At 46.7% G+C, this 72089-nt stretch overlaps 1 protein-coding gene across 1 annotated transcript; it reads right to left on the reverse strand.

Annotated features, from left to right (window-relative positions):
• Nucleotides 1-3839: 3839 nt before the first annotated feature.
• LOC149360680 (cytochrome P450 3A6-like) lies at nt 3840-40958 on the reverse strand. The gene is made up of 15 exons (XM_089567891.1): nt 40655-40958; nt 38713-38923; nt 31744-31840; nt 27023-27075; nt 26258-26354; nt 25336-25461; nt 18269-18503; nt 14530-14669; nt 12714-12846; nt 11764-11854; nt 6662-6770; nt 6007-6095; nt 5321-5461; nt 4071-4236; nt 3840-3944 (listed from the first exon to the last, which is right to left on the reverse strand). Exons 1-15 carry the CDS (start codon nt 40956-40958, stop codon nt 3840-3842), a joined length of 2097 nt encoding a protein of 698 aa, XP_089424017.1.
• Nucleotides 40959-72089: the final 31131 nt, after the last annotated feature.

Genomic DNA, 72089 nt, shown 5'->3' on the forward strand with positions numbered 1-72089 from the left:
CAATTCGTATGAAGTCATAAGAAAATAGTTGGCCCATCCTCCACAAAGGTGAGTGATGTTTGATTGTTCACCAAGGCCTTTTACCATCGTTCCGATCCTTACCACGGTTCTTCACCACCCTTCCGATCCTGTACCAAAGTCCTTCAAAATCCTTCCGATCCTTCATCAAAGTCCTACAGCACCAAGGTGAAGGAGGACCTGGGAGGCAAATGACTCACAATCGATGGCTCTGAGCCATAGCGGGAGCTGCGATGGTCACCTAGCAATGCGGCTGCGTCCATTTGTTCTTGTGAGCGTGCGAACGACATCGTAGTTCTATGTATAAGTCTTTAATCCTGACACCTCAAAGCGGCCGTCATCATTGCCTCGACATACGACACTGCAATCATTTAGGCCGCAGCTGGGGTGACCAGTGAACTTTAGACACCAGTGGCAGTGTGCGCAGCCCAGCTCGTCATCTCATTTTTTCCGTGACCTGGCCAGCGAAGTTGACCAGTGCGGTAGGAGCCAGCTTTGACAAGAACGGCTAGGAGGCTGTGCTTAGCTGAGGCTGTGCTTAGGAGGCTGTGCTTAGCTGCCAAAGGCTCATTCTATGAATTGTTATTGCAGGCCAGAATTCTACCTTATGTCGGGGATGCACCGACTGCCAGGTTCTCCTGATAAACCCCACGCGCAGGACTGTTCTACAGTATCGTACGTCTTCCGGCAGTCCTTAGATGGGAGAGCGAGAGCTCCTTTCACAATCGAGGGGCTTTGAATTCTGCTGGCTGCAGATATTAAGGCGTATATAACCACAACCCTTTTGCTAGTACCGTGGCTGAAATAGGTTTGACATGCCGCGCTTACATACGCTTGTGCCATCATGGCTATACATGTCACGCTCGTTAGCCAACATTTGTGCTAGCAGAATGCTTTAGGCTAACATTCCGAAGCGGTGATTACCGCTTGCACGCAGCCACCTTATTCTCCTGTTCTTTCAAGAGCAAGCAGATGTGCATGTGAAACATGGTTCACATGGTAACTTCACACTCTTGGTATTTGGGGAACGTCCATCTTCGCGCAGAAAGTTGCAACTCTATTGGCAGTTTGACTTCTTGTTTTTAGATGGGGCTAGAAAGGCTGCCTCTTTTGAGTTCTCTCGCAAGAAAGTACTTCGCCAATTGAGCGAGTAGTCGCAGTATAACCTGGCGTGTTATGCCCGCTGCACAGCGGTGAAGCGATAAACATTTCCCAGCCGTTCATCAGCGCATGCGTTGCCGCCATTATGCACAACGCTGAAGGTGCCACGCCACCAGACCGCTGTAAGTGGCTGAAAATCTCGCCGTGATGATAATTTCTAAATAAGAGGGGCGTACCTGTTCATAACCATAATAGATATTAGTTGACTGGAAATCAAATAGCTCACAGTCGGTTTCATGTAGTGTCGGTCTATGCGGGGGCATTTGACTGGTCCCTTGAAGTACTTTAGAGTACATGCAATGTTTAATTGCGCACGCTCTGAAGAGGTGCGTTTCAGCTAATCATTCAGCTTCCGCTTCAACTTACCGCGCAATGTATCACCAACTTTATAATCGAAATCTCGTTTCCTGTACGCTGCACAAAAGACCCTGTGCAGTCGTTTTTGTGCTCATTCTTAGCTTAACCAGCCATGCTCCTCGCAGCTTCCCGCCTTTCGATGGAGGCGGAACGCAGAAAGGCGGGCGTGTGCTGTGCAATGAGGGTGCACGTTAAAGATCCCCAGATCATCGAAATTATTGCCAAGCGCTCCACTACAGCCCCTCCACCGAGACAGAAGACAGTTACTACGCCATTTCTTTAATCAAAAACCAATTTTCAAATTCAAAAGGAGACTGGGGCGGAATTTGCTGCACGGCGTCGAAAGAGAGCGAAGTCTCTGTTGGTTCCTGGGGTGTGCTATGCTGTGTAGGCGGCTGCAGCTGCGATACGCGCTATTCTCTTCCGCTCGCGTGTCAGCGCTTTTCCTGGCAGATGTGTGTCCCACGTGACGCCCGAGAGCCGCTCAGTGCGCCCAACGGCCTTAAGCCACCACATTGCCAGTTGGCGCCATATGGCGAAGCGCCCTTCGCTACAATGCGTTACATACTGTACGCAACTAGCCTGCCCAGCAGTACGCCTGTGAAACGAACAAGTGCTATTAAATGCACAGAAATTGTGCATACTCGAAAAACAACAATACTCACATCGTTTGCATTTCTGTTCACACTGGCAGTGAAAGTAGCCATAACAACGTGTACGGCTGCTTCACAGCGCCGCCGGCAATTCCCAGCATGTTCGCACATGCCATAAAATCGTCTGCAGACGCGGGAAAGGGGGATAACTGGCCAATATTATGGCATCATTCAGGAGTAGCCTTTGCTCTAAAAAGTGCACTACTGTGGCTTACCCTGTGGTTTACCTCAATCGTGGATTATCTCAAAGCACTCAAGGAGCTTTATCGATTCGAGGAAGCAGCGCCGAACCTCGCCAGCGAGATAGAAAATCTGTTCCAGACTCTGCGCGTAGGTTTAAGCGCACTGCGAGTGCTCCAAGTGCGTTCGCAGTAACGCAGGTATTTAGGCCACGTGGCTCTCTTGCTGGACCCGTTTTTATGACGGGCCATCAGGTGCAGGTGAATTAGAGCCTTTCTCTGTATTGTTTGTTCGCGGAGTATTGACTGATTGCTGAGCATCTCCTGGGCACTGCCAACCGAGTCAAAGGAGTCGATAACGGGGCGAATTCCATTCCTTCGCGTTTTCTGAACGTAAAATGATGAACGCTAAGAAAGCAGGTGCAACATAGGTGTTGTTTTCACCAGAAGGCGTGCTAAAAATGCAGGACGAGTTTTTCGCAGACAAATGTGAACCAAAGCAAGCAAACAAACGCAGAAGGAAGCAGTTCTTCCTGCGACCCAAGGTAGATGTAATTTCAGTCTCATAGGCGCTATCTTTTCCAGAATCTTACTGGCACAACTAACCATCGCATTTGCGGTTAGGCTTGAGGGCAGGAAAAATAGCTGCGGTTCAACTCGGCTAAGCCAGGCTATACGGAGCGAAAGGCAACCGAACCAGTGGCCGATGTGGACGCGGAGGTGTTGGCAGCATCCGCTGCCGTTTTCCGCTTGAGATACTCTTGTTGCATGTGCCGCTGCGTCTCCAGACGTACCTACCGTTCTTCGTCGGTTTCATCAACTCGACGAGGCCGCTTTCGCGACTCAGCTCTAGCCAACACGGTTTCGTGACACTCTGTGTCATAGGGATCGCTATAGAAGCAGCCCGGAGCCTCCCTTGCTCAGTCGAAGAATTCGTTTCGTTAACCGGTTCTGGCTTCATGTCTCTGCGGAGCCTATGTGGCGATCTCTGGCCTTTACTAAGCAATAGCGAATCAAGTGGCTATTCACGTGACACAACTGGCGAGAGCGTGCGGTCGGAGCGGCGGGCGGGGGTGGGGAGACAGAGATGTAGGCTGCGCGCTGCTCTCCAGTAGTAGTAGTAGTAGTAGTAGTAGTAGTAGTAGTAGTAGTAGTAGTAGTAGTAGTAGTAGTAGTAGTAGGAGTAGGAGTAGTAGTAGCAGTAGCAGTAGTAGTAGCAGTAGCAGTAGTAGTAGTAGTAGCAGTAGTAGTAGTTTATTTTCTACCGATGTAGGAGGCCCCCTACTTTCCGCCCCTGGCACGCAGATGTGCGCCATGTGACGTCACTCGCTCCTCGCGCATGTGGAGTTGTAGTTCTCCAGGGCTCCGCGAAATCGCTCAGTCCTAATGCGCTGTTGCTTCCGCAACAAAAGCAGCACCACTTTCAACATTCGAAACTAATCACATGTGTGGAGCAACAAATTTATTACGGTCAACGAGTTTCAGAGGCAGCAGCACATCTCAGCGGCACCGCCCTCACCCTGACGCCGCCCTTAATCCTGAGCACAATTGGGTTCATGTCGATGCTCGGTGGATCCTGCAAAAGGAATAGGTGCATATCAATGAGTAAACTGTTGCGTGCCAAATCTGTCTATTAGGACTGTGGGGTAAACGGCATAATGGGAATTAACATACATCGACATAAACGGAATTCGCCGCTCACCTTCTCGCTGTTCTCGGTCTTTTCGAGCCTGTATTTCCTCAAGATGTGCGCAAACGTGTAGCGCAGCTCCATGTAGGCGAAGCGCATGCCTATGCAGTTGCGGGGCCCATTGCCGAATGCTTGCATGGCCATGGTGTTGATCCGCGACTTGTTCTCTGGGAGGAACCTAAGGAATGGAGAGGCAGTTGGTGTGCGGCTTACACATTTAAATCCAGAGAAATGCGAAAGGCACAAGAGAAAACCGCTGCGCGGGTTTATATTCAAATACTTTGAAAGGAAATGCTGGGTTTGGGCTCTGAATTTTCTGCAACCTCACGGCAATGAGAAGACACCAAGGGCTCGCTGGGGCACAGGGTACTCTAGTGTGCGGTGCCTGGTACTCTGGCATAGTCATTTTTGTCTTCAACGTACAGACCAAAAAAACGCTTTCACGTTGACCTAACGTATTTCATTGTGGCATACGCTTCCCGAGCCCGGGGCATCGTTTTAAGTCCCGGGACACGAACGAAATGAGCGGCGTATTGCAAACGGCACCTTGCTACTCAAGACACACAAGTTACCCGTGTAATCTACAGCATGAGGCAAGCAAGGTGTGCTTTAGGCATTCATATTTTTCGTGCTTATTTTTTAAAATATTTTGAGCTAATGTATTAAAAGCAGACATACAGAACGTGTTGCGGAAATGCTGTGAAGCTTCAGTTGAAGCGTGGAGGTGTATTTTACCTTTGTGCATCTAACCAAGACGAAATTAATACAGGGACTTTTCATTGCCAGTGATGCGCGGGTATGGATAATTAAAAACTGAACTCTAAACATCCCGGATATGAAAGGGCAGGTTCGCGAAGTATGATGAATCGACAGTAAATTTGCAGGACTTGCTGGTTCACCATGGTTGCAATGTAAAGAAATTTAGTGCTATAAAAGGCGAGTGCGAAATGAACATATATCCAATATCATTCCAATTATATTCTAATATTATTCTAATTATATTGCAATTCTATTCTAATTCTAGTCTGGTAGTTTGTAGTTGGTGCAGTTGTATTAGAACTGACTTTTACTGGGTGATATTTCGTATTTTCCTCGCCTTTGATGACGTCACACTGTTTCGACCAATTGCGAGCTTTGTAAAGCCGCCACTCTTTGGTCGACGCCGGGATTTCGTCGATTATTAATCTAGGTGTCCCGTTAATGACCGTGAAACCATGTTTTGACGTTATTCCGCTGTCATTCGCAAAAGCGTGAAAGGCCACCTTTCTGGCTCGAACTGGTCTGGATCGTCCCAGTGCCGGGGATCCCGGTGAATGTACTCAGCAGGCGCCATTATAGCCGTTCCAGCTGGGATGCGCATCTTGCCGTACTGCTTGTCAACCACAGCCTCGCGAGTAACAACCCTGAACAAAAGGGTGAGAGAGAGAGAAAGACCGCAGTGCAGATTTGAACAGGACGTAGAAAGTTGACGCTGGCAAGAGTTTGTCGTGGACTACATGGTATTATGCGGTGTCCGCCTACTTCACAGCACGTTGCATAGTAGAAGAATATTTGTGATGTTTACAACCTAACAGAAGTGGTAGCCACACAGTGGCTGACAACACGCAAGCTGCTTTGTGAAAGTAAATAAATTAAACGAATTACTTAGTACGTCTAGGTTAGTTAAGTCATGGCACACTAAAGCTCTGAAGTTGGCCACACTTCCTAATTTATATTTTCATCCTAGACCGCGGGCACATAATCACTGTCTGTATTTTTCCAGCCAGCCACATCAATGGGAGATGGCATGATGCAATAAGCTTGCGAGCGGAGGACACGCGGAACGAATAGTGCTGCTGAAGCAATACATGTGACTCTATGGTTACCAATGCTTGTACTAGTAATAGAACTAATGAGTACTCTGCCGTCTGCATGTGAGAAAAAATCCAGCTCATAGATCCAAACTCACGCGAATGCCGGTGGGTAGAGCCTCATGGTCTCCTGGATGACGCTAGTCATATAGGGTAGGTTCTGAATGGTGCTGTACGTGATGGTCTCCTGGAAGGAAGTGCAGAGGGATTTCACACAGCAGTTGTTAACGCAGAAATGTGTTCCTACACAGTAATGTTCGATCAGCGCAATCAGCAGACACCGGGCGAATGAAACAACAGAATGCTGAGGGCCAGTACGCTGCGCTGGCTTGTCTCTATTGGCTCTCAGGGTTGCCTGATACCCAACAGCGCAGCTAGCTTCGAGTCACCCAAGTGACTCGACGCGCTTGTGAAGTAAGCTGGCTACCGGAAATTGCCACTTTCCACTCTTAACTGTTTTTTTTTATCCGTGCTCTGCGACACTTGCTTCTCCGAAGTGCATCAGGAACTTTATTCATTATACGGCAGCCGTTGAAACTAAGTGCATCGATCTAGAGCCTAACGATGGAGTCTGTCTAGATATCGAGTCAACATTGCTCTCTTCATTTAATGCCTATGCAGTAATTTTTTGTGTAGTACTGTTTGAGTGAAGCGGGCCTGTCGGGGCAGCCGCATGAAGATGCTGCCTGAATGGTTCGCATAACAGGCTAGCAGCAACTGGAAACCCTGCTACTAGATGCACAACTCACGCACCTCGGGTGTCAGGACGGACAGTAACTCCTCCCGCACTTTCTCCTGCACTTCTGGGTAGTGAATCAGCATGTGTGTTACCAGGGACATCGCGTTGCTAGTTGTCTCGAACCTGTTTAACCGGCGTAAAGAGGAAAAGAAAATATTAGTGACGGACAGCCATGAAATAATAGTTAGGGGCAACCATGACGACGAGCCTTTGCTCTTCTAATTTATTTGGGCTGTAGGCACGAGAGTGAAGTGTGAAACAGTAGCTTTGCAGATGAGCCCCGTGGCTGTTAAGTTCTAAAGCTACTAAAGAACTTTGGGAACACAGATTTATACCGCAAGTCATATGGCCATCGATGATTTAGCGAACCACTGCTTCGCTACTATGTAGCGCCTCCGGCCTCTGCAGAGAAGTGATCAGGTCCCCACTTTCGGCGTTTGGTTACGGCCATAACAGTTTCATCACTATAAAAGCCGTACAAATTACACAGAGGTGACGAGTGTAGTACTCTTAAGTATTCAGGCTTGAGTTCGAGCATAAGCAAAGTAAATGAGACGAATAGTGTAGATGGTGTTTTCCTTAGCCCTTTGATCCCATAACGCTGGTTGGGAGGATGTCGCAGTGCTCTCCAATAACTTGCCAAATACGCTTTGAATAATCACTTTGCTTCAAAAACAGTTTTTGTCAGTTCAGCAGAGAGCTCTTCGTGAACGAGGCTGTCAACAATTTCATTGCCCAAGAGGCCTAAAGACGAAGGTCGAGAGTTGAACGAAATTCGGTCAGTTCGGAGAAACAAGCTTGGCTCCAGGAGCCTTATCCGTTTTGTTTTCGTTTTTTATTGCGAAAGCAATACTACTCCCAAGAACGGCCTTTCGCGTAGCGGCGGGCACTTGGCACGTTTGACCTTTAGAATGACCCCTGACGTCATACCATGCCTAGTGACGTCACCGCGTGACTTCATACCAGGAGCGAGAGACGGGTTACCAACTCGGCTCGTCGGGGAACGGCGGCCGCTTGGCACGGCGCGCCGCACCGCGCTCCTCCCGCTAGAGGCGCTAGTGACGTTTTGGCATGACGTCATACCAGGAACGAGAGCCGGGCTACCAACCTGGCTCGTCGGTTAACGGCGGCCGCTTGGCACGGTGCGCCGCGCTCTTACTGCTAGAGGTGCTACGTATGCAGTATAAAACACCGGCTTTCGCAACCTACCAGGCTTAACCAAAGCTAAGCCCCCTCCAATTTTTCGACGTCCATTTGTTAAGTTTTAGGCCTAAATGATAAGGCGCCCACTAAAAACACAGAAAACTTTCTCACGTACAATTCCCATCTTTCCTGTACACTGTAGCGAGCACTTTCTAACTTAATGCTGACATCTTAAACTGGTCATTTCGACAAACTGATACAGTTCGGAGATATTCTGCACGAAAATGGTAATTGTCATAACCGAGTTTTCCTTCTTGCTGCAAACTCGAATCTATAGAATGCTTCCCTACGCGCGCACCAGCCATTAGTGACGGTCATGCACCATCAAAGAGATATACCGAATATTAATCACCGTGGTGAGGTTTGATTGTTCTGCGTAGAAGCGTTTCTCCAGATTTATTGTACTTGGTTGCTGCACGAACCGCACAGAACTAAGCCTTCACCTTCACAACGGGGAAGCCATGCACTAGAAGCTGAAGTGCAGATTTTGAGTCTGAGTGTAACAATAGGTTCTGCCTGTGGAAACCTGAGTCTTCTGAATGCTGTTTTATGTGAGGCACTCTTGGGCGTCGTGGTGGATAAAGTTCGAGCAAAGTGGCGAGATCAGGAAGCATCCAAATACGGCGTGTGATATGCTTCTGCGATAGCTCATATGAACGAAGGCGATTAGTATTATTTTTAGGTGATATCGAAATTCCCCGAATGGTAGCGCACTAACGAGAATGCTTGAGCAAAATGACTACTGCGCTTAGCGCGAGTGTAAGGAGTTTTCAACTGCATTCTAGGCTTTCAAATGAACGAGATGGGTGGTAACGCTGCCTTCGTTTCCAAAAATGCACTCAGCGAACAAAGTGTATGAAGCGCCGTGTAAGCCCTTGAGCCAGTGGTATTCTGCAGACGCCGAAGAACTCGACCGTTATCACTAGGCGCATTTGTTTTCCCAGAGCCGGACTACTTGCTGACAGGTCTCGGCTTCCACTCTGACAGGAAACCGTATCATGGTCACGTGACCGACTTGGCAGAGGCTGATTGCGGACTCGCCGCCAGTGCCGGGATGCCCCTCGGTTACCGTACCAGGACGGTTTCATCTGCTAGCAGACGACGCAAGCCATGGACATCACGACGCCGAAGCAGCGCCGTGCGCTCGTTCATGATACTGAGTCGATTTGAAGACCGTACTGTCAGCTTAACATAGGTGCATTACAGAACTCAGCTTCGGGGGTATGATCTCCGCTACTGCTCGCTGCTCGCGCAAGTTTGCACAAAGTAGCCCAACTCATTGCGGATAGGCCGAAAGGCGAAAGCCTTCGAAAAAATGCCGACAAAAAGCGCTATAGCGGCTCCAGTATACGAGTGGTTCACCTGCGATGCTTTCAGGTAAACGCACAGACAGCATGTCGCAAAACAAGCGAACAAGAACCTCTTGACGACATGAGCAAACAGTAAACGCTCGCAGCTACGAACGCACGTCCGTGTGTGGTGGATTTCAAGAAAATAGAACGAAGATGCAAGATCAAAAAGTCTTACGATGGCTCAGAAAGCAGGTACGGACCGCATGTGAAGGTTTGACACACGATATCGTGCTCCAGGAACAAGAAAAGCACGCAAAATGCAAGCAGAGTCTAACTCAATATGGCTGGCAGCGCGGCGCGCAGCTGTCGTCTGCTGCGTTCCCGGCAGCCTCAAGTAGCCCGCGGACTGCCATAGGAGAAACGAACGCGTTGCTATGGTGATGCGCGGTGGTGGGCGGAGCTTTCGGGCTGCCCGAGAAAAACAAATGCCGGACTCGCGTCTGCCAGTAGTCCCGGACAGTCCGGGACTGAAAAGCAAAGGCGCCCACTCTTCCAGCCGTTGCCAAGCGAGAAGCCGGAGGCGGCGATAGCGACTCATGAAGAAGTTTATCGTCCACCATTGCTTGGGCTAAGGAGCACAGGACTAAGTGCTTCCGTCAGGCCTTCTTTGGTGCGAAAACTCCAGAAGATAAAAGTTCGCTCGGGAGGACGAAATAGAGGTAGTTAACACATTACACGGCCTTGCGCACTATCTCCATTGACGATGTGCGATTCTTCCATTCTTCAAATCACATTGAGGCGAAGTAGTCGTAGCGAAAAGTAAGAAAGAGGCCGCCACGAACTCAGTGCTTCGAAAGCACTACCTGGTGGAATTTCTTGATGGCCCCGGGCGACACCTATGGGACGTGCGAGCATAGGGTGACAGTTTCAACGCGTCAAACGTACCACGGATAGATTTTGGTACTCGGTCTCTCTCGGTGGTGTTGTAAAGCGACGTAATAATGATGTGTCATGGCTACTACAGGCACATAAGGCGCACTACGTGCTTTCAAACTGATTGACCGTTCTCGTGTACGTGCAAACATGCTTACATCATAATATTCTTTCTTTCCTCAACAGAAAGAGGTTAACCACAACCCGGAGCACTGCTGCAGCGTAGAGCGTGAAGACAGAGTTTTGTTACAGCAAATCGGTGGCCAGATAGTGCGATTTGGACCTACGATTTCGACAAGTAATCCTCTCTGCTAGTCCCTTTATGTAGCGACGCTTTTCGACTTAATACCAGGAATTTATGTTTATATACCTAAACACCTTTTCATTAGCAAACTAATTCACTTTCTTTTGGTTATTGCTGGAGTGAAAGTAACGCCGTAAGTAAACGAGTATTATGAAGAATAACTACATTACGATGGAGAAATAGGACACGAAATCAGCGACTCATTTTAGGGCAACCATCTAAGCTGTTCCCAACATTTTTTCGGAAAGCGTTTATTAATTTGAGGTAGGGAGCCTTAAAATTTTTAGTGAACGCACGCGTCACAGTTGATTGGGGCACCATTTTACTGTTAAAGGGATACTGAACCAAACTTTTGGAGCTGCTCTTTCACATGTAAACAAGAGCTTGACTGCTAAAACTGATAAATCCGAGAAGTAATTTAGCGAAAAAGGCGGATAACACGTTTTTGCCGCGATTTATTGCCGTATCGTTGCACCTCGCGGTCGCCTGTGGAAGCTGCGATTAGACGTCACTACACCCGCGCGCCCAGCGTTCCCGCAAAAGCACGACTGCCATCGCTAACCGCGGCTTTTCCAGTTTTTAATTTTGCGTCGGTCGCTCGTCGTCTCTCTGTCGTCTGCTCACGGCGTACACAGATAAGTCAAGAGGTAAATTGATGCTGTCTACATACCATGACCGTATGCACGCTTATGTACGCTAAATGCAGTTATTTTTTCCGTACCTTATGCCATATTTCTAACATTCTCACTTTTAAAACAGAGGCGCGGCGATGTTTAGGCTAGTGGCGCTATCTGGTGGTTAGGAGGGGAACCATTGTTGTCAACAAACGCACACCCCTCAAGCCTAAAGTGGGCAGACTCGTCACTCTAAGTAAATAATAAAAAAAATGTATTACTCGTACGTTTTCTTCTCGGCGACAGGAGACGAAGCGAAAGGCCAGTGGCCCATTCATGGCCACTGAACGCGTTGAAGAAGGCAGTTACAACGACGAATCTAGTCCGAAGCAAGGCTTCATGCATCGAAGGGCGCCGCCATATTTGTCGCCGCGGGAATGCAAGGGGGGTGCCATTACGTCACGCTCTTCGCCTCGCGCCGGCCGGGAGGGCTTCGCGCGCACTCGTGAAACATCGAAAATAAAACCATCCGATGAAAAATATGCACAGTAACGACTAGATTTCGGTGTAATCACGTTCCGAGAATCTATTTTCAGTGTTCTTGCTCAATTTTAAGATTTTGCTTCAGTATCCCTTTAAGCTCGAAGTGAGATTTTGCTTCCGTTTTCAGCTTAGAGCCCCCTTTCATAAGAAGTCAGGTTATACGCGTTTAGAGGAAAACCCGGTGTATAGACAGACAGGAGAACTAAGCCGCAAACAATATCGCTCACCCTCCAACAAGAACAACGAAAGCGTTTTGAGTGATGTCATCGTCGTCCAGGACAGCCTTCTTGAAGACGGACAACCCGTCTCTACCACCACCTGCACAAAAAAAAAAAAATTTTCCAATGATCAAAACCACGATACAGGAAAAATAGCGTTCTGTCATTATCTAAAAAAAGTGAGAACCTGTAAGAGATATTTTCATGAAACCGAACATTGCTGACCACGCAGGGCAGATCCATGACTTCAGCAAATGATTGTCTGGAACTACAGTAAGTATGTGTGAGCCACGCTCCTGCAATGGTTCGTGGGACTGCAATGGAGCTATAATAGCAGGAGTACTGATGGCTGTTTAGTGTTGGCCTCTATCAGGAGATCGCGAACACCTGTATCGCCAACTTTACCGGCCTGTACCGCATTCTTATTACGAATACACTTCGCTCATAGAGAAAAGAGAGAAAGCAGACTGTCGTGACGTCATAGTATAATTTGCGGATCCCCGAGGCTATGCCGCACCGCCATTCATCTGAGACGGTGATCACGGAGTCCCTCTGAGTACTGACGGGGAGAGTTTGAATCGAATGGGGGAGAAAATATTCCAAATTTAAATCCATTTTTCTAAGCTGCAAATGCTTCTTTCTGTGCTCAATAAACAGCCTAACACAGCCACAGTGCCGCAATGTTGTGCTCAACACAGCCACAGTGGGTCATACGGCAGATGTTTACTCAAAACAAAAATTGAAAGGAACTGCCTTCAGTGTACTAACCCTAGAAATGACAATGCGGTTGAAAACCGAGTTTGTAGTGTTTCGTTTTCTGTGCGACCATGATGGGTGATTATTGATTCTTTTCCTGATTCTCTTCTAATTCTAATCGCAAAATAAAATTCTTTGGGTTTAACTGAAGCTTTGAAACGATAACGTGCAACTACTGAACAAAAGGTGATAACACAATTTACCCCCTACGGCTCTGTTGGAGAGTTCCTGGTCGTTGTCTTCAGCAGCCGTAAGCTGGACGGATGTGACGGATCCGAGGTCAACGTGGGAATCCTTTGCGTCTATCATTAGTTGCAGCAGGTCCTTCTGCCGGAGCTGTTGAGAAAGGAGAGTACGCCAGAATACATTATGCAAGCGTCTAGGCAGAGAACTGGATGAAAGGTTGGCGTCAAGTTGGTCCATAACGTTAGTATATAACAGCGGAATGCTATTGGCTGTAGATGTTTGCGGCGTTTCTGCTTTCATGGTTATGCGGACTCTTTTACTCTTCAGTGGTCATTTGATGAGTTGAACATATGGAGAATTAATATTGAAACCAGTATGAATAACTGCATTACAAAAAATATCTCGCAAAGTACACATCAGCCCTTAGCTTGATGCCTCGTGCAGACATCAGAAAATCCTCGTGATGATGATGAGGACACGGCCTCTTCTCGTGGACTACTTAGGGAAGACGTGTGACGACTATAAGAGACGCTAGAAAAACCCGCACAAAATATACTTTGTCCTGACGAGCAAAGAAATCCGTACACAGCTTGAAAAGCAGCTCAATGCAACATTGAAATAGCCCTTATTGCTTTGCGCCTTGAACACATTCCGTGGGACTTTTAAGTTTAAGCTAATTTACCTGTTAACTGTTTTGCGTATACTGTCGCAAAATTACCGACTTGAATTCAGTGGCAGATGTGACTGGCTTACTTCGTGTGTTAGGCTGCCGAACGAACTTCTTGCGAAATTAATCCATGCATTCAAAAGCGTGGCTTTTAGGGCTTGTTTGTGCATGATCATAGCTAGAGAACATAGTGCAGAGTAGGACAGGACACAAGAAGAAATGAAGAACACGAGCGCTCGTTCGTTTCTTCTTGTGTCCTGTCCTACTCTGCGCTATATGCTCTCACTATAATCAATGAATTGTGTAATATCGCATAGTAACCGCCACTGACTATAAAAGAGAGCCAGAATGAAGAAGCCGTGGTTTTCACGTTATCTGCCTGTTACATGCTCTAGAAAAAAATTAATTTCCCCAAAGGCCACCCTTCGGAGGTATATAATCATATGTAACGCTACGGAGAAACTACTGAAAGTCTGTGCGGTGATTAAGGCGTTGCATTCCCTACAGCTCGGTAAACGTTTTCGCACCCCCCAGTTGCACTCTACCTTCTTTGGACAAGGAAGAAAAAATAGAGGAAACACTTAAGCTACATCTTAATGGCATGACGCGATAGTTTTAATGAGTCGATGCCCATATATGCAGACTTTGCCATTCACGACTTTACATTCGTAGATCACTGGGAGGCCTAAAAAGAATCTTGGTGCAGTGGTGCAGCGGTTGAGCGATGCGCCACTGCCCTGCGATGGCAGGTGCATCCACCGGTGGGGCAAGTGTGGCCCATGTTGCTCTTCCCGAGAAAACTCTCGCGACCAATCCTCAATTTACGTGCCACCTGCCACAGTGGTCAGTTTGCTCCCTATCGGGCAGGCATGTTGTGATAACGTCACAAGGTCATGTGACCTGGGTGTCCAAGGTTGCTTGTCAGGGGATTTTTCGCTCACAACGGAGATGGGAGCCTTAGCGCTGTTGGGTTGAAATATTTCAGCCCTAGATCACTTGCGCTTGTTAGAAACTGCACGCCCATATACTGTCCTTAATTCGAAACCACAGGATCGCAGTTCCCTGCATGAAACGCAAACAAATAGGCGGAAAGCAGATCAGCGTGGATGCGTCGATTCTCAGACACTTTCATTTCGTCCGCTTGCGGCATCATTCCTATTGCTTACCGAGGCGTCCTCCTGTCGCTGCATCACGATACGCTTGCACTTTTCTTGCACTTCAATGAAGGGGTGCACGCCGCCATTCTGGTAACGGAGCCAGCGAGAGTTGATGAACCTTAGCCCGGACTCCCACGCTGGGAACGCGTCTGCGAAGGAGAGATTGAGGCTGATATATGCTTCTCAGGGAAAACTGCGAAGTCACATATGCGGGCTCTGAATGTGTACAATAGTTTTGATCACGAAGAACGTTTTATTTCTTTTTTTCATGTATTTCTATTTTGCCTAGTTTCAGCCATATTCGCATGCTTTAAGGTGGCCTCCGATTTCCTAGCACTAACGTCTGCAACGATTCTTTCATACCAGGAACAAGCTCTGGCTGGAACAGTATTTCTTCCTGTACTCCACCCTTTCCATTTCGGACACAAGAGATAGGACAGATTTCTTGCACTGTCTGCTAAACTTTTATACAACAGTCTGTGCAATGCTTCCTTCTGAATTTTACCAGACATTTACCGAATACCCTCGTGCCTGGTGTTTACTCCTGGAACACATGTTAGTGAATAAGCAAATGAAGAACACATCACGCGCTAGTTAGTTTTCCATCACAACGAAAACAGCGCAATCTTCACGAAGGACGCAGAAAGGGGAGACGAGGCACAGGCGGTGAACGCAGCGCCTGTGTCTCGTCTCCCCTTTCTGCGTCCTTCGTGAAATTTGCGCTGTTTTCGTTGTGTATGAAGAAACAAATAAAAATAAACATGCGACTAACAGTCATTGTCAGAGATGTAGTACTTCCTTAGGAGGGTAGATGTGTAGGCCAGTTGGTGAGACATGAAGGAGCTAGACACCGCAGCGGACACGGGACAGAGAAACATTGTACATTGTGACTCGCATATCTTTCCTGTGCATTGTTGTCAGTTAGGTGTTGTTATCTGTTGCTTTTCATTCATCCTTTTTTACCCGATTGCAAGATCACACGTGCCTCTGTCTTTATAAAGCCATGAAGTTTCAAATAAAATTTTAGTTGCAAGTACCGCCCTGTGTCGTCTTCTTTCTCTGTCCCGTGTCCGCTACGGTGTCTAGCTCCTTCTTAGTACTTCCTTGAATTTCTGCAAGCCCAGAATAACTTGAACGAAGCCAATTCCAGGGAATATATATATTCACTGGTGTTGGCTTCTTTAAAATGATCCTGGGCTTGTACAAATTCAAGAAAATAGTCCATATCTGGCAATGACTGTTATTCCCTTCTGCAACCCTTCTGACAAAACGCATTTGTCAAATGGTTTCATTGTGGAGCGCGAACATGAGAGAGAAAAAGAGGGAGGTGAGAAAGAAGGAGGGGCTCAGTTCTCGTTCCCTTTCCACATCCGAACGGGCACAAGCCATGTCCGGCACGATGGTTAACATTGTGTTGTCCCCGCCGTTTAAAACGCATGTAGCATATCAATGAGGAAATATTCACTTAAGGTAAATTTCGCATAACATATTTTTGCTACATTGTTCACACAAGATACATCTTTCACAACCGGTGTATAGTCCGCCTCCGACATATAGAATCGTTTTGAACATTCCGTCGTATATTGCCCGATATCGGAAAAGATAATTCTTCATAGTACATACCTGCCAACATTCCTCAAATATTCCTCAAAGGATGTCTTTATACATATACGTGTTTCATTTTCAACGTAGCCAAATATAAGACGAAATGCCCAATGTGATTCTATATGCTGGGTGCGGACTATATGCAGTATATGGATTTTCTCTGTAACGAAAATTACTCTACACGAAGGCTCCCTGGACACACTTCCTTTGAAACCAGTCTAAGCGTGAGCTCCAAACCACAGCGTTTGTTTATTTCCAACTTTACTCATGGATTTCGTCAGAGCGTGTCCAAAACACATCTTATCCCTCCATAATTTTTTTTTTCGCCGTGGCGGAAGCGGAAAACAGTGAAGTTATATAGCTACATATAGTAGCTCCACTAATCAGTTATTACAGGCAAAGTTTATGGGGTACTTTTTCCGGTGTCCGCGTTGTATGTTTAGTCTTAGTGTAGTACTTCATGACTGAAAACTTCCATGTTGTCCATTAACAAAGTGGTCCCGCTCAGAATCGCTAATTTGACCCATATGTCGGGTTTTTGAGGTTCTTGAGAGATTTTCATGTGGTTAGGAACAGAATCCCGTCATCTGCCACCACATGCTTTTTGTGAAGACTCTGCACATAGATATGCATATGTAGTTCATTTGTGCCCCCATATAGGGCACTGAAAACTGAGCTTGGGTGGCATTATGATTTTTTCCTTGTTATGGAAAATATAGTTGAACCTTGTCTAGCGCGGCATCCGATTTCAGTGGTACGAAGACTTTCCCTTGATTCCTCAGTGATAACTATGTACTTTAGTCCCGGCGAAAAACTATGCATTTGTATGTTAGTGTGTGCGTGCAACCCTGAATTGTGCGTACGTATGTACCACTGCATTTCATACATATCTTCAGTATCTATTATCCATCATCTTCGGTATCCTACAAAGTACTATCGGGTACAATACCCTCCACGACGCGCCAAGAGCGATCGGACGCCCAAGTGATATAAACAATTACCGACAAATATAACAGTATTGTCGGAGACGAAAAGGGGTACAAGATGCGGCGCCATTCGAGACGCGATTTCCTCGGTCAAGGACCCTTGTACATGTGTGCGCGCGCCTGTGTGTGCGTGTGTGAGTGTGTGCGTGCGAGCCGACCAGGCGGCAGGCGCCCGAAAGGGGCTTCCTTGGCTGTTCCCCCGCGACCGTCCCTGAACCGGGCGGCAGGCTTTCCGGGAATTCTACTATCCAAGGTCGGAGAGGCGGGAGCGGCGGCAGAAGAGGGAGAAAGGAGGACTCGGCTCGGCATCGAAGGGACAGTGGTTTGTGAGACGCCAAACGGAAAGACCATGCTTCCAATCTCTCTGTGGAGTTTTCTTCTTTTACCATTCGGCCAATTAAACAAGTTGTTAATTTTTACCGGGGTTCCTTCATTGTGAACGAAACTAACGAACGCGTACGTAGAGCGAGTACCCTCTAACGTACAAAAACAAACAAGTATTATGAGCGATACGTATAAGACGTATGCCCACCAACAATGACCTCATTTCATTATCACACATATCAAAGGCTTCTGGACCGGACTTCCAGATCGATCAGCGTGGTCTCGAGTCACTGCCTAATCACGAAGCTGTCAGCATTGGTTATTGCAAGGCGTACAGGGTCCCCAACCGTTTACCAAGACAACATCTCCTGTTGCCATTCAAAAGTTCCTGCTCTTTCGTAAGAAAGGAAGGGAGGGGGGGGGGGGGGGGGGAGTAGGCATGTGTTGTGCAGTCACTGCTGTCCGTCACTGTTGAAAAAATTCAGCGTTATTTTTCTACAGAATAAAGCAGTGAGATGCAGTGCTCTTGACCACTGTCTTTCGGCTCAGATAATCCGTGTTAAGCCAAAAGGTCAAGAAGTTGGCTTTCATTCGAAGTTCGAACGAATGGCATACTGGTCAAAACAAGGTACATATAAATTTTTTGAAGAGACTGTCTGTTTCAACCAGAAACATGGCGATTCACAAAATCTATCATCTGATGTATTCAACCGTTAAATGAGGTTATAATTACAACGAACCCATCCCGAGAACGACGTTTAGCTACGAAAGGCCAGCTACCAACATCTTTTTCAAGTCCAGAAGAACAGCCTGCATAAAGATGGAGGACTTACTGAGGACGACGGCGATGAAGGAAAAAGCGCATCCGAACAGTTGCCTACAGAAGACCAGAAAGCCGTGGCTTGGATAGTCCTGCAGGTTGTAGTCGATGCCCATGGCGCTCTTGCAGATTACGTCCAGGGCTAGTGCAGCGTACATCTCACCGGCTTCGAACTCCTCGCCCGTCTGTGCCTTCCGGTCGATCTTGGAGACCAGTTTCTCCACCGCTGAGATAATTCCCGGAGACATCTGTCGGCAGGAGACGCGATAAGCGGCCTTACGAGTTAACATATTGCCAGGTTCAAGGAAGTAAATAGAAGATAATGTGAAGAATGAAAGAGAGTTTCGATAATACTGCACTTATTAATGGTATAATTAGAAGCCTGATGAGTACAAAAATGTTCGTTCGTCCGTCATAAGTATCGCCCACTGGTTGGAGGGAAACGACGCCAGCAGTGCGGACAATTTCCATTTGCTGCACAGGAGTGACTTCCGCAGACAAGAAGTGTTATAGTTCCGCTAATTGAACGAACAGTCTGCAAGGTACTATCGCATTACCAACGTATAAGGTAATTAGGTATCCTTGCCAAATTTTCGTTCAGAAAATATGCCGCGCTCTTTCGTCTTTCATTCTATGCCCGAACTGCCCATTCAGCTTGTCGAAAACGAGTTCAGTTACTCGGCTAGTCACAGTGGAGATGCAGCTGACAGCCAAGTTCGTTGCTATCCAAGTTTTAGGTTTTCAACTCATAAAATCTTGTCGATTGCTTCTTTGTATGTCCTCAGAAGTGAAATAACACCAGTTCAAAACTACTTCTCAACACAAATGTCACAGTATCCGGAGTATTCTCTCTGACTTCACTTTCAGTGTTGAGTAGTCTGAGTAAGAATATATCTCCTCGCATGAATTTTCTAACGTTGGAAATTGTCGCCTAATAGTAGGTAATTTTGAATCAAATTAAATTTTCTCAACGTCTGAAGGATGTCACAAAGGCCAAAAAGCCCACAGGAAGGCTTGAGAATGGGTTTCCTCTGGGGCACTTTAAATCCAAAGAAGCTGCAGAAACAATGTACAGTGTAAATTATGACCGGTACTGCTTTTTCAGCATACTAAATAGTAATTGATAATCTGGTATCCTTAATTGCTACGTATTTGCTTAGTGCACAAACGCGCTCACGGCGTGTGCTATTATTGTGGATGATATGTTTTAACCTGAACAGTGTTTTGAAAAAGACTTCTGGATTGGCAGCTCTTACCCTGCGTGTCGTCTTATTCACGTATATTTCTGTAGTGATTGAATTATTTTCATTCATTAGGGCTGAAATAATGTGCTTGTAGAACCGTCATGGTAAACATTGACACTTCTTCTGATCGTTCATTAAAGTTCGTGAAGTTCATAAATAATTAAGACGCAGTTGCGCCGTTTACCAAGAAGCAGTGACTATTTGCGATAAATGCACAATCAGAGAGAATTTATTTCACGCATGAAGCAGGAGAGTAGCACATTTTGAATATCATGCCTATGACCAACGATAGTTTATTCAATGTACTTTCTACATGTTTATTGCAGAAAAAGTGCTGGTCGGAACAGAAATAAAGGCTTTTGACATTAGAAAGGACTCCAATATTATTAGAGCTAATGGAAAGTAATTTAAGTGTTCTAGAAACTAAATTTGGGGCCGGGAAGCATTGGTTTTGTGTAATCTGTATGTATCACTGAATAATTTAATAGTGATGGCTCATAAAACGAGGACAAACATTGATTCTCCTGCCCAGGAAGGTGAGATATATGTTGCTTTGAAGGATATAAGGATGTCGGCATACATTATAAAGCTACAACTGGCTTTTGTGAGATTAATGTTTATGCAATTATAAACCATGAAGGGTCTGGTATGCTGCTCTGACGTGCACACACCAGAACAGATTTGCTAAATTACATATTGGATAACTTCCTATCTGCCATTAACTGGTGACAACGAGAAGCTAAGACTGAAATATCTGATCGAGAACACCTTGAAAGATCAAAGGTTTCTTGGCATTAGTTTTAGTGCCTAATCTCATAACGTTCAGGAGAACATGACTCGGGAACCACAAAAAAATGAGACCGAACAAAAAGCCGCATATGAAGCCCAACTTAGGGGAGAGTGGGGTAAAACGCAAAAGAGGGCAAAGCGCAACTATTTGCAATTTATTGGCCCTAACTTTTAAGGACCAATCACATAACTTTATATTTAAGTGGTATGACCACATAATGGACCCTACAATTGAGTTCGAGGTCAACCAGATTGGATTTTTTAAGCAGCAGAAGAAACTGAACACCAATAAATAAATAAGAACTGAACGAGAAGGCGATTGATAAGGCGAGAGATTTTGCACATCACAATATACAAAACTATGCAGCTTAATCAACCTGATATCCTCGATTAACGCAAGTGTTCAGTTGTTACAGCTCCTTACTGGTCTGATGTTATGCAAACTGTAGTCGTTTTCCCGCCTCAGGTGTTTAATAGAGATTTATTTTGTAGCGGGATACATCTGAGGCAGAACGCGTCGCGTTGATGTTGCGGAAAGAGTCAAGTAATTATATGGTTTCAATGATTGCCGTAAAGCTAAACTCGAGTTTTCCCACTCTTTAGATTGGTCGGAGCAAAGAAAAAGAAAACAGTGACTGTTGACTAGCGCGAAGAAACATGAAACAACATTTACTGTTAGGAGAGTTGGTAGGCTTCTATGTTTGCAAGACAAAGCGCAAGAATGAGCGGAACACAAGAACAAGGAAGACGACAGAACAGATTTTTTAGTTCAGCGCTCCGTCTTATCGTCCTCCTTGTTTTTGTGTTCCGTTGATTTTTGCGCTGTGCCGTGCAAGCATATAAACATGAAGAAAGCCCTGGACAGACGCAAGCATGACCACCGGTGCCATCAAGCGTTTCAGTGTTTCCAAAAGCACCCACCACAGAACGGTAATGAAAATGGAGTATCCTGAAAAGCAGGAGCAGTGAAGCCATCTCTGTTCACTCTGGTCTGCAATCACATTAAAAAATCTTGAGTTCGCATGCTACGAATAGAATCAGATCGCATGTCTATTCAATACGGCTGAGCTAAAGAGTAACTTCTGTGACAGTAAAATTGAGATGAAGGCAGGAAGTTCGAAAGCATTACGTAGCCACACTATACACGTAGAGCCAGACGACAGAACTGCTTAGAATGTGGTGGGCCATGGAACAAAGCAATGCCGTGTTCGGTCAGAGTGCAGCGTATTTCATTGGAAGAGACTCGCAAAGATTGTCAAGATGAGCATGGAGACAGCGTTTTGTGCATTTATTGCATAGATGTTTAATATGTTAGTTTAAAAGGGCGTGTCATTTTTTCCTGTGTACAGTCTCTTTTTGATCAAAGGGTGGAACAAAACAAAATGTTTTGGATGTTTAAATTTCAATAAGTTTTACTGTGGGATCCTTGAGCAGGCCTTATATTTGGTGAAAGTGATGTAAGGAATGAATGAAAGAATTCTGCAGTATTTTATTTTAACGCTGTAATATTAAGCAGCTCGTGTCGCAGGAAATCTCGTAGCGAAAAATCCACGACGAATCCTCAGAGAAGCAACCTAGGAGGCCGGTAGGCCACCTCGGCCACGTGACCATGTGACGTTATCGCAACCTGCCAATCGGACTGTGAGCGAACTGCGTACCGGGGCGGATGGCAGTAAAATTAATGACTGGTCGCAGCAGGTTGCTGCGGAAGAGCAACCGGGACCGCACAGGCCCCACCGTTGGCAGCACCTACCATCGCAGGGCAGTGATGCATCGCTTAACAGCTTCCGCACTGAACCAGAAGTGGTGTTAGAACTCCCAGGGATCTATGAATGTTAAATAGTGAGTGACCAATCGGGCATAGATGGGAATTAACCCATTACGCAATCCCATCATACCCTTAACGCGGAGCATCAGTGTCCCTTCCATTTTTTTTACGCGAGGCGTTAAGCTCGCTCAGCGGGGAACTTTTGTTCGAGTTGGCGTGTCGAGAAAATCCAGAGAGGTCCAGAGGGTCATGGAATGAAAAGTTATGGAAAGAAAACGATTAAAACTTGAGTTAAGTTGTGATTCTGAGATGTTAGCATGACTCAAATGTCAATATGACTTGTAAGAATGTAAAGGAAATTAGCTACGGTTAAAAGAAAATTGAGATAATTCGTTGGGAATCAAACCCAACCCTTGGGTTGCGAGTCAACACGCTAACCCTAGTACGTTGAGTCGCATTCGTTCTTTGGGTGTATCACATGTTCTATCATGCCTATGGATGTATGTTAATGAGTATGCGTAAATAGAATGAGGTTTTAATTAAAAAGTAACAAATAACCATTAACGCTGCCGCCTCATACCCTGAAGGCGGAGCTGAAATATTCCCGTGACACTTCTATATCTGTGAATAAACGTTAATGGCATTAATTTTCAAATGTTTGTCGCGCTTTGACATACTCTCCTCTAATTGAAAGCTTCTCGTAGCGGTAGGTAGCAAATACAATCGTACCATTTACAACCCACGTGGGATTCGAACCAGCGGTGGCGCAAACAAAGTAGGTTGGTTTTTGGCTGTCTTACAGCTCGCAGGCACCGCCGCATCCTTGGCTCTGCTTTCTCTTACTGGCAGCCCCATCCTGCCACATTTTATCACGCCGTCTTCCTTACCTGCAGTCATCCGTTCTTTCAGTGATTTCGCATACTCAGCGGCAGCAGCGCTGTTGCCGTCGCCATTCAATTACGACACTGCCGCAGATGAAGGTGAGAAAGCGACCTAGGCGGCCAAACACGTCATTTAGTCCAAAGAAGTGCGGGCGAGTGGTTAGGAGCTTCAATCAGCGTAGACATTGAGGGAAGGTGAATTCGCTGATTAGTGAGAAAGAGTCATGTGGCTGTACACGGGGCACATAAAGCGACAAAAGCGGCGAAGGAAACCGGTGTTTCAATCAAGGTAAGAAAAGGTGCTGATTCTGGAGGCTGTTAGAGCCGCGAAAGCTCCCATAGAGATCAAGCGTCGTCTCTAGCTTGAAGCACAGAAGCGGGCGAAGACAGGGAAGTTTGAGAAGTCAAATGCCCGAGCTAATACAGGTTAGAGGCACTGGATAAGTTTTCCATTGCTCCGCGCCAATGGGTTTGGAAAAAACGGCGGCTGCTGCAGCGCAATGTTGACAAAAAAAAAGTAAATACTATTATTTGAACGGACTTCCCAAACAGCAGCGGGTTTCCAACGTCTCTGGGCAATATCCTCTTCCGTCCGCGTACATGGACAACATGCTGCTGCAACGAGTTACAAAAATTAATGTTTGCCGTTTATTCTGATCATCCGTTCACGTTACTTCCGAAATTCGCTGTGCAATCTAGGCAGAAGCATAATATGTCAATTGTAATAACGATTCGTGTAGGCGACTACAAAGGAAACGACGGAAGCAATCACAGTATTTGGAACATCGGCCAGGAACAGCCAAGAAGCTTCCAAATCCGGTGGCGGGGAAAAGAGGATTGCGGCACTCTGAAAACTGATCCGATGACTGCGGCCGCCGCCATCTATAAGCTGTCCAAGATGCGGTGCACTTTACTTGCAATTCAGTTAATGTTTACAGTTACTCTCGACGATTAGATAGGCTACAAATTATTTTGAGCATCCGAACAAGAAATGAACTTGAGAAACATACAAAAGATGCATATTTTATTCGTAATGATGGCTTCAACCTAGGTTTGCAAGAAGGCAATTACACACAATCACTTAAGAGGCCCTTAAAGAGAAGTATTTCGCTTTCCTAGGAAAGCGCTCACAAGAGGGTATTTGCTCAAAGCGCGAGAGTAATGATACCCTAGCTGCCATAGTTATGTAGCGTCTATATCCTCCATATAAGGTTATGTACGATGGCACAGCTATGCCACGTGGGCGGGATAGGGCAGAAAGGCAAAACAGGCTCATTGTCGGCGCTGGCGGCTCGGTTCGTGCCAGACTCGCGATTGTATAGATGGTGCCAAAAAATGAGGCTCCGGCGGCCATTTTAAACACGGTCAACTGCTTTTCAAAAGCAGGGAAAAAAATTGAAAGGGCATTTAAGCTCCGCCTTAAGGGTATGACGCGATAGGCTTATGGTCTATATACGTGGAATTGCCCATTCTCTGCCACACATTGAATGGTCGCCAGGAGTCCTCATACCACTCCAGGCACAGAGGTGCATCAGATAAGCGGCCATCATCATAAGCTGTCATCATGAAAACATGATTTATGTACTTATGTTAACCCCACCCTTTATGTAATAGCCCCAGGAGACGGTCCTTAAGGAAATAACAATGAAATGAAAGCGATGCGCCACTGCAGTGCGATGTCAGGTGCTGCCACCGGTGAGGCTTAATTCAACCATTAATTTAACTGCCACCTGCCGTGGTAGGCGGCCTGTTCACAATGCAGTGGGCAGGTTGTGATGATGTGACAAGGTCACGTGGCCTAGGAGGTCCGCCTGCCACCCTGGTTGCTTCAACTGGGGATTTTTCGTTGATTTTTCGCTCACGGCGACCGACGACGCCGACTTTTCTGCGACGCGGGACCCTTAACGCTGTCGTGTAACTAAGCATACCTACAGTATTTGGTCAATGATGCTGCTTGCGAATAGCATATCATAATTCAATGTTGTCCTGTGATTTTATTATTTTCTACTGCATGAGTTTATGCCCACTGATTGCTTCTGTATTTTATTATTCAACTTATTCTGTCAATTTATTTTGTGCTTAGTTTACACAATTGTATAATTAGATACTTAGTGCTGGCTTCAATCCTGCTCTTTTTAATTTCTTCTGTAATCGACAGATTGCCTCTGTTCATGTGCAAGTTTGCTTTATTTGCAGTCATTCCTATGTGTGTGCTGTTTGCGCTGCAAGTTTTGTAGGGACATTGGCCCAGTCAGGCGTTCATTTCTATCGCCTTTTCCCTCTGCCCCTTGGCACTACTTCTGTACTGTCTTAAGCCCAATAAACAAAGAAACAAACCAAGCCAAGCTGTCTCCGTCTATTTGCCATTGGGTATATTTGAATCGGCAAGAGTACCCACCATCTTGAGTTTGCTGGTGGTGAATGAAGGCGTGAGAACGCTGCGCACTTCCTTCCAGCGGGTGGATGTGAGCTGTAGGAGCCCCTTGTTCTGCGGGCTCGGAGGACGCTTAGCCTGGAATAGGAGCTGCGAAGGACAGAAAATTCAACCAGGTGGTTACACAGTTAGACAAGCCTGCAGCTGTGTAGAGTGGGTAAAACAAGGAGCAAACAATTTACTTATCGGAGGTTTTAGATGAAGTCAAGAAGAACGCGCCGAGCCTGCTCGTCGGGTTAAAATTTGGTCTCCAATATCGAGTAAATAACGCGTACTGTTAAAGCGAACGGCCAGACACACGCACAGTTTTCTGCGTCTTCTCCTTCACATTAGCCGGTCCTGGTTTTGCTTGTGTGAAGGCTCATGTAAACACTACAGGGCGGGCTGAGCTAGCGTCGGGTCTAGCTGAAGAATGCCCAAAATGTTACGTTAACCAGTCAAACCCACTTGGAAGTTTGCATGCAAATACTGTCTTCGCAGGATTACGTTCTTGTGCAGGGACATTTGCCCACAATTAGGAGCAGGGATCTATAGTCAAAGCGGCTCTTGTCTTGCCTTCGTAATGGGAATCACTTTAGTCTTTGGGAGCCACAATGCGAACCACTTGGACCGCTACTTTGCTCCCGCTCACATCGGCATCATGCCAACAACCCTGCGGGCACATAACAGTTGAACCCAATTTCTTACCACCAGCTACCAAAAAAAAAACAATTCTGTGCAAACCTGTGTACGTAATCCTTTCTCACATGAAGTAGGCATTTCGCTGACTTTATGTTGAGCCCACTGCCACGTACCACTGCACTCTATAGCTTATGAATTAGTAACCTGCTGCAGATTCTGCGAAACTATTTCGAATCCGCAGTGTGTATGTGAATTGGACACTCACCGCTCGGTCCGTGAAGTCGTGGAAGTCCTTAACCTGGATCTGCCTGAGTAAGTCTAGGTCTGCCACGAGTATGACGGGCCTGTATCCGTTGAAATATCTGAAATAGCCACTCCGTATGTCAAGTACTGAGCTCGTCAAGGTAAGCCATGTTCAGTACAGACCAGCACAGTGTTTACAAACAAAGGCTGAGCTCACGGCAGGCGGACTCGACTGGGGGCGAAAAGTAGGCTTAGCGAACATAGGAATATTATGGAAGCAAAAGTTTTCGAAGCAGTTTTCTGATTTCACAACGCAGCTACGATGTCGCTCTTTCATGAAGAATAATCAGGTTCATTCTAAAACGGATTCCCGCAGTATGAAAGGTCCTTCTGAAGTCATGTACTTGTGTATGTAATCCAATTTATAAAAACACCTCCGCATGGCAGTGACTGTAAACGGGGGTGAGGAACGGGAACGCAGCCCAGAAAAACATATGTAAGCAAAACTTTAAGAAATATTTTTCTGCTTTCACAGCTTACCCATAGAGGCGGCTGTTTGTTAGCAGCTTGCGAGTGCTTTGAAGGAAGTGTGACTAAGTAGGCCACGTAATTTCGAAGCTATATTTTTAAAACACCCGATAAATGAGTGTTGTGAAGCCGCGCACATGCTTCAAAACGCGCTCTTTTAAAAGAGTGTATCCTCGAATTGCGAAGGGGATACTCATTGTAAACAAACATGGCAAACATAGGAGAAAACGAACGCACTAAACAGAAGGAAATCACATACCCGACAACGTCGCCATACTGGTTGATCCATTGACGATAAGCCTTGGTGGGAGACTATAAAACAAGGCGTAGATTTTAAAAAAAAGCTCTGAATCGGTTTATCCTTGATCAAAAATTAGGCTTATAGCAAAACTGATATCATGATTGATTAAAAAAAGCTATCAGCAGGTTTATCCTTGATGAAAAATGAGGCTTAAAGTAAAAGTGATATCACGAGGAGAAAAGTTTTCAAAGGCCTCAAAAAACATGCAACTTTATGCATCTCATTTGTGAGTTAAATTAAACAAATTTTGCTTCAAAGAATTCCATAAATGCTAATATCTTCATAACGTTTAAACAGCTTATTGCATACACATAGCAGTTATGGCGATGTCGTTCAGTTTTGAGTCCCGCTGTATGACCATATAAAAGCGATCTCCGTGTTTTCAGCGCTTCAAGAAAAAAAAATCGTTATGTAGAAATGACAGGCTACCACAGAATACAAATTAAAAGAAAAAAAAACATCAGCTTTTAACAACGGGGTCATGGTCAGCGGCGCCTTTCCGTAGACCAATGACAACAGTAAGCAAAATAAGCTTTATGATTATATCAGATAAGCTACAGGCGTGAAAATTCTTCACCTTATAGTTCCATCTTGAGGTTAGCTTCTTGTTAGGCTAACATGAAAAGCTTTAACAGGGGTCTATTTTTTGCCGTGGAGGAATCATGTAGGGCAGTCACTGCATGCAGGATTAACTTGTGCCCGACTATAGTCAGTGCAATGCGTCAGGTGGGGGGGGGGAGGGGGACGTTGGTGGTCAAATTTATAGGGGCTTCCTAGGGGGTTTGCTCGTAGGCCAGCATATTGCGCTTGTAGTGATGAGGCAGCATTGGGTTTTTTTGCTAGTGGTTCTTTCTATTTAGCCACCTCCGCTTTGTACTCTTCCTGCGCCGCATGAACCCGCACTAGTTTGTCGGCTCCGTCTCAAACAACACCAGCGCCATGACGAGCGAGCTCTTGTTGACCTACCTAAATGCCGCTTACTTACCGACCACATTGCGGAAGCACAATATCAGCTATAGAGTACACAAACGAGGCTGGCACGCGCTGACTTATGTTCCCAGTCAGCCCTTTCGACTCGCTTTGCATGCGGTAAGGCGGACGGCTCGTGCCCATCGTTGCCGGACTATGACCAGTCTGCAGCGCTTTTAAGCTGTCAGGGACATCTAGTATGACTATCTTCACGATTGTTGGAGGGCAGTACAGTCGCCTACTCTGGGTCGTGGAGCACATGGTTATAGGTTTTTTTAGAAATATAATCATTATCATCAGCCTGAATGCACCCACTGCAGAGCAAAGGCCTCTCCCATGTCTGTCTAATTAACCCTGTCCTTTGCCAGTTGCGGCCACCGTATCCCCGCAAACTTCTTGATCTCATCCGCCCACCTAACTTTCTGCCGACCCCTGCTACGATTGTCTTCCCTTGAAATCCACTCCGCTACCCTTAAGGACCAGCGGTTATCTTGCCCTCGCATTACATGCCCTGCCGAAGCCCATTTCTTCCTCTGGATTTCGACTAGAGTGTCATTAACCCGCGTTTGTTCTCTTACCCACTCTGCCAGCTTCCGATCTCTTAAAGTCACACTTATAATTTTTCTTTCCATTTCTCGCTGCGTTGTCCTTAACTTATTAGGCTGAACCCTTCTTGTTAGCCTCCACATTCCTGCTCCATAGCTGAGTACCGGTAAGATACGGCTTTTGTATAAGTTTCTCTTGATTGATACTGGTAAATTGCCACACATGATCTGAGAGAATCGGCCATATGCGATCCACCCAATTATTATTCTTCCAGTTATCTCCCTGTCATGATCTGGATCAGCCATCGCTACCTGCCTCAAGTAGACATATTCTCTTACTACCTCCAGCACCTCGGCACCAATTGCGACCTGCTGCTCCCTTGCTAGATTGTTGAACATTACTTTGGTTTTCTGCATATTAATTTTTAGTCCCATCGTTCTGCTCTGCCTGTCTAACTCATTGATCATGCTTTGCACTTCATGTCCTGAGTGACTTACCAAGGCAATGCCACCAGCAATTCGCAGATTACTTAGGTATTCTCTGTTAACTCTTACCCCCAACTGTTCCCATTTGAGGCACCGCAATACCTCCAGTATACAGGCGGTGAATAGCATTGGCGAGATCATGTCTCTCCGCCTGACACCCTTCCTTATTGTAATTATTTTGCTCACTTTATGAACGACTATGGTAGCTGTGCAATTGTTATAGATATCTTCCAATATTTTCACATAACACTCTTTTGCACGCTGATTCCGCAACGCCTACATGACAGCTGTGGTTTCCACTGAGTCAAATGCTTCTTCGTAATTAATGGAGGCTATACGTAGGGCTAGGTTATATTCTGCCCATTTCTCTATCACCTGATTGATGGCCTGAACATGGTCTATTGTCGAGCATCTTTACAAAACCCTGCCTGATCATTTGGTTGATTGATCTCTAAGGTTGTCCTGACTCTATAGCGATTACCTAAGTAAATACCTTGTAGGCAACGGACAGTAAGCTGATCGGTCTGTAATTCTTTATGCCCTTCACGGCTCCTTTCTTATGAATTAAAATAAGGTTAGGGTTTTTCCAAGCTTCTGGTACACACACAAGCTTAGGTCACAAGGACTTGCGTATACAGGGTGGCTAGTTTTTTAGCACAATCTCTCCTCCGTCCTTCAACAAATCTGCTCTTACCTGATCCTCCCCAGCTACTTTCCCTTTTGCACTGTTTCTAAGGGTTTCTTTATTTCCTCCTTCTTTACTGGCAGGACGTCCCATCGCTGTGCTCTACTGCCTCTCATTAACGTTCTGATTACATTCACTATACTGTATAGATTTGTGTAGAACTTTCGGCTAATTCAGTTATCCATATTGCTAATGGTATCACCCTCTTTGTCTCTTAGCGCATACATCTGGTTTTTACTCGTGTCTAGTTTTCTCTTCACGGCTTTTAGGCTACCTCTGTTCTTCCATGTTAAACTTCTTTACGTAGGCTACCTTACGCTTATTCAATAACTTCGATAGCTCTGCTAGTTCTATTCTGTCTTGGAGTTAGACGTCCTCATACTTTGGTGTTTCTTCATCACATCCTGAGATAGCTTGCCGGTATCGTGTCGAACCATCCTACCGCCTACTTCTACGGCGCACTCCGTAACGATAGCTCTGATATCATCGTTCATTGATGATGATGATGTCCTCAGCCTGAATGGCACATACCCACGGCGTGGGATTGGCCATTGTTTCAACATTACGGTCGTCTTCTTCAGTTAAAGCTGAAGATCTGGTTCAAAATCAAAAATGGCTCAAAATCAGTTTTTTTATTAGCACTTTGGAGTACTACGCGCTGGCAGAGGTCACTATTCGTCATTGAAGGCGCACGAATTTAGTACGAAAGTAATATTTTCACGTCGGTAAAGCTCTATATCCTGTCATTGTTTGTGGGCTGATTTTAATTAGTGGCTCAAAACGCCATTTTAGAAGCCTAATGGGGGTTTGGGTTTTAAAAATGGTCCGACGGTATTTCTGCACATTCGGGCATCTTCTCTACGACGCTTTTACATAGTGCTGCGGGGTTGCTAAAAAAATAAAAAACACTCCTAATGCAAAATTGACCACGACTAGTGACGAAAGCCTTCTAAGCCTGCGAAATAGCAGTAAGAACCTCTTCGTGACCTGCCTCGCACTTCTAACGTGCAAAGTAGCACTGATAGCTATTCAGGTGTCATTGCTGCATTAGAGAAGCTAGTGGACAATTTGGACAGAGGTGCTGAAGATACAGAGCAAAAGTTTCAATTTCTAATTCAGTTTTGGTAAAGTACAGGTCTTTCTGTGATGTGCGATGATATAGGTTTAACTGCCGTTGCTGTGTTTTGAATTTTAGACACCCTGAATAAGCCAATTGAGGACAAATCCATTTTTTCCTGAAACCTGCACGCTGACTTGAGTGAAACGATACGACTACCAAAACAGTTTGCGGAGGTAGTTGGTCACGCACGTTTTTCACGTCCTGTCATGTCTGTCTGTATGCTAATCTGAAAAAAGGAGCGCTGATTTACTTTTCTAGAAAAAATTTTACACCAAAGAGGGCATCATCCGTTGGCTCCGGACTATTTTGCAGAGAACGATGTTTCCTTATCTAATAGAGATGCCAACTGAGAAAGGAACTAAATAAGTTCGTCTAACTGATCTACGTTTGCTTGAGCATTGAATAGAAAATGCAAGTTACCGTTGTCAGCGGGTCGCCAAGACATTCTTTGCAGATATTCAAAAGGAGATTCATGGACAAGATGGTTTGGTTTGGTTTCTGGGGTTTAACGTTCCAAAGCGACAAAGGCTATGAGGGACGCCGTAGTGGAGGCTCGTTAAATTCCGACCACCTGGGGTTCTTCAACGTGCAGTGACAACGAACAGAACACGGGCCTCTAAAATATCGCACCCATCAAAATTCAACCACCGCGGCCAGGATCGAACCCGCGTCTTTCGGGTCAGCAGCCGAGCGCCATAACCACTGAGCCACCGCGCAGCTCATGAACAAGATCAAAGCACACAAAGCACACCGATATCGGCACTTTTCTTCAATTGTTCGCACGGAGGTTAACCAGCGTTAGCCTGTAGAAAGCTTGCGTTTTACGTGAACAGCGAATACCTTTAACTGTCGTGCAAACATTTACCACACTCACCTTCCTGTACATCTCCATGATATTTCCGAAAATGATGCTAGGAGGAGGCCCAGGTATGCCGCACTTCTTAAAGAAATTGAAATGCTCTTTCCTCTTTCTGTAAGTGGAATGAAATGAACCCACGCAGTAAATTTGGATTATCATTGCTATCAGTGTTGCGAGCAATACATTTATGAAGAAAGGCTGGGAATGTAACACACGCAAGGGAACACAAAAAGATTCTAAACTGTCACCGTAGCGGTGGCCTTGTAGTTTGTACATACGCCTCGCATGCGGAAGGCGCAGGGTTCGATCCCCAGTGCTACTGAGTAGCCACCGGTGACACAGTAGGTGCAAGGTTTCCCTTGGCCTAGTGCTCGGATCCCTTGGGGTGAAATGTTGGGGAGATGGTGTTTTGACACCTCGAGTAAATGAAAAAAAAAGAAACGTTGTGCCACGGTGCTCTTTGGCCACAGATGCCTTTGCGCCATAAAAAGTCATCCTCATCAAAGCATTAATAACTCACATGGGGAAGTCGTGCATCTACTTGTAGCAAGCGGTATGCAATGTCCACAAATTGGAAAACTTCATACTGAGGCTGTGGTTTTGAAGTACCTTCGATATTACCGGACGACCCACGGGCAGGAGTACCATACAAGAGAAAATGAATTTACTGGCAAATTAGCGAAAAACGACAGAAATCGGCACCAAAGAGGCGGTTCATGGGGATTTAACGTTCCAAGGTGACTCAGGTTATGAGGGACGCCGTAGCGGAGGGCATAGGTAATTTCAACCACTTGTGGTTCTTTAGCGCGCACTGTCATCGCCCAGTTTCGCCTCCATCGAAATTCGACCACTACTGCCGGGGTCGAACCCGCGTCTTTCGGGTCAGCAGCCGAACGCGATAACCGCCGAGCCACCGCGGCAGCCGGTACCAAAGACAGGTAAACACTGAGTTAAGTGAAACACAATCCGAGCATAACGCGTTCATAGTTTTCCCTATAAGCGCAACTGGTGTTTATGAACAAACCCGACTAGTGGCTGTGATGGTGGCGCTCTTATAAAATGTTGCCGATTGACGAACTTCCCGCGTATGAGACTTGCCGTAAATACTTCCGATCTCCTGAATTTTTCCGATCTCCGATCTCCGTATACTAAGCTCTCATCGACCGACCGCCACAGACGCTGAGGCCCACAGCGGGTAGACATTAAAATAACGCTAAATGAGACTATATTGAACGCAACAAGATACACAGAGTACTTATTGCCTTGAGAATGCAAGTGCCATTTTCACTTCGAGCAGCGTCAAGATAACTGAGAGGTGCGACCCGTGCGAGTGGGTGTGCCATGTGACGTAGCTGCAAATGCCTCTGAAAGGAGGTTCTCTAGGCAGTATCATCAACCGACTGCCATGATGACGTGGTTAATCTGTGCTTAATCCCCCTCTCATGTTAGCATCTGTTGGAATTAACCAACGATTAACATCGATTTTTTGAGAATCGGTGATCGCCATTGGCTGCAGGTTGTCCTTTGATGGACATCTGCTGTTGCGTTCGTGAGTTGTATCCGACTACTTTGCTTTGGCTGACGAAGGAAAAGAAGCTGTCGCTCGCCACCGTGCTGAACAGCGTGAAAGTTGGCGTCGCCGTACAGAACTCCTCGAACTTTACTATTGGTTGCGTCATTAGCTAAAGACTCCCGGCAGTCCTTGCGAAAACACGTGACTTACGGCGTAAGTTTTGTCACGCAGCTCGATTAGCGAGGGCCTCTCCTCCGCTTGCCTTCACCAAGGCGGCAACGGTACTGGAAGCGCGGCAGTTACGCCCTCCCAGCGTTTCAAAGCTCCTGAATGCAAGAAGATCTGTCATCCTGCGCCCTTCAATGCCCTTCAATGGGTAGAACTTCCAAGAATGCTATAAGAGCCCCAAATTAATTAATTAATTAGTTAATTCGTTGTTCGGGTTAAGTCGACACCTATACCTAAATCGATTCCACATGGTGTTAGCAGCATTTCATGACTGTTGTGGGGGATTGTATGCATAGCGTAGATCTGCCAGGTCTTAGATCTGTGTCTCAATTTTCCATCTTAATTAAAATCTAACTGTAAATTACAAGGCTGCTGCTACTTGTAGCTTAGAACAATCTTAAATAAATTCAATCTAGATATAAACTTTGTCACCTGTGTGGTGAATTTAGCGCCTATAGTACGAAGTCCCAAAGGCGGCGTCCAATCTCGCCGCCTGGTTGACCACGCATTTTTGATGTGCCGGACAAGAACGGATTAACAGCTCTAGATACATCTGAATGGTACGATTACTTAGACCCAGGGCAGGTTTCTTCTTTCGCAAAAGCGTCGTGTGAAAACGACCTGCATGCATGTGGATGCAAACATACAGTGCTTTATGCTGTCAGGGCTCTCAGTGATACAAGGAAGTAGTCGCAGCTTCGGCGTGTTAGATAATTAATAACAACGAAATATTGCCAGTGGGCGTTCTAGTATACAATATCCACAGTGGATATCCTTTTACAGGTCGACGGAGAGGATGTAACATCGTTCCTTTTTTCCCGTCTTAAGCGTTATTATATCCTCTCCGCCAAGATGTGCAAACAAGCCCACGTCGCCCCTCTTCTGGAATCTTTCTATCAGACGCACCCTTAGAACCAGGATGGTAGGCATATTTTTTTCTGATTTCCTGATGCTGAAGGGCTAAACCTCGCTACTTAACGCCGCAGCATTGCATCCTTCAAAATCTAGCCATAAGAGATTGTTGGTTGAGCTACTGCTTTTTAATGACTGGCGCAGAGTACTAGACATGAACTCGAAAAAGAAAACCGGATGGTGGCAGTGCTAGCAACTTTTAAATTTTTTTTTTCTAACATATGTTCTTCATTTTTTTACTGCTGTTTATCATGTCCCATTTCCTTTTCACCCTTGTGTTCCTTGTCCCATTATTCTCGCGAGAGACAATTTTATTCTAATAAGGATGTCCGGCAATAAACCCTGTTGTCAGTCAGCTCTGTGCTCTTCCGATTAGTTTTTTGTCCGTGTTTTTGTAAGCCGGTCATCAATTTAAAGAGTACAGACATCAGTTTTTTTTACTACGCGTTTCCTTGCTGGCAGGGATGCGTTAGACATTGGTTATATATACCGGTAAATAATTTACAATGTTATTTCTTTTGTCATGCTATTTTGGTTTTGGTTTCAACAGCCTAACAATGGCTGTTGCGTTGAAGTTCAGTATAGGCTACGTGAGGGATAAAAAACTACCGCATAATTGCCTCTTCGTCTTTTTAATACGCAACAATGTTTAAGCCAGCCTGTCTCAAGAGCCGCAATGATAAATAATGAAAAATGGAGATTATGCAGTTTCTTTTGTGCCTCACGTGGCTACTTTGAACTTGGCAATCATAGCCATAGTTCAGCTCTTGAAAGTCAAACCGGAAGCGGAAGGAAGAAGGACTTCGATTGGAAATTATTTATCGGTTGGAGGCGATTATTGTCGCGTTCGTTAAAAATAGACAACTTCGTTCAGCGAGTACAAACGACATCCGTTTATTTCAGGTTACATGACACGACTGCCGCCCCTAGGGGCGCTTCTTTGTTTCCCTTTCCCAGCTTGCTTGGCTTGTCTTGCCTTCCGACTTGGGACGGTCTTGTTTCGGTTTCGGTTTCGCAACACATTCCCCCCTGAAAATGACTTCAGTCATTTTTTCCTTTTACGTTAACTCAAGAGGATACAGGAGTTGGACTGGTCTCTTGAGGGTTGATCCTCCAGGTAGTCTCGGAAGGCATGATCGCACCTTCCCGTCTCTTCCAGGAAACAGCTTATCAATCCTTGCGATCTTCCACTGCTGCCGTGGTTGAAGACTGTCACGAAGAAGAATCAAGTCGCCTTCCTTGATAGCTTTTCCCTGACGTTCGTTCTGATTCTGCACATTTCGCAGATCCTCAAGGTACTCTCTGGTCCACCTACGCCAGAAAGCTTCTGTGGTCTGCTGGCATCGGGTCCACAGTCTCTGAAGGGGTATATTGACTTGGTCATCATCGTTTTTTCCCACGCTAGGCAGCGACGTGAGGCGTCTTCCTGTCAAGAAGAAGGAAGGGCAAAGATGTTCCGGTTCTTCGGGTCCGTCGTATACATGAGTTAGAGGTCTTGAGTTCAAGACAGCTTCAATTTCGGCCAAAGTCTTTGCTAGCTCTTCGAAGGACAGAAACTTGGCAGCGGTAACTTTCTTGAGCGCAAGTTTGGTTGACCCGACGAGTCGCTCGTAAAAGCCACCCCACCATGGGGCGCGCTCTACTATGAACTTCCATTCGATTCATGTCTTTGCAAAGTAGTCAAGAACCTCCGGTTTCCGGATAGAGTTCCAGAGGTATAAAAGATCTCGGTTGGCTTTCTTGAAGGAAAGCGCGTTGTCACTGTAGATGACTCTGAGTACACCTCTTCTTGAGATGAAACGTCTGAAGGTCATCAAGAACGACTCCGCTGCCATGTCCCTCGCAAGCTCTAAGTGAATTGCCCGTGTCACGGCACAGGTGAACAGCGTGATATAGGACTTGTACAGCGAGTTTTCTCCTTTTACTAGAAGTGGCCCTGCAAAGTCCACCCCTGTGACCTCAAAGGGTTGAGCCTGGGTCACTCGATCATGTGGAAGCGGTGCAGTCACTTCCGATGCTGGACGTGCATTGTAGCGTTGACAGGTTATGCACCCTTTGATGATTCTTTTTACCAGCTGGCGGGCTCGTACAACATGGTACTTCTCTCTCAACTGTACCAAAGTATCCCGTGCTCCTCCATGTAGTACTTGGTGATGAGCTTGACGCACAAGCAATTCGGCTAGGTGATGTCGCCTCGACAGTGCAATTGGATGGCGTTCGTTGTACGGCTTGCCACTCTGTTGAAGTCTGCCACTTATACGGAGAATACCGTCGTTGTCAACAAACACTGGAGTGTACCTCACGGGTTAGTCTGCTGGAAAGCGATCTCCATTTCCCTCTTCAGGTCTTCTCGCTGAGCTTGTCGTATCCAGTAATTCTCGGCATCATCCAGTTCAACTGCCGTCAGTATTCCTTTGTTAGTGCTCAGATGTCGCAGCTTGTTGACATACCGTAATATCCAAGCTGCCACTCGGAAGAGTTTTGTTGCACTGCTGTATCGATCTGGGTCTAACAGCTTTGGAACTTCAATGGAGCTTGTTGTATGAAGAACTTCCACAATTCGCTTTTCTTCGTCCACTGTCGTGTCGGAATGTTCCTTTGTTGAGAGATGTGTGGCCAATTGTTTTCAGTCGCCTTCATCCAGGGCGTTCCTTCCCACCAGGTGGCACTCTCAAGAAGCCGATCTGCTGTAACTCCCTTGGTCATGAGATCCGCCGGATTCTCGGATCCGGGACAATGTCTCCATGCTGAGGTGTCTGTAAGACGCTGAATTTCTGTTACGCGATTCCTCACAAACTGTTTCCATTGCGAGGGCTCTCCCGTGATCCAATGCAATGCAATTGCAGACTCGGTCCAGAAATGTGTCACTTGTGGTGGTTCCTTCAGGCTTTTCTTGATGTATCGACTCAGTCTGGCCGCTAAGAGACACGCCATCAATTCGAGTCTCGGAAGAGTCAGTTGCTTGATCGGGGCGACCCTCGACTTGCTAATGAGGATGCTCGAAGTTGCGATGCCATCCGAATCTGTTACGCAGATGTAGGCCACTGCCCCGTATGCCACTGGGCTGGCGTCAGCAAATACGTGCAGGACTGTCTTGGTGGCAGGTTCGACTGTGCCTGCTTTGTAGCAGCGTTGCACTTGAGCTCTTTTCAATTCGGTTAGTTCCTCGCACCATCGCATCCATTTTGCGTCCAGATCTTCTGGTAGGATGGCATCCCATTCCACGTTTCTTTCACACAGCTCTTGGAATAAAGCCTTTGCCCGGACTGTGAATAGAGCTTGCCATCCAAGTGGGTCATACAGTCTTGCTGTAGTCTTCAGAACATACCTTTTAGTACAGTCTAGCCCGGTTATAACGAAGTCGGCGGGAATCGGAAATCACTTCGCTATATCCGCTATTTCGTTATATGTGGACTACGAAAAAAAAATGCAAACATCGGCATACCGATTTATTGCCGCTGAAAGAAGTCGTCCAGCGTCCCCTGAACACGTTTCGCGAGTGCGGACTTCAGGATTGCGGCTTCCATACCATCCAACTGCGAACCAAAGATCTTGTCGAACTTCGCGATAACGATAAAAATGAGCCACGCTTCCAACATGCACAATGCTGCCGCGCTTTCTCCCTGCCTTGCGCACCGCGGCACCGACATAAAACAAACCGCGCGCTGCCACACCTCCTGCAGACTGCAGTCCAGCCGTGGCGCCGACTGCCTGGGAGAAATAGACAACCGCGATTGGCCAAGACGGCCGCTCTCTGCGACGTCATCGAAAAAAAAAATCGCCTGTTCTTTTTTACATTTTTCCCCTGCGCGGTGTGCTCTACCGCTCTACGCCGTGACGCCGTTCAAGGACGGCGCAACACGAGACCGGCGTGCCATGAGATGCAGTGAAGCAACCTTTCGTTCCGCAGGAGAGCAGACGACGCCACGAAAGGACGCCGTCAGCCGAATTTTGCTCTTATTTTCGCGGAAAAAATCGCCTCAAGGACGCAAAAATGTGTTGATTGGCAGATTATTTTTGGGTAGGTAATAAATCTCTTCGTTATATCCGCTGACGTGCTCTTATTTACTTCGTTAAAACCGGACCCAAAATGTATTGAAAATGCAAAAATGGGAATGGGAAATTGAAATCCCTTCGTTATAACCGCTATTTCGCTATAAGTGGCTTCGTTACAAACGGGCTAGACTGTACTTGTTCCTGGCTCAGGTAGCTCGATAGACTGTGGGGTGAAGGTGAGGTTATCTGTGCTGGGATTCCACGTCAGTCCTAACACCTTAAGGACCCCTGGGAGGTATCCTAAGTGTCTTGCTTGACATTCATCCGTCGCAAACCGGTCGTTCAATGTCTGGTTGTTGGACGCCCACTTGTGGAGTGTCATAGAGGCCGCGCTGAAGATGGTCCTAGCTTCTTCGTAGATCTTCAGGGCTCCCTCTTCGTTTTCTGCTCCCGTTAAGAGGTCATCCACATATAAGGAATGCGCCAGCAGTGATGCTGTGTCCGGACACTCTTCTTCCATATTCTTCAAGTGATGCTGAAGAGTTGCTGTCAACAAGAAAGGACTCGCTGTGGTTCCGAAAGGAACTCGCTTCATTCGCAAAGTATGCACCTCGCCCGCTGGTTCACTCATACCTGGCTTCGTATGGTACCACAGAAAGCGCAATGCATCTCTGTCGTTCTCTCTTATCTTTATTTGTAAGAATATTTTTTCAATATCCGCCACCAAGGCGATTCTGTTGCTCCTGAAATTCAGTAGCAGTGCGACAAGGTCGACTGTCAAATTCGGACCACTCTCTAGGTTTTGATACAATGACTTTAACTTCTGTCCATGCGAAGAAGCATCGAAAACCACTCGCAGTCTTGTTTTATTGCTCGTTTCTCGAAACACCGGCTGATCAGGCATGTAGTAGATCAGTTTTCCCTGTTCTTCTTTTTCTACTACTGGCTCAGCTATGTCTTCCATGCAATACTGTCTGATGACTGCGTCGTAGGCTTCCAGTAATTCAGGATTTCTTCGAAGGCGGTTTGTCAGTTGGGACAGGCGTTTTTCCGCAGTCCCCTTGTTGTCACTTAGATCAATGTTTTGCTTCCAGGGAAGGGCTACCTCGTATCGAGATCCACTACGCCTGATGTTGTCTTCGAAAGATTTGAGTAGCTGTCGCCCAACACAGTCGTCGTTATCCATGACTCCGATAGACTCCAGGGTCCAGAATCGTTCTAAGCAGTTCATGGTCTCACTCTTGCGAAGGGCAATGGTTTGCATGCTCTGTGAGTCAACTATTTTTGTTCCCACAGGTCCTTGAATGCACCACCCAAAAGCAGTCTCGACTGCTCGGAGTTTTCCGTCTAGCTGCTTGCTTCTTCCAGTCACAAATTCCCAGTAATGCTCTGCTCCGATGAGGAGGTCGATGTCACTTCTTTTGTTATCGCAGGTCCTGTCGGCCGCAGCCAAAGGTCCAAGTAGTTTCTTGATCCTGTGTTCAGGAACCGGGATTCTTTGTTCGCATATGATGTCCGTCTCAAGAAGTTCGATCTGTTGATTCTTTTTGTTTTGTGCGGTTAGCGACACCAGCACTCTGTTGAAGTCTCGTTCTGACTGGTGTCCACCGAACACACCAACTTTCAACGTTTCTGTTCCAAGAACTCGACACCCGAGTTTTTCTGAGGCTCGCTTCGTAATGAATGAACGTTGGCTTCCGCCGTCAAAGAGAGCACGTAAGTATACCGCTTTCGTTTCACCGGAACACAACGTCGTTGCCGTTTGTAGCAGTACTTCTCGTTTGCGAGTTTCTTTCACTGTAGACTGCAAATTCACTGGGACTGTTGTCACATCGGTAGCATTTGCTTTGACTTTCGGATGAGTAAATTCCGGGTCGCACATTGTTGTCGCGTGCCGCCCTGCGCAGTTACCGCATTTAATGCTGCTTCTGCACTCGTTAGAACGGTGATTTGGTTTCGTGCAGCGGAAGCAGCGTCTTCCCAAACGTAGCATTTTCTTCTTTTCTTCCAACGAAATGCCAGCACGGCAGGCAGCGGATTCTTGATTATTCTCCTTGCAAAGAAAACAATGATCTGTTCTTGCTGACTGCTGTAGTACAGCAGCTGACGATTTAAATTTCGTTCCGATGCTCTTGTTGTAACTCCCAGATGGGTTTAACGTCTTCAGCATTGATACCTGGTGCTTCTTGCCAGTAACTTGCTGAGCAACCAGATTCTCGCGGCTTTGCACTTCAATCCTCAAAAAGTCAAGTTGCGTCGAGAATAAAGACGGAGTACCTTTTGTAGCTATTTCTGTTGGCTGCCCCGGTGCGTCGTCGCTCCGCAGCGCAGATCCAGTTCGTTCCGTGTTCTGTGTTGACGTTTCGGAGGGTTCCTCCCTCGCCACGGCTACGTGAAACTCGAGCAATATTTCTTTCGGCAGGGCGCGCTGTACCACGGGGTAGAGGAGCGTGCCGTAGGTCTGTTTCTGGCCGAGCGCCTCCAGCCCGCGGAGGTGAGAGACGAGGGCATCGTACAACCGTCGGAGGGACCGTATGTCTTCGGCGTTTCGCACAGGTTCAAGGTCCAAGAGCTTTCGCATGTGCGCTTGCACGATGGCGTCCTCACCGCCGAAGCGTTTTTTTCAGCAGCAAGATGGCGTCGCCATAGCACTGCGATGTGGGGGGAAGGCCCTTGATCGTTCTTGCTGTTTCGCCCGTCACAACCGATTTTAAGTACCCGAACTTGTCTAAGGTGGTTAGCCGATCGTTCTTGTGAATCATTTGCTCGTACTGTTCCCAAAATTCTTGCCAGGACACATCTTTCCCGTCAAATTTTACGAGCTCTAATTTTGGAAGCTTCACCTGGCAGGTCGTGGTTGTCGAGCCTGCGTCGTTGCTTGGTGATGACTCTTCTTTCGGCTGCCTCTTTCCTTGAATTTCTTTTATCTCCGCTTGGAGCTTCGCAATGTATGTAACGATCTTGTCGTCATACTGGATGGTTTCGGTATAGTCCTGGTCCGCTTTTTCCGCTGGCAATAGCGCCTCGACAGCGGCGTTAGCTTCGTTTAGACGGGTCTGTAGAGAGCTCATTCTTACCAAAAAGACACTGAGTTCCTTTTAGTTGCCCGTGCGGCTTTTAATGCAGGAGTCGATTTCCGCAATGATTCGAGTCACCTGTGATTGGACAGCTGATCTCTTCGCTTTGTGTCTGTCCATGTCGCTGCACTCGGTAGCACTGGGCGGCGGCCTTGGAGTAGAAAAGGGCTTTTTCTTCGTTATTCGTCGCCGTCCAAATGTTTAGGGGAATCCCCCAAGGTGGAGTAGATTTGTAATAAGGGAGTAATTACTCATTGACGTCCACCCGAGCAAAGCCATACGGCTACAAAGGACGCATCCAGGTAGTCGTCTTCGTTAGGTCTCGGGGTATATCCCGGGTTTCGGCACCAGTTTATATTATGTCGCGTTCGTTAAAAATAGACAACTTCGTTCAGCAAGTACAAACGACATCCGTTTATTTCAGGTTACATGACACGACTGCAGGGTTGCCGTTGGGCACATTTTAAAAGGAGCCAGAACCTGAGCTGAAAGTACCCAAAAGTAGCCATGCGATTCAATCTTGGCGCCAAAATTTGTAGCCAAATAGAATAGAAGCGATATTACGAAACTTTTATCGAAGAACAATGACTGTTAGTTAAAACAGATGCTTGGGCAAGTTGGTAACTCATTTTCACCGGAACAGCGCGCACTAAGACACGGACACGAAGGGAGACACGACACACACGAGCGCTGCTAGCATTTTAAATCAACACACGAGAACTGTTAGCATTCTAAATCAACGCAAGAAACAGAATAAAGAGCACAAAATTTTAGCCCTTTTTCTTGCTCTTCAAGGCGCAGGTATATTGCAAATAGATGTATTATTAAATGCTTTGTGCGCGTGGATCATAGAGTTTCTTACTATTACCTAGAGGGAAAGCTGGCAGCCCGTCTATGGGAGTTTGCATGGCGACCCCTCGAGACCACTTCAGCCACCATGGGCGCTCAAAACATCATGGGGCGGTGAGCTACTTGTTGCGGAACTGCAACTTTTGACCAAACAATAATAAAAAATAAAGTTGTTTGATAACTACAAACGTCCTAACATTCAAAATCTTGTCTAATGATTGCAAAAACGAGCAGAAAAGCATTTAAGTGCAAAGTTTGCCCAAAATAAGAGACGACTCGCTCTCCTATTGGCCTAGTAATGAACACTATAAAAACTAATATTTCGTACTTAACACGGGCACTTTTAAAAGTAAATATGTTTTCAAAAAATATGTTGTTGCTTAAATACTATATGAGGTTTTTTAATGGCATTTCGGAAAAGTGAAACCTTTTATTGGCGTCGTGTGTCGTCGCGTTTTCACTACTATGGATTTTGCCCACTGCGTTCGCGCGAAAGTCGTCTGCGCACACACGAACAGCGTTTTCGGAATGAAACGTCTTAGTAGTGCCACTAAATGTTTCGAAAAATTACGACTGTGCCGCAACAAGTAGCTCACCGCCCCATGATGCTTTGGGCGTCCATGGTGGCTGAAGTGCAGCGCCGCCAGCTTTCCCCCTAGGTAATAGTAAGAAACTCTATGGCGTGGATAGTGTGATCTAGCTTGCGAGTGATTTTGTAACATGCTAGACAACAACCCAGTAGGACACAAGCTGTTTTAACCTTGAAGCCGTAGGGCGAACTTGATTTGTGTAATCACCGTAATGCATTGGAGCATCATATTGTTGCGCACCTTTTTCTTTTTTCACCACGTTATCACAGGAGAACGCTTGCTCAGCATCAGAGTTGGAAACTGAAATTGACAAAATTTTGTGCCTTATTGAGCCAGGTGTGGAAAAGGCCATTCGCCGCAAGTGTCTTTGTACGATCCGCATTTCTGCCTCCAGCTCGATGGAGAAACATCCATAAAAATGCAGTGGCAGCTTTAGTATGCCTTCGCTTTCCTTCGTGCTTTCCATGTCATCAGGATTGATGGCATGCAGCTTCCGAAATGCAAGGCATTTGGAAACCACTGCAGGAGTTGTATCGAAATTTGCCTCAAAAACTGAAAGCAGCGGTCTATCACGGCTCCTTGGTCTAGTGAAATCTTTTCCCTGGAGATGTTACCTTATTCAGCGTCGCTCTGCCCGCGCATGTAAGCTACATAGCTACCCTAGCCGTGCGTGGGGATGCCTCGATGCGCACCGGCCCTGCTGGCGGGGATGCTGCAAGTTAAAGAAATGGCTAGTAAATGCGCCAAAATAAAAGTTCAAAGTAGCCAGGAAGTAGCCAGGGAGCCAACCTAAAATTGTAATCGCCAGACAGATTTCAAAAGTAGCCAGTTTGGCGCAAAGCAGCCACCAACGGCAACCCTGCACGACTGCCGCCCCAAGGGGCGCTCCTTTGTTTCCCTTTCCCAGCTTGCTTGGCTTGTCTTGCCTTCCGACTTGAGACGGTCTTGTTTCGGTTTCGGTTTCGCAACAAATATTACATGATGGTGGACATCTTTGATAGGGGTTTGCGAATATTCTAAAACATCGAATGGCGAACCGAATGTCGCTTGATGAGATTCCCTGAACGAATGAAATAATGCGGATTCAAAATTACTGCCAACGAATTGGATTGGGTCTAGAAGTTTTCGAACATATTTTAATACTTCGTACGAAGTTCCTACAGGGCACGCCGTAGTTTGTTTTCGTTTTCACGACTACTTCGGAAACAGGGATCACTCCGACGCCGCACAGCACGCTGCCGCGATCAGTGTGTGTTGGAAGGATGGTTGAGCGCCGCGATTCAGTCTGTTGGTGAGGCGGCGTTCATAATAGTGAACTTCAATGTGTGGCCACGTAAGTAGGTTAAGCTAAACTCAAGAAACCCTGCATTTATGACCGATATCGGCGACCATAGCTAAAACCCTCATCTCTCGCATCAAGTCACCAGGAGAAACAGGTAATCTTCCTATACGTATGACATGACGGTCAGAGAGTTAACATACAGACTTCGCGTTCCGTGTCCCGCACTCGAGATCGGTTTTGCGCATTCCGCACGGAAGACTGCGGTCTTCCGACAGCTACAAATTACTACGCTATCCGCCACCTACACATGACTACATAGTTTGTATTCGATCGGGCAGGAGAATAAGCCTCTTCGTATTCGATCCACGGTTTTAAAAAAAAAAATTGCAATTTTTACGCTCCTACAATCTAAACCGAAAGGAGTAGAAAGACAGTAAGGGCTCGTCGAGAGCACTCCCTTTCATTATTTTATTTATTATTAATTTTTTATTTTTTTATAGAGGACAGCTTACTGCCTTTTTAATCCCACGTAAGTGTATTAATGTTTAGAGTGTAGCATCGGACTAATAAAATACACAGCCTATCTTATCAGTACTGCCTATCATCACGGTGCTTAGCAGAAGTAACGCAGTATAAGTACCTTGGTGTAACAAGAACTAATAACTTAAGTTGGAATGCTCCCATTTCGAACATTTGTCCATCATCAATCCGTAAACTGTGTTTTCTTAGATATAAATTAAAACGGGCACCTTCTGCAACCAAGCTCCCAGCTTATACATCAATCATTAGACCGCAATTAGAATATGCCTGCACAGTGTGGGATCCTTTCACTAAAACTAGCATCCATGCGTTAGATATGATTTAGCGGAGAGCAGTTCGTTTTATTTTTTTCCAAATTCCGCACTGCCGACTCCCCTACAACTTTAATGAATGCTAATGGCATACATACGCTGGAAACTCGAAGAAAGTTTTTGCGAATAAAATTTCTTTTTTTGTTGAAAAATAACAAGTTATCAATGAGCCATGACACTTACATAAAACCACTAGTGACGCGATTAACGACACATCGTCACGCCCAGTCCTTAACACCTTATCGTGCCGGAACCAACTTGCACTAATACTCTTATCTTCCCCGAACAATAACTGAGTGGAACCAGCTTCCCTTGACTGCACTGTTGAGCACTGAGAGCAATGCCAGTTTTTTATAACGAGTTTTGTATGCTGTATTTTCAGTTCTGCCAAGATATTGTGTTCAATTTGCCTATTTTTTTGTTCGAATCATGCATGGGTTGTCTTCGTTTTGTTTATATTTTAGTTTGTGTGCTAAATGTTACTTTGCCTTGTACTTCATTGTATTGCCCCTCTTGCCTGGGCCTGCTAAGGCTGGGAGTATTGTATAAATAATAAATAAATCTATTAATCACTCACGAATTACTACAAAGATGAAAGCACGCAGCCGAGATGTTATGTCAGGACCGCTGTAAAGCAATACGCAGCTTTTGCAGCGTCCAAACTCAATTCAGTGTACCGAGGTTTCTCTCTGCCTCGAGACGATAAGCAACTTACATGATCCAGTGCACAAAGAGCAAGGCAATGGCGGCAACGGCAAGCTGCCACATGATGCTCCAAAGGGCTGCTTCGAACTGTGAAAGAAGGGAAGATAAGTTGTGAAAACGACTTTCACTGCACGTCATCAGCATCACCAAGAAGCTAAATGTTACGCAGCTCTTTTTCCGACAAACCTGGTTCATTTGCTTCGCTGACTATTTCTAGCAGAGAAGGAAAGCGGGGCGCATGCTTAAGTACAGAGACAAGAACACAGCTTAGTCACAGTCGTGCACAATCTTTTGTTGTCCTGAGATTTCAAGCATGATATACACCTTCCTGATTTATGCATCAACCTTTGAGCATAAGTTTTTTCCCTGCGCTCCCTCGTGCATCCAAATCGCGGCCAAAATTATCGCTGCTGCGCTTCGCCAGGCTTTTCTGTACACAGTTTAAACTGGATCTAAGGAAACCCGATTTTACGAAGTTCCCGATATAACCAATTTTTTTCGTGTCCCCGCATGTACCAACGGGGTTGAATGCTCTCAGTAATCCCGAAATAACGAAACAAACGACCACTAAACCCGATTTAACGAATTTTTTCCTAGAATGATTAAGTAAAAAAGATGATTTCTCACTTATTTTCCCCACAAGGTATCGCAGCGTTTTGGCACCGTGCTAACAAAAACATCTAGGCGCCGAAGTCACGGCCCTGGTTTTGTTCTGTCGGGGCTACAAGCAGCGCCACTGTACGCAACAAAGAACGCTTCCGACCTTGGTTTCTTTTCTGTTTTAGCATATGGCGCTTTCATGGACAAGCGATTTGAGCCGCTTGCGCGGGCTTTTCGAACGCACAGGTGCGGATTATCGGCAAATACGATTCCGCGGTAGCTTTCGGGCGTCGCTACGGTGCAATTTAAAATTTCAAAGGCCGGAGAAATGGCTTCCTCAATTTTATGTATTTACCGATATAACGAAATAATTCGTGGGTGATCTTCACATCGTTAAATCGAGTTTTAAATGTATACAGTCTGACACAACAAACACCTTCAGTTTTTTATTCCGCCTCCTCAGAACTGCAGCTCTGTGTGTTTCTCACTTTACGAATTAGATAGATACCGCAGGGAATGCTCCCGAGCTGTTGAAGAAGTTATGTGTGTCAATGCAAAATATTTAAGAAATGTTTAGCACAGTGATACCTAGCAAGAAAACAGTGTCAGTCTAAGTGTCGCGAAGATGGTCGCTCCAGGCAGATGTGCGCAGGGTTACTAGGCAATGGTGCCAGCCCGCCAACACTTGTTGCACGTGCACAACCACGCATGCATGAACCAATAGCCCAATGCTCAAAACTGCTCCAAGTGCGAGCCTGCATTCATCAAAAACAAAGGCAGCGAAGAAAGCCTCCGGACAGCAAGCGTGGGATCGGTGCGGCAGTTCAAGTCTCGAAGACATGATCCCACTGTCTGTGTAAAGATTAAGTACTGATTAAAAAAGAAAATCAATGCGGCTATCACCATTCTAGAGTACTGCAGATGCCTCAGACTTGCATGCACCATTCCTTTTTATTAAGGCGAAAGCCTTTAATGCCTCGTCGTTGTCGACAGAAGGTTGTCGACAGAAGGTTGCCAGCAGAGGTGTCACGCTTTTTCTAGTCAGACCAGAAAAAAGATCTTTTACATGATGGGATTCGAACCACCATTCTTCTATTCCGCAGCTGAGTGTGCTAATCGCTACACTACTTCCTGGCAACCCATATGTAGTTCTCCTTCTCTAGGACGCTAGAGAGTGTTTTCAGAAAGGCGCCGAATCAGGTCAACAAAGTGCTCCCTGAATTTTTTGATAAGGCATTACACGTACACCAAGTTGCATTTTCACTGACCGCGTAATGTTTCATAGTTTCCTCGGCGAAAACATGGCACGCCACTGGTTAATAGTTAAGGAACTTTTACGTGCCGAAAAGCAGAAAAGCGCTTTAATGGGGAATGGTCTGGCGCAGTGGGGCAGTCGGTTTTTAACCAGCTGCGGTGAATGTCTCCAGAATAACAGAAACCTCGGGAGATTTTACCGTCCACCGACCCCTAAGCAAACGTGGCTATTTACATTTCCTCTATCAAAGCGAGGCCGAAGCGAATGGAACCGAACCTCCAGTCGTTTCCGGCCGGATGCCATAAGCCATGAGCCACGGCGTCAAACGGACGCGCCCATCTGTTTTTGCCGCTTGGTGCTTTATGTTCGAGCGCCGCCAGTAAAGAGCCGCAAAAAATAACCGGGCAAAAAGAAAATAGAGAAACAAACGCCAGTAATATTCATTTTCGGAATGGGTGGACAGGCTGCCCCTTTTTATGAGAGGAGCCAACAGCCACAGACACCTGTGGCTGTTGGCTCCTCTCATATTTATAACGAGCCCCTCATTCCCCTTGCCTTGTCTGCTTAATTGCTTAGCGAGGGTCTCGGTTCTGGCAGCCTTGACGCCATAGGAAGCATAAGAGGGTTCTCACACAGCTTCCACCCTCGCCGTTCGATGGCCTTCTACGTCACACCAGCGGTAACTCAGGACGTTCCACGTCCGCCGCTTACGAATGTGGGTGGCGCTGATGAACACTCTCAAGGTTAGGTTATTTGTAAACATAAATACCCCCGAAAGCAGAAGGTTTGACAGCCGTCGCCGTAGCTCAGAGGTAGAGCACCGGACGCGTAATTCGGAGGTCGTGGGTTCGGATCCCACCGGCGGCATGTGGTTGTTTTTTCTTCTGCTTTTCTAATCAATTAGGTTTAAGCGACAACATATTCAGTAATATTCTTACTTGATCAACACCACAAAAAAATAAATTAATTTAAAAAAAAATCCTCTATGCTCCTTTGGTTTCTGTGGCTGTTGGCTCCTCTTATATTTATAACGAGCCCCTCATTCCCCTTGCCTTGTTTGCTTAATTGCCCCTTTTTATGTTCATTTTGGTTACATGCAAACTGCGTTGCCTAAAGCAGTTAAGTATTCAAAAATAAAACTCGCTTTTTAGCGAAGTTCGAAGTAGGAGAGCAAATCAATCGTATTCTGAGAAAGGCTTATGTTCTAACTCGTGCTTCATAAAAATAGACCATGCCGCGGTGACTCAGCGGATATGGTGCTCGGCTTCTGACCCGAAAGACGCGGGTTCGATCCCAGCCGCGGCGGTCGAATTCCGATGGGGGCGAAATTCTAGAGGCCCGTGTACTGTGCAATATCAGTGCACGTTAAAGCACCCCAGGTGGCCGAAATTTCCGTAGCCCTTCACTACGGCGTCCTTCATAGCCTGAGTTGCTTTGGGACGTTAAACCCCCTAAATCAAACCAAACCAGACCTTTCTTTCCTCCTACTGGTTAATACAGGACATTAAAAATTCCTTTGTAGAGTCGCAAATCATAGTTTCTCGTGGTTGCCGAGTTTTTTTGTTAAACCAGCTTCTAACCAACTGCCGCTTTCCGAGTCATAAGCGACAGCTCCCCGCATCATTTCGCCCTTCAAGGATAACAGGCGTCGCTGGCGATAGCGCTGAAAAGCGCGGCAAACCTGTGTCTGGTCTGAAACCACGCTGCACACTGGGAGAATGGGACACAGGTTTTATAGCAAGTTGTGAATGTGGGTCGTGTGAGAAACAAGAAGTAAAAGTTAGGGGTTATGCATGGCCTCATTTGCGGATACTGTAAAGCGCTAATTTGATATACATTTATCCCGTAGCATCAGTCCAAAGGAATGGCAAAAACATTTTTTTCAGGCATAGCAAAATTTTGTCCCGTAGAGTACCCTGCACAGAGGAGTGCAGCATCCAATTTAATGCTTTCTCTGTTAACATACTGAATAATAAAATATGACTACTACATAAGCATAGCTGTTCTCGAAGAGAAATTAATTTTCACGAGTTTATTTCAACTTCTCATGACCTGTCAATTTCAATTCCATTAAAATATAAAACTTCAAGCGCAAAAGTGCTCAAGGTGGGTGAAAAGTTAGAAAACTTGTTTTATTGCATCACAAGTGAGGTTCCTTTTTTAAAGGTACCCGACTCAGATCAGAAGTCGAAACAAACACATTCTTTTTTTTTTTTAAATATATGCTGCAGTAAGCCAGGAAACAAATGAAGGCAGAGGTGAATATACGTATCGTATAACTGGGAAACCCAAAAACAGTGACGCTGGAGTTCCCTTTGTCTTAGTGAAACTTTGCCTAATTTCACGACGGTTCATTGCTCCTCGTGAACTGGTTTTCTTTGGAATTAGCGGAACTCGAACCGCCGTTTTTGTAAGATGAGGTCGATGTTGATTCCTATACTGGAGACTTTTGTACGCACTCTGAGAAAGCGAATTTCACAAGGAAAGTTCCTTTCACCATTCCTTCCCAGAGCCAGAAGAGACTCGCTTTCACCAACGCGAAAAAGTTACCGAGTCACAACTTTTATGTGGTCTCAGGAAGCAGCACAATATACCACCTCTTAAGAACAAAAGAGACTGGAAAGAAAACATGATCGGGAAGATCACTTTATGTATGTGGCGGCACTACATTTTCCTCCTTAACTTAAAAGGAACCGGATGAGAGGTTGGCGTTGCAACTGTTTCCACAGCAATGCGAATGCTCTAAGTTAAAAAATTTAGTGGACAACCGACTATGCGCAGGCTTGGGTTGCGATAGCACAATGAGCCCGTAGAGGCGTGCCGTCGTGACTTCCGAAACCAGAAACTTGGAGTCGACCTAGATGTGATTGTCACCCAACTTCCCGCACTTTTAAGCGTGAAGTTCCCAGACACCCTTAGAGCGTGTGGGGGTAGCGGTCTCGGACTCAAAGGAAATGCCATCGACTCAGCGTGGCAAACTCAGCGGAGACCAGCTACCAAGAGACAAGAGGTTTTTGGTCGTTTGATGCCCAGCTTTCGCCGGTCGCAAGCCAGAGAATGGGTCGGAGCCAAAGGTTCACAAAACAAAACAAAGCTTATTCAGCAATGAAACGATACAGACGATTTCATAACCACTAGTAAAAACACATACAAAGTGATTAACAAGACAATGCAACTCGTGCAAAGTTAAACTCGAGAGAGGTTACAATAGATTAGGGATGCACCTAAAGTGCACCAACACGAGAAAGATTAACAAACAAAACACAGTTTGTTCAACGGGCACTGCGACAGTCCTACGACCAGAGGTCCACGACGATGCCGTCCCGCAGACTGGATCACGTTGCCTCGTTGGTCCGATGCTGCCGAGTGGTGTGGTCCCGGGAGTGAAGCGGGCGCGCTTCTCCGAAGCTTAACGGCGCGCTTGGACTAGACTGACAGCGGTCAACGCCCTTCTTATATAGGCTTGGTCTGCGTCTGCTTGTTCTACGCGCCAAAGTAGGCGCGCACATACACGCAGTGTCGGCCGTGCAGTCTCCTTTTCCTCCTCGCTCCGGCCGCGCGTCCTCATTGGTCAAAAGCTGGGAGTCGCTTCGTGGAGCTTCTCGTAATTTCTGGCGTGGCGCCGCCACTGACGGGCGAGGGTGACATGTCTTAGCGCACGAAAGGCTACGACCTTTTGCCCCGGTTAGCAGTAGAAGTGACTCGGACGTTTCAGAGAAATCGGCGTCCTGGCTGACACGTTCCTTCCGGCGAGCGGTGGTGGAGGGAGCACCCCCACGCAGGCGTTTCCTTCTCCCCCATTTTACGACCGCGCCGGCGATATGCATCCGCGCGGCGCTGTTTTTCTTTCTTTGTTTCAGAAATGCGCCGAATTTTGTGACAGTGACACCGGACGTCGCCAAAGGAGCCGACGAACTACTTACGTTGCCGCCGAATAAATGCTTCGTATGGATAACGGGTCTCTGCAGAATAGTCAACGAAACAATCGCGCAATTGCGTGCGTAGAAGATGTGTACCCTATTCCAGTGTTCTTCGGGAGGCGATATATATGTAAAATATAGGGTTGCCTCCGCGAGCATCTAATGAACACAACAGCAACGTACAAACAGCTGCCTAGAGAGTCCTAGAGTAAAGTGTGCGAGCATATTCCCTAATGAAGAAACTGATCTGGAAGCTTATGCGTCACCTGACGGAAGCCCACGAGATGGAACACCGCATAATCGCTTTTGTGAGCTCTGCGCCTGTCATTCTGTCAAAAAAATGAGATTTTGTGTTTGGACACGCATTATGATGGCCACATGTTGTTCTCGCATACTTGCAGTGATCTTCTCGTCCTTTCCTTTTCTTTTCTTTCTCTCTTTCAGCTGAGTGAGCGGCATTTACACTGCTTTATGAGAGAAATTACTAAAACAGGCATAAGTCTTGAAAATCCGCCTCGCAAGCGCCAGGTACGGGGTTCGAACCCCTGTACCGCCGGGTGTCCATCTGTGATGTAGGGGGTACAAGATTTCCACTGGCCTTTTGCTCGGCTTCATTAGCGTGACTTGCATGAGAAATGGGTATTTCGCCCCATCTTGAGTAGACGAAAACTACCTTGTGCGCTCTTTGGCCACAGATGCCCATGGGCCTTAGAAATGTATCATCGTTATCAAAGGAAGCATACGAAAGTGCTCCGTGTGTTTTGATCTGTCAGCTCGTGTCTTCTCCTGGAGTTCTGTTATTTGGTCTTCAAAACCCACTAGCAAAATATGTTGCTTGAATTTTTTTTGCCAAACTTTCCGCATTTTTTAGGCTTCAGTACAATACGACTCTCTCAAAACCTTCATTAATCAATGCTGAATCCATGTACATACAAAGAAAAGTATGCATGTCACACAGCTGCACCCGACGAGCAGAATGCATTGCATTTCGGGGCACATTGATCGCAGTTTCTGAACACTCCCTTTGTTCAGGAGTGGCTTTTCTTGTTTTCTGGAACTTCATTGTTAGAGTAACTTATCCAGTTATAATGAAGAGGGCTGTTTTCCTAGCCGCACCGCACCTCCAGCATTAGGCGATCTCTTCTGAGGCAAACGTACGTTTGCCGAAGGTTGAAAAGAGAGTCCTTTCTTGCTAGCTGCTTATTACAGTTAACAATGAATCTAATCTTGTATCGAGAATATCTGAATCCAAAGGAGCACGTAAATTTCGTGGCAGTACGCCCTGATGTCGCAGCAAGGAAGAGTTCGTTTTGTAGCTCTGCTGACTTGCAGATGTTGCGCCGTAAATACTCGAGTGCTCGAGATCTTTTAGGCTAAAGAGGTGCGCATTTAAAGGTGATTCTTTGTTTCAAAAATAGGCGGGTGGCCGGCTTTCCAACTTTTACGTTCCAGTGTTCTAGAATGAAGGCAAGCTATTTATATTTATTTATTGTTTTCGAATGCAGAGGGACATCTAAAGGATGATGAAATTCATTACATGGGCTACATGGAAGTCGTAAGGATGACAGCTATTTTGCTGGAAGGCCAAACCTTTTAAAAAGCAAGAACATATTTTATTCGTGTGGTTAATTGCGCAAATATGATGTTTGGCATATCTGAAGGCAATTTAATATAGTAACCACAGTGAAGTTCCCGCGAAAATGTTAGCGAGAGTCTTCGTTACAGAAACTATGCACATTTATGATTTTTGACAGTTGGGATCATAGCCCATAATCAAAAACAAAATGTTTTCTGATTGTCTACACAACAGACTTAACGCAGCGCTCAACAGTATTTACTCGAGTAACGAGAGCTTCCAAATTGGCAGCTAAAGTATACATCACAAAGAAGCTGGAGAAAGCATCAGCGGGTTTACATTTTCTAGTAAAACGGTGCGGCCTAGAAGCATCTGATTAAAAATCAGCTTGTTCCTTGTAGCTCTTGCGATGCACCTTTCGAATTCATGAAACACAATTTGCGATAAGCGACGAATATACAAACGTAAATAAATAAAAATAAAGAACTTGACTTTGTCTCAAAAGTCCAGCCGAGGACAGCCGGTCAATGGTTTGGTTTGTGGGTATTTGAAGTCCTAAAGCGACTCAGGCTATGAGGGACGCCGTAGTGAAGGTCTCCGGAAATTTCGACCACCTGGGCTTTTTTTACTGTGCATTGACATAGCGCAGTATACGGGCCTCTGGAATTTCGCCTCATCAAAATGCGGCCGCCGCGGTTGGCATCGAACCCGCGTCTTTCTTGTCAGCAGCCGAGCGCCATATCTACTGAGCAACAAGATAGTTATTAAAACCGAAAAGCTCTTTGGAAGGGAATGCAAATTCCTAGGCGGCGCAACCGTTGCTCAGTGGTTATGAACTTATGGCAGTCTGCTGCTCACCGGAAAGACGCGGGTTTGATCCCGGTCGCGGCGGTCGCATTTCGATGGAGGCGATATGTTAGAGCCCCGTCTACTGTGCGACGTAAGTGCACGTTAAAGAACCTAAAGTGGCCAAAATTGTCTGGAGCCCTTCACTACGGTGTCCCTCAGAGCCGGAGCCGCTTTTTTTACGTTAAACATCATAAAACATGAACCACAAATCGCTATGGCCGTGATTTTTTTCCTTCTTATCCATTGGAAATGTCCATATGTAGTACCATTAATAAAAAAAGTCAAAGTACACTCAGCTGCATTTTTTTGTTTCTTTTCATTTTCACGTCTACTTACGGGCACTCTCGGAAAGCTTATGATGCAATTTTGCCAAGTCTTGCCTAAGTTAAATTGCAGCGCTTAAAGGTTTCAAGAAAGTAGTACGATTTCGATTTACCGTTAGAAGATATGTTAATAAATGCCTACGAACCAAACTACGCAGAAAAGTAGATACATACCAGCGAATAGAACCGTGGAGTCACCGAGTAAAAGAAGCGCTCCCTCGTCAAAGCAAGAAGTGATGGCTTTTAAACTCGGGGACAGCCAGTACTATTTGTCACGTACTGGCCGGGAAATGTAAAACGTGGCGCTCTAGATTTTGCTACGTATGAGAACTTCCGCGAAGCCTTCTTTATTTTTTGTCGCAGGGTGAACTTGCACTGGAAATCTTTGTCGGTGCTTACTTTAAAAATGGGTAAGGATGCGACCGGGGTTGAAACGGCACATGTTTCCGGTACCTTGACCGCGCTTGCCCAGACCTCAGGCAAACCGAGCGTTCCAGCTTATTGAAAAGAATACGTCCCCAACCATGATTAAAGAGTCGGATGAGAACTTGTCTGCGCGCAGGAGAAACGGAAACTGCCGGATGCCTATAATAGCCCCTCATTCACGGCCTGTACTCATAGGATGTCAACAGTCTGCCCTCCACTTGGGTACTTCCGCCAGGTGCTTTTTCTTTCCGCTACAAAGGCGATTATTTATACTGCCATGCTTTAACAGGAAATTTAGAGGTGTGGTAATTTGTAGCGAGGTCGCTAGATATAGACTAAGATAATATGAATTATGGTCTGCGCAACCTATTCGTCCTTGTCCACGCTGACGCAAAAGGCCAATCGGACGCACCTGCTACGCAAAGACGAAGCCTACAAGTGATCGGAACAGGTGAGTGAAAAAGTCATTCCCCGGCACAATCTTAAAATCCGGGCACCCACTTTCAACATCACTTCGGTTTACTTATTTTTGAATATTAAATCTTCTGCACCACAGAGTGTGTGATCATCCTGATTCGAACGCATCGCAGGCTGGGTTTTATTTCGTGGCAAACGTACTTTTAGACGATAAAGTCGTCAGAAGACTCCAGAGCGGTAGACAACAACGGCGATGATCGAACGCCTGCAGGAGCAGTTTTCTGACTCGGGGCGAGCAACTGTCACATTATACTATAAGGGTCTCGGAAATTATGATGTAATTACTCATTAGAACCCACCAAAGCACAACCATGCGGCTGCCAAGGAAAAAAACAGCGTTCACAGAAACTGCGCACGTGTAGTTAAAAAAGGCTGAATGCAAACCTTCTATAATGTTTGAACAAAGTGCGGAGGATCAATTGACATACCTCAAACAAAGCGGAAGCTCTCTGAAAGTATGTTCTCGAATTTTTGGCGAAATTCGCTTGCACTTGGCGGGCCACCCACGGGCTCTAGAGGAACGTGCACCCCTTCTCACCAGGGCATGTTGCACAGACTTAAAAAAAAGCTGTTTTCATTCTCTTTACTCACCTACCTCGTGACATATGCTGGGACCGGTTATTTTTCTGTCATTTTTGTGTCCTAACATACCTTTTTCTCTGACTGACCAGCCAGCGTCAACGACGCTAGCGAAAAAACAAACAAACCTAGCTTCACATAACACACCCGATGCGTAACGAAGTGAATGCATTCTGTTATTTACGATTTATACTCTACCGCTTATGTGAAATATTACACTGCCTTCAAACGGTACCCACTTCAAGCTGGCATGGCGCTACAAAGCAATGTTCTTAGGTTCTTGCTTTGTAACTTGAAGCAAGGTTCTTGCTTTCCGTCGTTTCATCATTGCGATGTATTGTTCAGCACACAACGCGACTAACATGAGAGATTAGTGAAGCGTAGCATATTAAGAAATAATCACGATTGTGCGTTAGCAAGCACTTCATTTTACTATAAGATATTAAGTTGCCTACCTTCACTCTACGTAGCAACACGTGCGTTGTCTGACGATTTGCTCGTTTCCCGAGCTTCCCTTGTATTGGTAATGCTTCCTGTGACTAAATTTCCGTTGTGAGTCAGAGCTCGTCCTGTGCTCCCTCTGCGTTTCGTCCCAGTATATATTACCATATCAGGTTGTAATAAAAGAGTACAAAAGCTTAAAACCTCGGCTTCCATGTCCGGATAAGGCAAAGGACAGTTAACAAAAAAGGTGACAGTCTTTCCTTACATCCACCGCTTTTCGCATGGATTTAAAATCTACCCAAGAGTTATGGTGTGCATGTTCTCGTCTCATGTACTCAAGAGTCTCGTGTACTCAAAAAAAAAAGGCTGAAAAACCACTAGAGCCTTAAGAAACCTGCGGGATTAAGCATGAAAGAAGGTTTATGCCATGCCCTGAGAGTGTTGATTACAAACTTCCTCTTTATCGCGGTCAAGTTACACTGCCGAGACGGGGCGATGAAATAACACACGTCTTAAAGAGCACAAAAATTTCTATACATGTATCGATAGTAGTAGTGGTAGTACAAGACCTTTATTCAGCCATAATTTACAGGCCCAGCATGTCGACCGCCTGAGCGACCAGAAGTCGCTGTTCTTCCTCCCCTTCAGCGCCAAGCCAGTCGAGCCAGGTGGTGATGGATAAAGAAGGTGGGGGTCGGAAACCGACTGCTGAGCAGCCGGGCAATAGAAGAGGCAATGGGCCAGATCCGCATAGATACCGGGACAGGTGGGACAGGAAGGGTCCGATCGATAGCGATAGAGAAAGATGCGAGCCGGGGTGATAACTGCATTCATTTGGACGTGCCGAAAAAGGCGAGCCTCCGGCACCATGAGTGATGGATGAGGGGGAGGGTAAAGGCGTTTGTCGAGGCAGAGCTCAAGGTAGACCTCTTTTATGGTGAGGCGAAGGGTGAGTCTCCCACCGTCCTCCGAGGGCTTGGGCCAGGGGATCAACGGTGCCCGGAAAAGTGTGTCGCGGGCAACATGATCGGCCAGCTCATTGCCTTCATTCACTGAATGCCCATGGACCCAGCGGAGAAAAACGATGGAAGGCTCAAATGCGGAGACCGCGCGTTCGACCTCCTGTTGGAGAGAAGGAGTTAGGGTGCGTTTCTCTATATGGTGTATAGCGGCTTGTGAGTCTGAATAGACTGTGTACTCTTGAAGAGAGGGAAGGAGGGCAAATGACTGGATGGCATGCGCAATGGCGAGGACCTCGAGGGACAATGCATCCGGAGGGCGTAGATACGGCCCGCTGGTGTGGACTCAACAAGGTCTTGTACTTTGCACCTTACGTTTCCTTCAATCAGACTCAACTTAACGCTCTCGAGACTGCCCTTGTGGACCTCTACAAGGCAGCTCTCAACATCCCTATCACTACTTCTACCGCTAAGATCTTTGCCACAGGCCTCTTTCATCCTCTCCATTCTTTTTCTCTCCATCGTCACTCGCAGCTTGCCCGGCTTTCCCTTACCCGTCAGGGTCAGTGGTTACTGACTCAAGAGGGTATCTCGCCCATTCCTATCACCCCGTTTACCTCTCCTATTCCAACCCCGGGTCCGAATCTTCGTATCCTCCCTCTACCGACAAATATGTCCCCCGTCCTGCACGCCGGCCGTCGTCATGCTGCCGTGCAGCACCATTTCCCTCTCGCCCCGCCGCAGTGGCTCAGTGGTTACGGCGCTCGGCTGATGACCCGAAAGACGCGGGTTCGGGTTCGATCCCGGCCGCGGCGCATGAATTTCGATGGAGCCGAAATTCTAGAGGCCCGTGTACTGTGCGATATCAGTGCACGTTAAAGAACCCCAGGTGGTCGAAATTTCCGGAGCCCTTCATTACGGCGTCCCTCATAGCCTGAGTTGCTTTGGGACGTTAAACCTCAATAAACCAAACCAAACCATTTCCCTCTCTTTGATACCCAGGGTGTAGCCTACACGGATGCCTACTTCGTGGCTCCTAGAGGTTCCTGCGGCTACACCCTGGACCATCCCCACCTCCCTGCTCCTGAAACCCACACCAGCGGACCGTATATCGATATGATCATCATATCGATAGTGATATATAAGCGTATAAGGATCGATAATCACCAAAATGCACAAGAAAGCAGAAAGGGGCGTAAAGCGTCCGCAAACTTGCCGCTCTTCCTTGCCCACTGAAGAAATCATTCAGTAGCAGCAAATTGATATCGCCGTCGCAACCTTATGGCGTAGGTGATGACGTCGCCCAGACAACAGGAGGAGGAACCACGGTCCATGAAGTGTCGATGGTCTCGTTGGAAGTGGGCGCTGAAATCCACGTAGACGAAACGGCAGATGCGGCATGATCCCGGGCAGTGGTAGCTGAACACGTGCCCAGAAGAGTCGAGATCTGCACAAGAAAGCAGAAGATGCATGGAGGCATGCACGTTGCACAAACTAAGTCTGGTAGGGTATATGGGATGTATAATGTCCTGAACTTTGCATCTGGGCTGTGAAAAGCAGATAATGTAGTGAATACTGCAGATTAGTGGTGCTAGACTGAAATGCAGGTGCAGTGGTCAGGATTTATTCCAACAAACTTGGGCTCAGCAGCTTAACCGCGAATCCACTGTTGCAGGTGCTGACACGGTGGCTGGGGTGCTTTCTTATTAGTATTAAGTCAATAACAAAAGTTTGGCTCCATACAGCTACAGCAGCATTGTGGCTCTCAGTGAGATGTAAAAGGACTGATGTACTGCGGTTTCCATACACCTAAAGACCCTTGTAGTCGAAAATGATCTACAACTGTCCACTGCTTGCTTAAAAGCTATTTGTTCGCACGTAAATATATTACTAGTACACAGTGTGCGTATGTGTGCGTGCGTGCGCTTGCGTGTGTGCGCGTGCGTAAGTATGCGTCTGTATGTCCGTTTAGATCCCCATGGAACTTGCTTTTTGACAATTGATAATGATTATGGTGTTTGAAATGATGCTCTTGGGTTTGCATAGCGTGTGGAAACTTCGAGTGGCTGTAAGTCATGCCGATGTTCATATCAAAGATATCTGAGAGTATTTTAGTGATTCTGTTCGGTAAATATAGGTGTTTTGAAAACTCAGGCATGCGTAGCTATGTGTATAAATGTACTGAAGAAAGCGTCAAACTTGAGTCATTTGTAGCCGTTCTAGATGCCTGTAAACCGGCTCACGTGTTCCAGTCGTCCTGTCTGTATTTTGGTTTGTGGAAAATATGGAGGGTACTTAAGATTACTAACCTGCTGTGAAGGCGAAAGCACTGACCTCTTATTAATCCACTCAGAAATCGACTTTAATCCACAATTAATGCACCCTAATCCCTCAATCCAACCTAACTCAACGTAATCCACTCTTAATTCTTCTCAATGCGTCATAATCCACTCGTAATCCATCACAATACACCGCAATCCAACGCAAAAGACGGACGGAGGAGAGCCACGACCTAAGAGCCCGCAGTCTAGCCGTTGCTTGAGGTCGGCCTCCATCAACGCGACCCCACATCTAGCATGACGATGGCAGCGCAACTGCAAGGAATACCCCGCCTGGCAGCGGTACACATCCAGCCCTTCATCGACCCCTTGCGACGCAACGCCGACGCAGCCCCAGTGACGACGAGCTCAACAAGTTCCGTAAGCAATATCAAGCCAGTTAAATTCATTAAATCTATCTAAAGGTCATTTTGTCCAGTCAGTGCTTCCACCTCCTTATGCCCAGTGGGGACAGAAAAATTTTAAGACGGCCGTTCATCCAACTTCGGCTCGTAGCGAGCGCTGGTAGCGCAGGTCGCCATGCATAAAAAGCGGAAAAGAAAGGAAGAAAAGCTAAAGGAAAGAAAAGTGGCTGATAAGAGACTATTCCTAAGGCTTGTGTGCGGGGGTCAGTATACCATATGAGCCTTCCTAGATTATGGCACACCTTTTGTGCAGAGCATTTCATGCTCACACCTACTCTCGACGACGAGATAGTGTGGAATTTTTTGTCACTTCTTTCAATCTTTACCGCAAGAGCGTCCCTCCTTCCTTACCCCCCCCCCCCCTTCCAACCACTTCTTCCCTTCTGTCTCCCGCTGCCGCCCCCTCCTTTCATTATCTCATCTTTACCTCCTGGTTGCTTCAAGCAGCGACTTTGGACAGGATTCATCCACGCGACAGCTCGAGGTGTGCTTAGCATAACAGCTCATGCCGTTAAAACTGTTTGCAGGTGTGCATACCTCTCTGGGTGAAACTGGCGGGAAGTGCAGTTGCGCGTATTTGTGCCTGAAAAAAGTCCACATGAAGCAAAATAAACGCACCTGTTTGCTTTCTAACCAAACTTCCTTGTACAGTTCCGCGCACACACACGCATATGCACAAATTAACATAGCCTAACGGCCAGGATAAACGAAACCAAAGTAGAATAAAGAGAAAATAACGGCAGTTTGCAACAATGGCTTGCGTTAACACGCTTTGGCGTGGTAGTTAGTTATGAAGCATGATAAAGGGAACAGGGCAATCTGACACGCACACACACGCACGCACGCACGCACACACACGCACTCACGCAGAGGACAAAGAATGAGAACGAACACAGCGCTGTGTTCGTTCTCATTATTCGTCCTCGGTGTTTGTTTCAGAATGCGCTGTTCTCTTTATAGTGGTTACAATGGGCAATGGTACGCGGCTTTCTGTATTATCCGCTTACCAGTCACAGCGTTAAATGAAATCAGCTTTTTCTGCGATTGAATAAAGCCTCATTGGAGAAAAAGCCAGCCGTCGGGTGCCTGTCGCACCCTGCCGGCGTGTGAAATGAAACAGTTGGCCACGAGCGGGATTTGAACCCACGGTGGCCTGAGCAGGTGCGCTTTGCCGGCCGCTGCATTAAACCACTGCACCATTGCTTCGTTTTGTACACATGATTAGCCCGTTGTGTCGTATGACGGTGCGGGCAGGGCAGTTTTTCTTATTTCTTTCTGAGCCGAAACTAATATCTGTCCACATAATTGGCTGTTCACTGTGCTGATGTTCATGCCAGAGATATTCACGAGTATTTGGCGATTCCGTTCGCCAAATCATAGACGTCTGGAAACTCAGTCATGTGCACCAGGATGCATAGGTGTACTGGATAAAGTCACAAACTTGAACAATTTATTGAGATACCATCTGCCTGTAAACCGGCTAGCGACTCCGACTCGTCCCGTCTGTATTTTGTTTCGGGATATCAAAGCTCTACCTCATCGCCGCGGCCTACCATCTCGCGTATTGTCGGCCTCTCGATCTGTGCTTGGCATATGATCGTCTTCCTACACTTTCGTCCGCTTTCAAAGGCTATGCGCTATACAGTAGGATAAAAGGCGCAATGAAGCGCCATCTGAAGTCCATGGAGTGGAACGGAACGGCGAGTCACATCACACCAATACCTTTTTTTTACATATTTTTTTCCTTTTAGAATTTATTGGTTTCAAAAAATATACAAAACATCATAAATGTACAGACGAGGGTCCCAAAGTCAAAGACTGCACCGGGACCCTTTCCGAAGAATAAAATATTTTACAGAATACAAAGAACACTCGAACCACAAATTACATGCTATCACATTTTGACGCATCAGTTACATTGATCGTACCCATAATACCTATTGTTTCACTTTATGAAACAAGTCTGAGGAACCTAAATTTTTGGTGTTATAATTCCGCCTGGTGGTAAGCGTCCTGGTTACTGTACAAGAAACGCTGTAGCAAAGGTACACTTTTTTTTTCTTGTTATGAATTCTGTTTGGGGTCCTGAATATGGGAGCAGCTTCCTTGCAACCCGCTCTATTAAGCAGGCGCTCACAGCAAGCAGTTCGCGCAAGCCTGATTATTTGCGCCCGCGGAACACGTTCGAAAGCTTCGGCGAAACGCGCATCAGATGACGTTGAGCAAGGAAACAAACGATTGCTAACTAAGCGTCCACACACGTCTATCTTACACACGCGCCAGGCTGTGCAGGAAACCTTCCGGCGATTACGCAAACGCGCCCAATTGAAGTCGTCGCGACGAGAGGACAAACGCTTCGCGCCAGTTACGTATTTATTCGAATCTAGGCCAATAGTTCTTTAAAAACACGAGATTTGAAACTCTCAGCTCACCTTAGATTCGAGAATTTTGCCGTTGTGATCATAAAATACGACGAAAACGTTTCAAAACAAAAAGTAGAAGGCAAGTTGCGGCCTCATAAAACGCCAGCAGAAGACGGCAGTGTAGCCGTTACTACCCGTATCCAGTGCCGATAAAAGCACAAACGAGCATCGGCTGCCATTTTGACAAGGCTTTCTCTTCGTGTGGTGGCGTCGGCACATTCCGCGATAGTGCACGTTTTTCCACATGTGGTTTTTCACCGACATCATGGCACCAAGCAGACGGTGTCATTATAGTGCCGCCTTGAAACGAAAAGTTGCGCCTGCTGCAGAGCAGCTTTCAAACCTTGGTGAGAAGTCTGTCGGGACTTCGGCGTGGATGAAAAGAATGATAGCCATTGGAGGAAGCATCGTGATAAACTTTTTGCTTGCGCCGCAACGAGGAGAGCCTTCAAGGGCTCTAAGCAAGGTCGCCATCCCGAAGTGGAATCAGTTCTGGCTGAATTCGTGAAATCGCGGATGTCAGGGCCGCTTTCAATCATCACAGAAGTGCTACAGGCCAAAGCGAGAAAGCTGGCCAGAGAGCGATGCATTCCACGCGGAACCAGTGAAGTGCGCGAGCTAACTCCACAAGCGCGCGTCGTTATTTGTTGTAGCTAGTTCGATTGCTGCAACCTGTGATGGCCTCCCGGAATGCTTGGTTGCGCGTTAGTTCACATACTCTGGGCTTGCCCTCGAGACTCCCCCCCCCCCCCCCCCCCCCTCGAGGCTTGCAGCTCTCTAATCCACCAGTGGGAGGCCGCATTGCTCAGTTCCGACTCGGACACACAGATCCGGGTTGTGACAAGAGCCCTAGAAGTCCCTGCACGCCACGGGCTCATGGCCATTTGATGGAGATGTAACCCCACACCATCTGCTACATTTGTAGGCGGAAATTCTCCTCCTCCTACGCGCTCGTTCCAGAAGTGCAGCATTTCCAATGTACTTGATACCACAGAAGATTGTGGACGGAGGCCAGTGATAAGGAGGTCAGCGATAATCAGAACGAGTGAGCGGCAGCAGCTTCGCGGAAATAAATGCCGCTTGCGTGCTGTCCCTGCTCTCGTTCTCAGTTGTTTTTTCGCCGAGCTTACATTCGAGGAAAGTGTTTTTTTTTATTTGGCTTTCAACTCTCGGGTGTCGGTTTAGAATCACGGCTGGCTGATATTCGAGTAAATACTGTGGTTCGTCAGGAGGAAGACTTGGCTCGGCCCCGCCGCGAACGAAGTAGGTCGCGAGGCAACAGCCGCACAGGAGCTTGGTCATGTGTCTCCCCGCAGCTGTTCACTGGAACTCTGGAACATTTCTGTGGCTGGATGGTGGGGGGGGGGGGGGGGATTAAAGGAGAATATTCAGTTTTTATCTGTTTTTAATAGTTATTTTTTCGTTTTTGCTGTGTTTTTACTAGTTGGTCATTTACAATGATTTTGTTATTAAGTGTTTAAAATTAATGCATTTTTACGCCTTCTTTAAGAGTGGTTGTGAATATCAGCTGTTCCGAAAACACGCACGCACACACACTCAATTAATAATAAAATGATTGACAACTTGCAAAACTGCAGAAAGCTGAATTGCAGAAAGATATTTTCCAACCAAAAACTCACGTTAACAGACTGTTTGAAACAGTTGCTCTGTCCACAGAAAGGGTTAGCGCGAGGGAAGATACCTTAGCCGCAAGCCTCCATTGTATTCCCTTCAGAGTATGACTAGAAAATGTTGCGTCACGACACGCACGCCAAGTGAGCAACCACAAAAAGAGAAGGGAGTAGCCCAGAAACGCAACCTTTTCCGGCCGTAACTTGCACTTATTACGTTTAAGACGAAGGCCGTGCTCCCGTGGCCGCTGCCGCATTTGCGATAGCACAGAGTAATCGCTCGCGTTCTTGGAAACGCTAATATCGTCCAAATATACCTGTACGCCGCAAATGACATTAAGCATTGCTTCCATACGGCGTTCAAAAACTACTGGCGCTGAAGAGATGCTGAAAGCAAGGAGATTGAAACAGTGAAGGCCTTGCGCGTGTTAATTACGGTAAGGTTGTTGTAATCTTCGTACAACTCGTAGATCCAACGTGCTAAAGACTTTTCCCTCGTTGATACTGGCGAAATTAACTTCAACCCTTGGCAGTAGTACTGTTCTGTCTCGTTCTCAGATTTCCCAGTAAAGCGGAAATCCCCACATAATCGCAACCTACCATTCTGCTTAACACCCGATACCACCGGTATCGGCCATCCAGAGGTCGGACCTGGGGATAACACGCCTTCACCCACCAGCCGATCTACCTCATCCGAGTACATCGACTTCAGTGCAGAGGGGACAGTGGGCGCCCCACAGAATCGTGGTGTTACCCCTTCTTTCCTGCACTTTGCATAGCCCAAATCCCGGAGAAAACACATCGCTGAACTCACCGAGAAGCTTTTGCAGGCTGCAATCTTCGGCTTCCGACGATGCTTGCATGTATCCAACAGGGTTGGCGCCTTAGCACCGGACAGCCCGTTGCGTTAAAGGTTCGGACGATGTCGCAGCCACAAAGCGTCGGGGTCCAGGGCAGCCAACTACGATGAGAGGGCCCTGCACGGACGTGTACCATAATGCTGCCGTCAATTCCGGCTGGCTCACGACAGGCAGTGCTTCAAGAAAACAATGTGACCTTACCGTCGTCTCCAGCAACGAAGGCAACACAGTGCGGTGTTCTCAGAAAAATGCCTTTGAGGTTACACTCACGGGCGAGCCGGTATCGACCAGCATGGTAAGGGGTACGCTGCTCTAGATTATTACGCGCATTATTGGCTTAGTGTTCAATTCATTCCCGGGCGCTTACGCGATTAAGGCATCAAGTGCGTCCCCATCGTTCGAGTCGGGGCATCGGGAAAGAGCGTACGTTCCTATGTCCTTGTCGAGCATTTCGCGGTTGGCTGGGCACACTCTGGGTAGGGTGTTTGCGCTTCCCGCAAACGGGACAGATAGTTCGTAAGTAAAGGCACTCGTTGGTTTGGTGATAAAACCCAACACAATGACCACACGGCTGACCATTGTGTGTGTCCGTCCTAGCAGATATTGCTGGCTTCCTGGGCATTCGTGTGGTCTTGACGTAGTTAGCACTGTATGCGAGCTGTGATTCGTTGTTCTGCATGCGTTTTGAGTCTTCCACGGCTTTTTCAGCCGACAGGACGAAGCCTTCGGCTTTCTTCAACTTCACAGAGCGAGAGGTCATCCGGTGGCGTCGTATGTTCTTATCTCGTAACCGTACACAAAGCGGTTCCGGATCATACACTCCAACGAGACAGCAGAAAGGCAGTTCTCGTCCAATCGACGGACGTCAGCAATAAATTCCCGCACGGCCTCACCTTCATGTTGGAATCTCATGAAGAAGTTGTAGCTTGCGCATATTTCGTTGACTTCGGGGCGTAGTAGTTTTGCAGGTGCTTGGTGATGTCGCACTACTACACAGCTGGTTCACCGCTGTAGGGTGGCAGCGCCCCTGTAGCATGTTGACTGTGCTGCTGGGTAAGGAAGCCACAAACAAGACTCGCTCCTTGGCCGAATCCGTGACGCCATGCGCTTCAAGTTACCTTCCAAGCGTATCTGGTAAGTTTCCCAGGCGCCATCAGTTCTGTCTAAATCAGGCGCCGGTCGCCAGGCATTGTTTTAACACCGCCAGCGACGCGATTATCTCGCTCCAGCCGTTCGATCAAATCCCACCCTCGTCGCCACTGTTGTGTAACCACACGCACCCCAAGTGAACAACCAGAAAAAGACGAGGGTTTATTTCAGGAGCTGCATTTCTGCATCCCGCATTTGCATTTCCATCGCCGGACGTGATCCGCACGGGTGCTCATATTATCCCAGTCCGATCGCCTATTGCTACGCAGCAGAAAACAGCACCTGTTGAGTCGCCTCTGCATGTGCCTCGCGTAACGGCGCGCTGTTTTCTAATCAACTTAATCATACAGCCAGCAGCCAAATGGCGTTCATGCAGCAACCAAGAATGGTAGTTTACCGCTGCCAATGGAGAGCTTTAGCACCGTCGCACGGTAAGTACGTTAGCTACGGTAATTGATACCGTACGGCTGATAGGGACTTTTAGAATAGGGCTATGCTATAGGTTAGGGGCATTCCCGCTATTCCCGTTTGCCTCTAACGGACAGCGTCACCGCACTCTAAAGGTCTTTAATGCGGCCAAGCAAGCTCAGTAACGGTGCCAGCGTCAAAGCGCTACCGAGCGTATTGGCCTTACAGCTGTCTGGCAATGCTATACAGGGTCTGTTCTGAAAGTAGTAGGACTGGTTTTTTCCTGGGCGAATGGGCGGACCAGAGGCGGTCTGCGCATGCTGGATCGCTGATGGTGGATATTGGGAATGCTGGGGAAAATCGGCAGTCGGCTCTCGGCTGTTGAAGAGAGGAGGTCGCTTGTACTGCGAACCCCTGTCGAAACGTCTCGTCACGCAGAATCGTCGAGCGTTTACTGGATCAGCGATATGCAATCAAATTTTGAGTAAATCTCGGTAAAACGGGCAAAGAGACTAACAACATGATTAAGGAGGCCTACGGTGACGCTTCCATGGGTAGATCAGGTGTTTTTGAGTGGCACAAGCTTTTCCGAGAAGGTAAGAAAAGAGTGGAGGAAGACGACCACTCCAGACGCCCTTCAACCAGCAAGACCAAGGAAAATGTGTAGCGAGTGGAACATTTAACTAACAGTGATCGTAGAATGAGTATCAGAATGATTGATGCTGATTTGAGCATTCCTCAAAGCCAAGTTTTTGAGATCGTGACAGAAAACTTATCCATGAGGAAAGCGTGCGCGAAGTTGGTGCCGGGAGTGTTGTCAGAGGAGGAAAAGGCCAACCGGTAGGATCTTCTTCATCATGTGAATGAGGACCCCGATTTTTTGCCCAGCAGAAGGCGGCAACGCTGCCTTAGCCCCCCTAGAGCCTCGACTTGGTCCCGCCAGACTTTTTTCTATTCCCGAGAATAAAATCGACGCTCGAGGGGAAACATCAGGGAACGGTAGAGGTGGTTCAACAGGCCGTGACGAGGGAGCTAAACAGCATTCCGGTCCAGGCCTTCCTGGAGGCGCGCGAAAACTGTAAAACTCATTGGCAGCAGGGTGTAGGTGCGGAAGGGTGCTACCTTGAAAAATTGTAATCGTTTGTACTATTCTCTTGAATAAATTTTGTTTAAAAAAATGAGTCCTACTACTTTCGGAACAGACCATGTATTATACTCTATAATTATGACAGTCGTTGATTCCGCGTTGAAAATATAAATTATAGAGTGCACTCTGAAGACCTTTTACACTGTCGACGCTTAATTCTGCGTTCTGATCTGTGTTCTGAGCTATACATCGAGCTGCGCGGCGCCCTTTGGCTGCCTACTGAGTGGGCGTCGACATGGGGGAGGCCGTATCAGACGACGCAGCTGTTTCACCACGAATGGCGGGGGGATGAGGGACAGGCGATAGCGGGAGGCCTTGTGCGCATTGTGCCCTAGATTCAGTAGAAAATATGGGTTCAGTGGGAAGATTTTTTCAGTGACTCTACTGCTTCCTTTCGACAACTTCCCTCACAGGCACAAACAAAAATCTTATCTACAGCTACCGCTGAGTGTGACATCTCAGCGAATGCACTGTGTAGAAAGGGCAAACTCCTTGTAACGATGTCTAAACGCAGATACGTGCCTCTCTTTCACCCGAAATGCTCGCCATTTCTGTGCATAAATGTGCGCCATTCTAATCAACTGCTACATTCTTACTGATAGATCAATCGGGAGCGGCTAAAAATGCAGCCATTTCGTGGAATAAGCACGCCAGTTTCTTCCGGCCTAATTGTTGATGGGTTCAAACCTTTTCGGTGGCTTTCCGTTTCTGAACATTTTAGGTCTATACCAGCCCTTATAGGGCCACCGCTTCTGTATGTACTTAAGAAAAACCAGCCAAAAAGACGGGGACAAAGGAGAGACGAGGCACACACAACCTCGAGGCACACACAACCTGTGAGTGCCTCGTCTCTCCTTTGTCCCCGTCTTTTTGGCTGGTTTTTCTTAAGTATAATGTACCAACTAACCCAGATTTCAACTCTTCTGTATGTAGCCTGTAGCCTGTATGTGTAGCCTGGACATCATGCACGAAGAACCTCTGCTGTTTCGTCTGCGCTCGTGTGACGTTCCGTCCTTTTGTGACTTCACCTGGATACAACCGACTCGGTTGCTGAAAGATGGGCCGTGCTGACGTTAGGAGAAATGAGCTAACACTGCGGCCGACTGGTCAAGCATGCCTAAATAAGGGGAGCTGAAGGCCTGCTCACCACTGACTGGTGGATTGAAGGCTACATCTACACTCATTCTCATAAGTTCCGTTCAGCGCTATGGAAGGTATATGCTTCCTCAGCCAATCAGGGGAGTGTGGTAAACGTGTTTTTCTGCGACTCATCGTATACATCTGGCAGGATTCACCAACGAGCCGCGGATGTCTCGTGACGAGTATTGCTCAATTCGTTTTGGTCAGTCGCGATGCGTCAGTGAAACCGCAAGAGTAACAAATGAATGAAAACTTGTCGCGCGACGTCCGCAACTCATCGGTGTGAACGTATCTGCATACACGTTGGAGGTCTGCGTACTTTGGCCTTTTCGGTGTTATCATGTGGTCAGCTCCGAACTTTCAGTCACGAACAACATTGAGGAAGGGGCATCTCTACGCACGTTTACTACCCCTTTCTCGGCTACTGTGTTACCCCTCAGTGAGGAGGAAACACGTTGTAGTCGCAGTGGACTTTTTCATCCTGAAGAATTATACTTGAAGTAGCAAATTTCTGAAATTTAGGGCTCCCATCTATCACAAAAGGAAAACAGGGTTTTGAGCTTAGTCTCGGCACCACGGTGCTCTCTTTTTCGTCTGCACCCTCGCCACCGCACTCTCCCTCCATTGCTCCTCCTCTTGTGGGATCGATTATCCGAGCATTATCACGTCTACTTATAGCCTCCCCACCCCACCGCACACACACACACACAATTATCCCACAATGTTCGATTGTGAATGGCTTTTGCATGCATTGTTGCTTAATGCTTTGGCATGACCAAGTTAATTTTATTTCACTTTAGTGTTAAAAGGTGTGCCTTGCACTACTTAGGGACTAGTGCCCTCATGTCTTCTTTCACGCCTGCTGGATTCTAAGCATCCAAAAAATCATTTTGATGTGTGACTTGTATGGTTCGTCTGGCAAAGCCGAGTGTTGGCTTCTCTTGGCCTACGTCACAGAAAGAGGTGCGGCTGGTCTGATGGGCAAACTTTGGAGTTGCTTATAGTCTGGTGCTTCAAGTGCGACACCTGCCGAGGCGCCATTAATCGCGATTACAAAGGCAGTGGGGCAACGCCATATTGGCGCCTTTGGGCACCAGATTGACGTCGGGTTTTTTTGCGGCAGGGGGTGTGTCCACTTACGGCGCTGGCCACACAAAAGTGCGGAGTGCTGCAGCCGGAGTTTTTTCGTACCATCTTGTTTTTGTGCCGGCGGAATGTGTTTCCAGAAACCTATAGCCACATCAAGGCGCGTACTGTACCATCCATTTTGTAATTATTTTTCCTAGAAATATTAGTTCACTGTATGCATATCACAATTATCTTAAGCTTCACCGCAGGTCACTGTGCCGCCGGGCTACCAGCCTCATAAGGCGTTAAAATATTTTTGTGACATGGTAAGAAAATATGTACTTTCTCACTGGACCGGGCAATTCACACGATATATGAAAGAAAAATGAACGAGATGGACCGTGAAAATGCGCTTCTTTCGAGACAGGCTACAAAATATCTGTGAGATCATGAAGCGTCGGGTCACAGAATTCAGCCCCTAAGGTCGTTTCCGTTGATGAGAGTATGAGCCCTCGTTAGGCCAGTTTTTTTCGTGACTGGTATAGCCGATAGGAGGAGCATTGCCTCACATGGTGAAACTACGACGCGCTTGTTTCTTCAGTTGGTACCAAGCTTAGACTATGGACTTTTGATCGCGTGGCCCATTTGAACTTTTTTTGGCGCAAAAAATTTGGCCTAAAATATGTTCCAGAAAAGATTTGTCGCTTCAAAGGGACGGTCTCCTCTCTCGCGCTCCCGTTAAATCTGCCCGTTATGTACTGTCTGTTGCAAAAGTTTACAGCCCACCGCGCCATTGAAATAAACGGAGCGATGGGCTGTAAACTTTTGCAACAGACGGTACATATGCACCGAGTTAACAGTTACTTTGCAAACCGATTTTGGAGGTACAAAAGGCAGAATTCACTTTGCAGAGTTACTGATCGTGGTGCCTCACACAACAGGTAATAAAGCAGAAAACGGCAACAAAGTAAGCAACTGTTGTTTGCGCAATCAGAAGAAGATAATGCTCTAAATGTTTCAAATCATACTTCGTGTTCTTGGAAGCACGCATGCGAGGAGTGATCTGACTAGATTAGAAAATACCTGCGCATAATCTCAGGGCTTATCACGCTGGTGAAGTGCCGTCGATCAATAAACATGTTGTATGAATGCGACCGCGTTAAAGTGTTTAAAGAAAGAGGTTCAAAACGGCTAAGGGGAAGATAAAATCGCATTCAGTCTGTATTACGCTACTGGCATTGTAAAAATTGGACAGCTTCGATCATTAATCCGACATAAATGCAAATCATTCCAGTATTCAAGGCTTGGGGGGAGGGGGAGGTGGCAATTGCTCCCGCTGGAGAAATGTTGAGGAGGCGACCACCCCCGCCCCTCCCTGCTAGTTCCGGTGTCTCTGGCTGTTCAAGGAACATCGCAATCGTTTAACGGCAGAGATAACACCAGTCACTCGCTGTACAGTACGTACATAGGGCGCACACACGCGGAAGAGATAACTTCATTTCACTGGGATGGCGGGTTAAGGAAGCATATGTCTACGGCTTAGACTTTCACCCTTGAATGTGCTGCACGCGTGTGCTTTGCGATGGGAGGTTGCTTTAAATTCGCCCTGTAAAAAAATGCAAAAAAGTCGCATGTCAAGTCAGTTCGAAAACAAGAGAGGACAATCTTGATAGAACTGATTGCGCGAAGAATCAGTTGAAAAATTATTGTTAACTCAAAAAAGGGCGGCCATTACGAAGTGTCGGCAATTACGCATAAACAGGAATACTCGAACCGCGGGTAGGAAGGTGGCAGGACAGGAATCCCTCATCAATGTTGCGGACTTCAATGCCTCCAGTCCTCTCTGGCGTCATCGTAAAGAGAAGAAATGCGGAGAAAGGCTGGCGGAGCTCATATCCACATTGAGCCTAACCCTGCACACGGATCCTGCTCACCCCATTAGAACAGGTAACTCCGTAACACGGGACACGTGCCCGGATCTTATCTTAACCAAAAACAGACAATATGCGGATTGGCACAACACCGAGGAAACCATCTGTAGCGACCACTGCATCCACCTCAAAACACTCCGCATGAAACCTCTCACATGCTCGCACCGCAAAGCTACACTCCCGGACTGGACTCGCTATCTCTCGGTGTACACTAACCCTGAACGTATCGCCCAACAGGGTTATGAATTTTGGTCTCAACATTTCGCGGCCGAGCTTCATAAGGTTGAACAAGTTCAACTCTCACAAGCAATGTCGGCGCTGGACAGCCACCTCCTGCTCGTCTGAGTGACCCGGCATAGCCTTGTACGCCGATGGCATCGGCAGGAGCACAATCGCCAACTCAAAATTCATATCACCGAACTCACCCACGAGGCAGTATGTGGCCCAGCT

The sequence above is a fragment of the Amblyomma mixtum genome, chromosome 2 (assembly GCF_055824585.1).
Source record: "Amblyomma mixtum isolate Tamu chromosome 2, ASM5582458v1, whole genome shotgun sequence".
NCBI lineage: Eukaryota > Metazoa > Arthropoda > Arachnida > Ixodida > Ixodidae > Amblyomma > Amblyomma mixtum.

What these genes read in the sequence shown, in the direction of transcription:
- LOC149360680 (XM_089567891.1), bottom strand. Translation starts at nt 40,958, where the DNA reads ATGCGAAAGCTCTTGGACCTTGAACCTGTGCGAAACGCCGAAGACATA. An exon ending in CCACCAGCAAACTCAAGATG is followed by an intron (nt 18,504 to 25,335) that starts GTGGGTACTCTT and finishes TCCTGCCGACAG; the next exon opens with ATGTCTCCGGGAATTATCTC. An exon ending in CTCCAACAGAGCCGTAGGGG is followed by an intron (nt 11,855 to 12,713) that starts GTAAATTGTGTT and finishes TTTTTTGTGCAG; the next exon opens with GTGGTGGTAGAGACGGGTTG.